Source organism: Rhinolophus sinicus, chromosome 16, assembly GCF_057876585.1.
Source record: "Rhinolophus sinicus isolate RSI-liver-muscle chromosome 16, RSI-T2T, whole genome shotgun sequence".
NCBI lineage: Eukaryota > Metazoa > Chordata > Mammalia > Chiroptera > Rhinolophidae > Rhinolophus > Rhinolophus sinicus.
In genome coordinates, this window is record NC_142516.1 from 125,032,362 (window position 1) to 125,093,309 (window position 60,948).

Below are 60,948 nucleotides of genomic sequence, written 5' to 3' on the forward strand. Positions count from 1 at the left end.
TAAATGATCCTGAGTATTACAAGTGAAAAATATAAGCATACTGAAGGTGCAAAATATGAATTAATTAATGTAGAGAACTTTTCAAACATAGTATTTTGATTATATATCCTCAGTCTAGGGGGAAAAAGTGGCAAATAAATGTTGAACTTCTTAGAGGTTTTCTTATTTTTTTGTTTTCTTTAGTCATATAGGAATATAGGAATAAAAATTATTTCAGCTATTTATGTGTATTGTAGGAATGAGCAAAATAATATATATGATGATATTTTGGGAAGCCAGAATCCTCACTGTGTCAGAGGAAGATATAGAAATGTAGAATGGGGAATAGCAAGGAAGAATATGGGCTTAGATTGAAATTGGAGGTATCAGTACAAACTCATGATTTCAAATAATATATAAGAGGAAGGTACAGTTTATCTAATTAAAGTTTTATATATAAAATTAAAAATTAATTAAAGTTATATATTTATATATTTAAACATTTATATATAAAATTTATATATATATTGCATAATATATATAAAGCCCTGCATGGGTTAAGATCTTTCCCTTCTTTCTTCTGGTCCTCATGCACTTTGAACAATTCTCTTAAATGAAAGACAATATTTTACATTCCTAGTCTCATCTTCATCTTTACTAGATAAATATCTTCTCTCACTGATACCTTTATGTTGTTTCATCTTACAGTTTTCTTTTGAAGTAGATAAGAAATGAGGGGTTTTTTTCCAGTTGACAAATGAAAACAGAAAAAAACAGGAAGTGCTAGGAAGAAAACATCCTTGCCAGGAATTAGATGGGGAAAGACAAGCCCCAGGTGGTTTTCTACTAGGACTCAGTGACTTCCTGAGGACCACAGGTACTTAGCAGTGGCCTGGAGAAGAAGGTGAGCCCAAGGACAAAGGAGGCTCAGAGTTTTTATGAGCAGCCCTGCTGCTGTAATGTGCTTACCACTTCCTGGAATGTACCCAGGAGTACCAGGGCTCCCATGGAAGAGACAGAGCCCAGAGCTCATCCTTTCGATTCTTAATCTGACCCAGAGACCATCCTCCCTCTTCTCCATAATAAGGCCACACAATGATTATTATAATGATTTTTTCCCATTCTTTTTGGACTCATTTCCATTTAGTTAAAAAATGCACTTCCCTAATGATTCATATGTCAGTCTCTCCTGCATTTAATCATGCTTGCTCCCCCACCTTCACCAAATTATTTGAAATTAATTGTTACCCAACAAAGCCCAAACCTCTCATACTCCCATATTATTGCATGGCACTCGTTTCCTTAATTTATAGCAATAATTAAACTGAGCTTTAATTAAGTAAGCCCTACCCTCCTCTTATAACAGTCCCATTCAGGCAATTTCCTTATGGTAATTTCCTTCATTTCCATATTATTACTCATACCTACAGGGGTTAGAGGCATAGATGTGCAGGCATAGGATGAAGCTAGATGTTGTCTTTGGATGTTGATTAACTACCGTGACAACATTTGTAATTTCTACAACTCTATAAAATCTAGATCCTTGTTTTTTCCCCTGCAAATCTCTTCTGGGGAAAAAGGAAAGCAAGCCCTTCTGCTGTTTTCAACTGAAATGTAATCAACATATAAATCTCCAGACCCAGGGAAGAATGGTTATTTATAGCTCTTGCTATTGTTCACATCAGAAACATGACAGATCAGACAATACAAGTTCTGAGTGCCTTACACTGTACTGTGGAATTCCTCCCATCTTCTATCAAGTTACAGAAAATATGAGGCACTCAGTATGATTTGGCTCCATGTCAGCCTTACAAACAGTTTCCAAACCTTAGTGTCCTAAACCAACACAATCAGGGGGCTCTCTAGGTCTGAGCTTCATACCTCTGAAGGTTAGTATGGCTGAGCCCAGTCCCCAGTTAAGCCCCTGCCTCATAACTGAGAGTCCAATAGGGCGTTGCTATCCAGTCTACTGGGGACCCCACCCAGGGTATCTGTAGGGTACAGGGGGACCAACTGTCACCATGGCTGTAGGCCTCTGGGTGTTGAAATCTTGTGTACTTACCTTTTTATTTCAGGTATGGGGGAGGGAGGGAAGAAAGAAAAAGAAAGAAAGAAAGAAAGAAAGAAAGAAAGAAAGAAAGAAAGAAAGAAAGAAAGAAAGAAAGAAAGAAAGAAAGAAAGAAAGAAAGAAAGAAAAGGAAAGAGAGAGGAAAGAAGAAGGCTAGAATAACAAAAAACGACCAGAGCGTGCCTGACCCAAAATGGTGCTGAATCTGACCTCTAAGAGACCCTGAATCATTATTTCCTGATTATAATACTTTGTCCTGCTAACTGACATATCCACTGATGCCATGACAGCTGACTCAAACCATATAAGGGGAAAAGAGGGGGGGTGCCCCAATTCTGGGAAAAGACCGGCCCATTCTTCAAATGCTAATGCATATGCCTCCCCCTCATTATGTTACTCCCGTAATAATCTGCCTCAGATTTCTCTTGAATGAGAAGTTGATCTCTGAGTTTTAACTCCCGCTTCTCCATTCTCTGGCCATTGCATGAAAGCTTGTGCTGCTGGACACTCAGATTGGATTTTGTTTTTTGGCTCAGCAACACCAGATGGAAAAAGAGCACTTAGGAGGACAGAGAGTCCTTCTTGGGGACCGGGTCCCCACAGTAGAGGTCTGGACCATCTAAACTGGTAACAAAATCATCCTGGTTTACCCAGGACTAAGAAGTTTCCTGAAACCTGGGAATTTCAGTGCAAGAATCAGGTCACCGAGGTCAAGTCCCTAAGGGAAGAGGCCCTTTCCTAATATACTGTATCTAAGGTAGCCTAGTAGCTTTGGCTAGGGTTGAATAGTTACCAACACTGAATTATATTGAATGAATGGGGACTTCCAATTCTGTAGTTGGGCGCCAAGTACAGAAAATTCCTTTCTCCCATTTGGAGAGCAGATACTACTCAAGCTAACAGTAGCACACCTGTTCTCAGTGGTCAGCCCATTCTGACTGAAGGACAGGAAGTAACTGGCACCACAGAGAAGGATTGGAGAGACTTACAGGAGAGTCAAGAGGGTTATGTTTGAGGAAAACAGGTTGTGAGGACAACAGAGAGCACCAAACCCAGGAGAACTCAGCAGGGATGAGCAAAAAGCAGATTTAGAATCCAAGGTGAAGATACTGGGCATATGAATCTCAAACTTAATTTTGAAGAATTATCAGGGATGCTTATTACATAATAATAATAGCCAGCGTGTATTAAACCTTGTTATGTATCTGGCAATATTCTAGGCACTTTAAATGGATTTACTCATTTAATCCTCTCTATGAAGTGGGTATTAAAATTATATATCATTCTTTGAGAGATGAGGCAGAGGAAGATTAAGTAATATCCCACAAGATCACACAGATGTTAAGAGAAGGAACAGAAGGAACAGGTAATCACCAGAGTTTGTGTTCTTAATCATTGCATTATCCTTCTGTCATAGGCTATACTTTTTGTATTAAAATACAGATTTCCCGGTCCATCCTTATGAAATAAATTTAGGGTGAGATCCAGGGATATGCATTCTAAACAACAGCCTAAATGATTCTGATTAGGAAGAGGCACTATCTCAGGAATCAGGGGATACCGTCAACCCTAAAGGCATACAGGTGCCCCAGGCACACACCCGAGATTCTGGACAGTGAGTGGGTTTACAGCAACAGTTCTATTTCTGGGCCCTATCAACTGATCTGCCCACTCTGGCAATGGACTCTTCCACCCTCATCAAGACTGACTTGTGAATAGAGTAGAACTGAGAATGAATGGTCTGATCTAGGGCTGGCAGAGTCAGGGGCTAACATCTTCCTTCAAAAGACAGTGGTTTTGTTAGTGAGAAGAAATCGTAAGAACAGAACATTAAGGTGCTAAGTGGGAGCTGCTAAACTGTCTGAAGTGACCCAAGACCATGACTTTTAACCCTTAGAGACGAGGTGGTTGTCTGAGCTGAAAAGTGGTAGTAGCATATGTAAACTGTCTAAAATACAATAAAGAAATGTTGGCATGCCTAGCATGATTTTTCAGTCAAACATAGAATTAACCCCAAAGCCAGCTGGTTCAGCCAGGTCTCACGTAGAGGAAAGAAAAAACAAACCAGACTGTTCTTTCAGTCTCCCTAGGGAGAATTCAGGTTCTCAGAAAAACGGACTCTCTGCCTCTTGCTTTAAACAGAATTCTTATTCGCTGGCTCCTCCGAAGTCACCATTTGCATTTCATGAGTGGCCAACCAGGATCACTGTGCTTTGAACAATTGATCATGGTCCTCTGGGTGTGTGTGGTGCTGAGACCTGTGTGTGTGTGTGTGTGTGTGTGTGTGAGAGAGAGAGAGAGAGAGAGAGAGAGAGAGAGAGAGAGAGAGAGAGAGAGAGAGAGAGAGAAAGAGAGAACAATAGCTTGTGCGAGGGCCTCCTATACTACGGTTATTGATGTAAATACATCTCAAAGCCTGTTTTTCTCCCGGAAGCAATCATAGTATACATTTCAGCTTCTCTTGAATGTGCCTGTGTTCTGGAAGCTGAGAGTCTCCAGTTGAAGGGAGTGAGCCTGTTATCTTTCCCCAATTTACTGGCGAGCTATAGCCTTGGAGAATTGATGGAAATCATATAGGCTTTCATTTCTTTCTCCTCCCTTTCTTCGTGGAGATTTTTAGATAATGTGGCCACACCAGACAGATTGCTGTTCCTGATCAAAACTACCAGGATTCTTTGGGCAGTGTTCACCTGCCAGCCAGTCTTTTGTAGAGGGTGAGATAATAAAGCAAAATTAACATCATATCCACACTCTTCCTTCTCTTAAGGTTCAGCAGCTGGCTCTTCCCACTGGGCTTTTTTCCCCCTTTTTCTTTGCGATTTGTGAAAGAAAAAAAAAAGGGAAGAACAATTAGGAACATCATTTTAAGGTATGTGTCCTGGTGGAGCCCTTTTAAGTGGTATTCAGAAGCATTGGATTCCCATAATTCCTTGTGCCCTGGGCTAGTCTGGCCCAGATTTCTTGTTTCAATGACATCCATTCTTTAGCTTGGCTGTTGTGTTCTGGTCTCTTCTCCAGTGACAATACCCAGGGGATAAAACATTTCCCTTCTTTTTTCTTTTTGTCTTTATTTTAAGGGCAATTCCCCTAATCCTTTTATTCAACCATAGAAAGGAATTCTTGTTCTCATTAATGGCATTGCTTGACCAAGACCAACCACAAGCGAATGTATGGACAGAGCTTAAAACTGGTAGCTTGAAACTTTTTACCCATTGTAAAAACACTGTCTAACAACACTGACTCTGCAGAAACCTCAACTTTTAAACACATTAGGATAACATTTAAAAGGATTCCTTACAAAAATAATCCTTCCAAGATTGATTCCTATACGTAAATGCTTACAGATCATTCATTATCATTAAAGATTGGTAGAAAATTTATTGGAGAAGAAAAACTCATTTGGAGAGAAATTTAAAGTCAACCTGTCAGAACAATAAAAAATTAAACTCTCAGAAATATAAATAAATCTTTGAATTACAGTGAAATCCTATGCTAAAATATCATTTTATATACAAAAATGTAAACCATATTTTTGTTTTGTAAAAGCTAGATTCTGATGAAATTTGATTAATGGAGTGATTAAATCAGAGGCTTATCTATAAGTACAAGCAACAAACTAATATGACCATCTTATGATTACTTTCAAATGAAGACGTAATTGCAAATTAGCTCACTGTCAGGCAGAAAGGGGAAAGAATACTCCTATCTGTTTGAAAAAGGCACACACACATACACACATACACACACACACACACGAATTCCATAATTTTTTTCTTTTTTAAACTCCTTGATAATCCAATAGATGAAAAATGGTATCTTGTTGTTCTAATGTGCATTTCTCTATCCACGAAGTAAAACATCGTTTCATGTTAGTGGTCATTCAGATTTTCTCTTCTGTAAGTAGCCCCAGATTATTATTGTTATGGTTGTCTCCTTTCTTATTTGTTTGTTAGGAGTAATTTCTATAGTACAGATTTATGCTGTTCAATACAGTAGCTACTGGCAACATGTGACTGTTGAACATCTGAATTGTGGTTAGTTGAATTGACATGTGCTCTGAGTGTAAAATAGACTTTTAAAAACTGAGTACAAAATAAAGAATATAAAATATCATATTAACAATTTTCTATGATTACATGCTGAAATGATAATATTTAGGATCTATTGGGTTAAATAAAACTATATTATTAAAATTAATTAAACTTGTTTCTTTTTACAAGTGGCTGCTAGGACGTTTTTTAAAGCTACCTTTTAATATTGTTACTAGAAAATGTAAAAATACATACATGGTGAGCAAAATGGTGGAATAAGAAGCCCTAGACCCTCCTGCACCCACAGAGACACTGATTCAACAGCAATACATGAATCAATTCCTTTTCCAAAAATCTAGAAAACAGTTAAGAGGTTCCTGCACCCCAACAAATTGTATAAAATAGGGGGAATGGGTAAATTTCTAGAATATGCAGCCTATCAAGACGAAATCATGAAGAAGTAGAAAGACTGAAGAGACCCATAATGAGCAAAGAGATAGAATCAATAATCAAAAACCTCCCAAGAAAAGAACTCAAGGGCCTAGATGGCTTCACCAGAGCATTCTACCAAACATTTAAAGAAAAATTTATGTCACTCCTTCTCAACCTCTCCAAAAAAATTGAAGAAGGAACATTTCCAAACTCACTTTATGAGGCCTGCATTACTTTGCTACCAAAGTCAGACAAACACACTAAAAGAAAAGAAAATTACAGGCCAATATCCCTGATGAATATAGATGCAAAAATCCTCAACGAAGTACTAACAAATCTAATTCAACAGCACATTCAAAGGATATATACCATGGCCAAATGAGCTTTATCCGTGGGATGCAAGGATGGTTCAATATATGCAAGTCAATTGAGATATACCACATTGACAGAACAAAAGATAAAAAAAAATCACATGATCAACTCAATAAATGCAGTAAAAGCATTTGGAAAAATTCAACATCCTTTCATAAAAAAAAAAAATAAAAAAAACAAAAAAAAAACAACAACACTCAACAAAGTAGAAATAGAAGGAAATTACTTCAACATGAGAAAGGCCATATATGTAAAGTCCACAACTAACATCATATTCAATGGTTAAAAAAACTGATGGAAGGAGAACTGACTCTGGATAGTGAACACACAACATGATATACAGATGATGTGTTACAGAATTTGTACACTTGAAACCTATGTAACGTTAGTAACAATTGTCACCCCAACTAACTTTAATTAAAAAAAAGACTGAGAGATTTTCCTCTAAGATCATAAACAAGGCAAGGATGCCCACTCTCCCTGCTTCTATGCAACATAATACTGCAAGTCAGACAAGAGCAATTAGGCAAGAAAAAGAAGTAAAAGTTATCCAAATTGGAAAGGAAGCAGTAAAAGTATCTCTGCAGATGACATGACCTTATACATAGAAAACCCCAAAGATCCCACAAAAAAAGCTGTTAGAACCAGTAAATGAATTCAGCAAAGTTGCAGGATACAAAATCACTTGTGTTTTTACACATTAACAATGAATAATTCAAAAAGTAAATTAAGAAAACAATCCATTTACAATAGCATCAAAAAAAAAAAAAAAAAAAAAAAAAAAAAAAAAAGAATACTTAGGATAAACTTAACCAAGGAGGTGAAAGACTTATACACTGAAAACTATAAAACACAGCTGAAAGAAATTAAATAAGACACAAAGAAATGGAAATAAATCTGTAGAAATTTTTAAAAATCCTAAAATCATATGGAATCACAAAGGACCCTAAATAGCCAAAACAATCTCAAAAAAAAAAAAGGACAAAGCTGGAGACCTCACACTTCCTGAGGTCAAGATACATTACAAAACTACTGTAATCAAAACAACATGGTACCAACATGATAGACGTATAGACCAATGGAACAGAATAGAGAGACCAGAGACAAATCCGCATGTATGTGATTAAATGATCTTCAACCAGGGCACCAAGACTACACAATGGGGAAAAAATCATCTTGTCAACAAATGATGCTGGGAAAATTGGCTATCCACATACAAATGAAATTGAACACTTATCTTACACCATACACAAAAATCAACTCAAAATAGATTAAAGACTTATAAGACATGAAATTATAAAACTGCTAAAAGAAAATATAGGGGTAAAATTTTATAATATCGATCTTGGCAATGATTTCCTTGATATGACACCAAAAGCACAGGCAAAGAAAGCAAATAGCAGAGAGAGGAGAGAGAGAAGGAGGGAGGGAGAGCGAGAACGAGAGCGAGAGCGATAGAGAGAGAGAGAGAGAGAGAGAGAGAGAGAGAGAGAATGTTGTCTGCTGTCTCCTCTTATAAGGACACTAATCAGAAATGTTGATGAAGGTCCATTGTTTTTCCAGTATACTTTAAAACCCAGGCATAAAAATGTAAATTATTCCCATTGTGAAGCACCATTATAACCCTCTTTAGTCACTTGAATAATATGACATGTGTACAACTTGACTTACAACTGTATTTCCATATGTTCAATTCAATTCAATTGAATCCAGCAAACATTTTTCTATTCTGCTTTCGTTTGTATCATTTCTTATGAAAGTGATACATTGGAGATGTCCAGTCTGATGTTTTTACATTCTTATCATATGACACTTTTTTGGCTTCTTGAAGACCATCCAGGGCAATGGCAGCACGTACTTTATCCAAATATGCTGGATGTACCCAAATCTCCACAGCTGGGACAGGAAGGACTATTTCACATACAATAGCTTTAAAATAGTCATGTTAGGTTTACTACACCATAATGTGGCCAGCAATATTCTCATACCCAAATTTCCAAGACCCTCAGAGGTATCTCTTCAGTTGAGCATAAAACATGATATATTGTTTAGGTTTGTATTTGACTGTAAATAAGTGAAATTTTTACTACAATGACTTAGGCAAATCAAGGTTGATTTTTTTTTTTTCTTTTTATTTCTTTTTCTTTTTTTTTTTTTCACATTCCAAGAAGTCCTGAGTTAGGCAGGCAGGTGTAGACAGGTACTGAGAGATGCCATCAAGCAACCAGGCTATTTGTATCTTTAAATACTTATATTTTGTTCTACTTACTGGTCACAGGATGGCTGCTGTATCGCCAGGCTTCATGTTCACAATCAAGGGGGAAAGGCAAAGAAAGCATCATTGGTCCCTTCCTTTTCTTTGCTTTTTTCAGATAAAGAGATGCTTTCTTAGAAATCCCTACAAGAGTTTCCCTTAGGGAGGAAGATCTCATTAGCCAGAGCTAGTTAACATGGCAACTCTTCTCTGCAGGAAAGGTAGAAATTGAGAAAATCGGGGAACAGGTTTGTCATGACTGGTTATAATTAGTCACAATCTATCACCTAGCATGAACTCATGGTTGCTCCAAACAAAATCTGGGTTTGGTTATGGCGATGGATTACCCATACATGGATCAAACATTATGTGGTGATGCTAATGGATACTCCAGTCCAGAGGAAATGAGGCCAGGTAGCCTTAAAAAGTGAGGAAAAAGGAAACCCTACTTGCCCTCTCAGCCCCACTCCCAAATGTGGGATGAGCAGGTTACTTTACCTATTCTTGAACTGAGTGAATTGGGACAAAGATTCAAAACTTTGATTTGGTCAATAAGAACATTTTTGTGTATGCCCATATTTTACAGATTCTATAGTTTGCAAAAAGCTTTCTAACCCTATCATCTCGTAAGGCACAGAGACCTGCAAATGGACTTGTGCCGGAAGGGATGCATTCTGAACAGCAGTGGAGCTGCCTGGGATGGCAGTTCCAGCAAGCACCACGCTACCAAGAGGCTTATGATGATTCTAATTACTAAAATGTCTGGAAGTCATTTTCACTATCCTTACTGACAATTAGCTTTAACAGCACAATACAATAATTAGACAACAGTAAGTTTGGAACGTATAGTGCTTCTGTTAGTGTTATAAAAGAAAGTCAGTAGCCAAAAGGCAAGTGTGCCAAGTCTAGGGCCCTGTCATAGAACCCAAAGTGGTATGGAGCTAAGATTATGGTGAGAAGCTAGGGAAAACACAGTCACTGAACTCATTAGCAGAATGAATGTTCCATGTGGCATTCAAGCTATTGCTTTACAAATTAAGGCAATTAATAGAAAATGTGCTACCATAATGAATTGTATTTTAGTAACTTTTTTCCCAGCATGCATTGCAAAGAACACAAGTATTTAATACTTACGTTTCGTTGTTATTGTTTCTGCTCCTTGGAAGGCATTTTGCCTTGAGAGTGTCTATATTTAACATCATTGCTTGTGGACTCTGTTTAACTTAATGGAACTGTAATTTGCCTCTCAGTCACTGTCAGAATTAGAAAACCCTAAATCTGGGGAGGATTTCAATCAGTGTTTCTCAGTAGAGAAACGATTGCAATCTTGGTCAGAATATGTGTTCTTGTGGTGGAGGACTGACCCCCACATTGTATGGCATTTGTCATCCCTGGTCTCTGGGTACTAAATGCCAATAGCATCCCTCAGTCATTTTGATGACCCCATATACTCCCACACATTCTCAAATATCCCCTAAGAGTTAGGCCATAGAATGAGGTCCAGTAAACATCTTAAACTTACAGACATCCAAAATAAGATCCTCAGTAGCCCACATCATTATCGTAATTAGTGGTAGAGGTGCTACGGGAACTCAAGACTAGAACTCTGAGTCTGGGAAACGTCACAACAGGTTTTCTCTGTCATCTAATGGAAAGGTAATAATGTCCATTAGAAAAATGGACAGTTAATGATGTGCATAGTAGCTATTTAATCAATATTTGCTGAATAACTGAAAATCCAATTCAAAGCCAATGTTATTCGTTAGCAGATGATCATCTATGGCAAATGACATCCTTAGTAAATAAATAAATATGGAAAAGTACTTTGCATCTGGGCTCTAGGCAAATATTAACTGGAAAGGCCTTGAATTGCCTACAGGGTCAGACAAAGGGCAAGGAAGGGTGTTTTGTATACGTAGGATTTTGGGGGTGAGGGCTAAGTCAGAATGCTTCCCTGAACAAGGCAGCTGGGGCCCCGGAAAAGCAATTCATACCATTCCATGCGTATTGCCTCTGAGGAAAGGATCCAAAAATATAGTCAGTAATACTTTCCCTACTTTCCTTTGCCAAATAAGACTCTATCTGATAGAATTTCACACATGTTCTATTTATCAAACATTCTATTTGTCACGTAGTCACCCACAAAAATAGGCACAAAAGAGGACCCCCACAATGTGATAAGCACTACGCTCAATGTTGGAATCCATCTGAAAAATCTGGATGGCTGCGGAAATGTGTAAAACAGATAGGTGGCTTTGCAAGCCAGGTTCCAATGTCAACTCAGCTACTTCCCAGCTCTTTAACTTGATGGTATTCCATCTCTGAACCTCAGTTTCTCATTTCTAAAAGTGGAGGAGACACCTATATTCTAGGATTATTAGAGGAATTAAATATAAATGACATGAAAATTCCAAGCACAGTGCCTGGCACTGAAATTTCCTTTTGCTTCTGAAAGTCCTGCATTCTAACGATAACTCTGCCACGACCGCCAGCTATGACTTTAAGTGAGTTGCATAACCACACAGTTTTCTCATCTGTAAAGTGAATATGACACATGCCTTATCAATAGGTAAGAGATGCTCACAGGGCTATTAAGAGATTTGAGTAATTTCACACAAAAGCAAAAAGAGATTGACATTGACCTTAACCAATATTTTACACTTACTTGAAATTTTAATTTAAGTGCATATACACACTAATATACTGAACTTGTTTTAGATTCATAGAATTGGAATAACACAAACTCAATTCTGCAAATGGAATATGCTCTGCATTATTTTTAAAGAACTAATCCTTACATGCTTTTTGCCAAAATAATTATGTTCTCATAAATGCCATTTATATTGCTGCAACCTTTATTCACACATAGAAAGATTCTTTTGTTGTTCTTTTAAAATGAGCCCAGAACATACATGCATACATTATATGTCAATCTAGTTTTAAGATCCGATGATGTCACAGTTATCAGTATATTTGTCCTGTAGTGAATGCAAATATTACTGGGAACTACGTAAAATTAGCTTCGCACAATAGAAAGACCAAATAATTTAGAGTCTGATCCATATTCAAATCCCAACCTGTCCATTGACTAGCAGTGGAACCTTAGAAAGGTTGTTCAAAATCTCTGTATTTCCTCACTTCTGAAACACATGTCTTACAAGGTTAGTGTGAAGATTAAATTACATACTGTCTATGGAACTCATAACAGGGTAAAGTGCTCAGTGGAGATTTGTTTCCATTTCCAATAGCAGGTTTGAGTCTTAGGATAAGAAAGACCATTTCTTCTTCTTGGTCTGACTAATTAGTCTGACTTAGTCTGACTAGTTCCTACTCATCTTCCAAGACTGATTCTGGGATATCTTCTCTGGGCAGCTTCTGACCACTACCACCCCACTCGCTGACTCCCAGGTGGGCTAGGCGTCTCTTCTTCTACTCCCCTGACACTCTGTATTTACCTATCTTAAATCACCAACCATTGAAATTAATTGCTGTGTTGTACCTGTTCGCCTCTGCCACTAGACTGGAAGAGCTTGAAAAGCTCCAGGAATTGGCTCTCATCCTTCTTTCTAGCCCTTCATATGTCATAGGTGTTAAACATACACTTGATATTTGAAAGTTGAATGAAATAAGCACACACAAAGTTCTATAAACCCATACCCCAAAAGTGTTAAAATAATTTTCTTTCCTCACCTTCTCAGCAGCCATGAGAGCTGCGATCTTATCACTGAAGCACAGAACTTTGAAGTAATTTGATAAGGGTGCCAAAAAGCAAATCAAAGGAATCTCTAAGGGGTTGTTTGCCTCTTGAATTTGAAAGCCAGTGTCCAAATTCTGAGATCTTGTGACAAGAAATGATAGTCCCTTTAGGACAAGCAAGAGATCATTTTCAGTTGCTTCCCCCTTTCCAGAGCACTGTGTGAGGCCATTCTTTCCCCAGAATAAATATAGGAGATAAAAAGCCATGGTATAGTATATTTGAATCATTATTCATTTAAGATCCTCATGAAAGTGGTATCATTCTATCTATGATTCTATCTATGGATAATTCTTTCTAAACCTGTCATCCTGTTAGTTACTTATCTTTATATCTCTAGCCCCTGCTTGGTTTTCTCTCTGGTCAGGACTGCTGGCTAGGCCTCTGAGGATGGTCTGTTGTCTTTGTGGCAAAGGCAGTGAGGGAAAAGAGAAGAGACGGTATCTATTACTAACTTATTCTGCCAGCCTTTATGTATTCTGCATACATTATTTCATTTAATCCTTTCAAAAGCCCTGTGAGGTAGTTAAGCAGTTCATTATCTCAGCCTTACAGATGTAAGCCCAAGGACTAAAGATATTTGGTAAGTTGCCCAAGGTCACAAAGACTGTAAGAAGCTCTCAGTGCCATATGAACCTCCCATACAAGGAAATTTCTCTTCAAGAGAAGTCAGTTGCATGCAGCTCATGGGATGATTCTTTCATTCATTCATGGGCTTTGAGGTCACACAGAGGGATTGAATCCCAGGCACAGAACACTCTGAGTGAATATACAATCTGCCTGCAAGTTAGTTACATAATCTTTTTAAGGCTTGATTTTCTTATCATGAAGATTATAAAAATGAAGAGATTATAAATGAAGATTATAAAAATATCCACCTCACAGGACTGTTTGGAAGATAAAATGAGATAATGCTTGCGCTCAGCACAGTGCAACTATGCCAATACAACATGCTTACACATGTTTCTACCGATGAAGCAGTCCCAATTCAGTGGGAAAGCCAGTGTCATAACCAACCCTCTAAGAAACAGTGAGCACTGTTGAATAATGATATAAAGTAAGTTCTATAGGAATACTAATGTGGAGGTGATGGATTTTTCCTGAACGAGTGGGGAAGACTCCCTAGAGAAGGTGATGTTTGAGCCCAGCCTTATAGGATCTGTCATATTTCCCTGGTTTGGGGGAGAGGAGGTGTACGGGGTTATATCTCAGGCGAGGCAGCTCTGTAAACAAGACTTGGGATAAGACAATATGTAGCCAGCTAGGGGGATCAATTGTGGGGTGCATGGACGGGGATGACAGGAGATCCAGCTAGAGCTGTAGGTTAGAGTCAGAGTATGAAGAATCTGGCATGCCAGGCTCCAGGATTTGGGCTTCATTCTATAGTGTATATTCTATAGTGCAGAGTCATAAGAATTTCCTAATCAGGGGGAGCCACAGGTTCCAATTTACATATTGGAAAGAGAATTGGGGAGGCCATCTGGACCATGGATTAGAAGGGGGTGAGCCAGAGGCAGGAATGCGATCATGACTCTCCAGAACATAAGAAATGAACAACAGTGTGGGAAGGGAATGGAGGGCAGGGCCCGGGTCTGACAAGATGGATCGTAAGTGTCAGTGATGCAGGCCTGCTACTCATTTCCCTAGGGCAATGTTATTTAGGCCTCCATCCTCTTTTTTGGAATCAAAAGTCTTATACATTTAAGGCAGTACTTAAGAATTTGAGAAGTGAGGGGACTCTAAATATAAGAAACAAACAACAACAAAAAAAAGGTAGTTTTTGTGGGGTTTGCAGCAACATGATCTTACTTGGGCTGGATGGCCTTACTCTAAACATACTTTCCATAGGACTTTGAAATATAAACAGTTATTGGAGTTGCCATTCTGTAAATGAACTGTGAATATCATATTCCCATTTTCCCATGGCTCTGCATGCTGACATCCTTCTGGAGAAAGTATATAAGTCAAAATCAAGTCATTAGAAAAGACAATACTGACTGAGAGGGATTTTCTTCAGGAGGTATTTTATGAACTTTGCCCCCCAAAACACAAATGGCAGGATTAGCACGAATGTCCCAGAGCCAGGTGCAACCAAACTCACCATGATTCTTAATGTCCACGGATACATCTGAATTTAAGAAGACATTTGTTTTCAGAGTTTTATTGTAAACCGAGAGATAGAATGCTACGAGCACAGAAACTAAAAAGGCTGTGAACTAAAAATTTTAGTCCAAGACTTGGTTAGGAGCTGAGAGGGAGAGATGTGAATACATGATAAATAAACATTCATAGGGCAATTTAGGATATTTTGAAACAGAAAAATGATGGACTGTTTGATGAATGGTGTTGGAACCTTCAGCTAGTCATGTAGAAAAAGCAAAAATCCAGATTCTTACATACTCATTAATCCAAAATAGACTCCAAACAGAAAATAAAAATACTAAAATAAAACATTTTTAAAATGTTATTTTTAAAAAATGTTTTTAGAATTTTGGAATAAGGAAGACATTCTGAAGTATAAATATACCTAAGAGCCATAAAGAAAAAAGTCATAAAAAAAATTGACGATATAAAAAGTAAAAAGTTCTGTAAATATATATTAATACATATAACATAAATATGTATTAATAAAGTAAAAAATAAACAACAATCTGAGCAAAAAAGCATTTGCAACACATATAACCGCTCCTCACCCGGCCTCCACACCTCTATTGACAAAAGTTGAAAACTGTCCTTCAATCCTACATACTCATGGCAAAGCTCCTCTTCTCCCAACTTCAGTCCCCAGCTCCCCTCGTCTCCACCCTCATAGCTTTCCCCGCCATTAACCTCTTTGAGATCAACACTAATCTCCATTCTGACTTTTATCCTTGTGAATCAATCACCTCGAGAAGCCCAGAGTTCCCTCATTATCTGGACCCTTTCTCCCTTTTGGCCAGTACATTCCATTTCCAACCCAACACCTCACCCATCCCTCGTTCCTAAAACCATTCCACTGTGCTGTCACTCAAAGCAGATCTCCTATGTTTGAGTTCTTCTCGGAACATTCCCTTCAGCTTCTTCCTCTAACTACAACCTGGCTCTTCCTGAGCATGGTGCTTCCACGCAGACTAGGCCAGGGGCATCTGTTTTCTCTCCTACTTCCCTTAATCTCATATCAGCACATGGAAATCAGGTAAATGTCCTCCAACTTCTCATTGCCATGACCAGGCCATCAGCTCTCTCTCCCCAACTTCATGTCCTAAGACTGTCACTCTTTGTTCCAGTCATTCATTGGTCCAGCCCACTTATCTCCATTTCTTGAAGATTTTTGAAGTCCTGGTTCACTGCCATTTGCTTCAACACTACTTCCTGTCATAATTCTTCATGATTTCAACATATGCGGAGATGATCCTTATAACAACCTGGCATCTGGGTTCTTTGAGCTCTTTTCTTCCAATGATATTGTCATTCGCCTTTTCTCAGCCACTGACTCTCTCATGGACAAATATTTCATTACCAATGACTGCAGCCCCTTTGCATTTCAATATCAGGCATTCTGCTCCTATATTTCCATCTGGCTCTCTCTATTATCCCATCTTAAACAAGTCTTTGACTCTTACCACAGAGATAAGGAAGAGCATTAAGCCTATTCGCCTTCACTCACCTTGAATTATTAATTCCTTTCTTACTTACCTTGAATTCCATGTTTCATCCTTATAGTCACTAGCTTTCCTCTATCTTCAACTCACCTATCCCCTCGTTTCTTCAGATTCACCTGGTGTTATGGAGTAAATTGTGCCTCCCCCCCACATTCATGTGCTAAAGCCCTAAACCCCAATGTTGCTGTATTTGGAGACAGGGCATTTGAAAAGGTACTTACATTTGAACGACGTCATAATTGTGGAGCCCTAATCCAGTAGGATTGATGTCCTTATAAGGAGAGGCAGAGACACCAGAGATGCATAAGCACAGAAGAAAGGCTATGTGGGGACACAGTGAGAAGGCAGCCACCTGCAAGGCAAGAGGAGAGGTATCAGATGAAACCAACCTTGCTGGCACCTTGATCTTTTGGATGTCTGGTCCCCAAAACTGTGAGAAAATAAAATTTCTGTTATTTAAGCCACCGTCTGTGGTATTTTGTTATAGCAGCCCTAGAAAACGAATTCATTTGGGGAAATCCCAACCTTAGTTAAATCCCTCTTTCTGCTAACTCCCCATGTGTAGCTGTGCAGTTGAATTCGGCTGCAACAACAACAATAACAAACAAACAACAACAATAAAAACCCACTCAAACATGCTGACTGTCTCACATTAAACTCAAGACTAGTAATGTGAAATGGGTCCTCGGTATATCAGGCAATCATTCTACATGCTTTTAGTCCATTTACTCTCCCACTCTCATACTCAACTATTTTATTCCTTCTCCTCTTCTCTCAAACCTCCAACATCTTCTCCCTGACCCTTACTTTCAGTGAATCAATCATGTTGCTTCCTATCTTGCTGGGAGAATAGAACTAATCAGAAGATACCTTTCATAAACTCTCTCTACATCTCCTGACCTAGCCTGCAGTCTATCTATTTTGCTTATTTATCTTGTTTATTTTTTGTCTCTTCCCAAAAAATGTAAGTTGCATGAGAGCAAGGATTTTATCTATTTTGTTCATTGTAGCATCTCCAATGCCTGCAACATTATAAGTACTCAGTAAATATTTTTGAATAATTAACAAATGAATATGACAGTAGACCAATTTCCTTATTATACACAAAACTCTCATAAATCAGTAAGGGAAAAAACAATTAAAATGGACAAAAAGTATGAACAGAGAGCTCAGAGACAAAAGAAATATAAATAGCTAATCAATATTAAAAGTGTGATCAACATTATTCACAATTGAAGAAAGACAACTCAAAACAATAAAGAGATGGTAAATTCCATTGCTCAGATTGGCAAAAAAATTTTAATCTTGATAAAACTCAGTGTTGGTGAAGATGAAAGGAAACAGACACTTTCATATACTACTGGTAGAAGTGTAAATTGGCATTCTCTTTTGACAATATCAACCAACATCTAAAACAAACTTACCTTACACAAGTGTGCCAAGATATATGTAAAACAGAATGTTCATTCACAACTTTGTTTTAACAGCAAATATCTAATAATTTAAATTAATTAATATGAGACTGTTTCAATAAACTTGATGCACTCATATAAGAGAATACTTGACAGCTATTAAAATGAAAGAGATAGAACTTCATTTGCTGATATGAAAAGATCTTCCTTACAACCAACAGTCAAACAATGAACAAAACAGTCGAGGGAGAGAGAGAGAGAGAGAGGGAGAGAGAGAGAGAGAGAGGGAGAGAGAGAGAGAACATTAAATATCTCTGGAAGGCTGTGTAAGAAGCAGTTAATATATTTTTTTCTGAAGAGTAGTTCCAGGGGGTTGAGGAAAGGGAATTCTTTTGTTGTTTTATTCTTTTTCATGGTATTTACTTTCCATGACATGTATGACTTTTATTTTTTTCAAAAGAGAGAGAAACACCTTAAAAGACAATAATCAAGTTCTTTTCCCTTTTATAATTTCAATATGGTATGTATGTGAATATATTACACATACATACACACCCCACATTTTATGCAATGCATGGGGTTAAAGCAATTTCATGTCAGTTAATGGATCCAGTTTTGTTTGTTTGTTTAAAAGCTCTGCTTTCAGAAGGCAGAAACAACCTGTCAGGATAGTTGATTAACTATCACCCCACCATACACAAATTCAATCATGAAAAAAAATCATTCAGACCATTTGTTTCACATTTTGAAGACAAAGCAACCAATCAATAAACCACTTCTAAGAGGTGTGTGTGTGTGTGTGTGTGTGTGTGATATTCTTGAGACAAGTGCTATGTTTCAGGATTTAGATAGGTAAATCTGTTTAATCTTCCATGTACCCACTAATTGTCCAGCGCTGGATTAGATCCTATAAGCAAACAAACTAAGCCTCTCCCTCAAGAAGCTCATACTCTTTGAAAAGGTAGGAAGAATAATATAAATACAAAGGAAATTGTCAGGAAAGTCTGAATGGAGGAATGACGACTTGAAAGGCCACAAGCAGAAATCAAGCCACATAACTAACGATCAATGTCTTTCTTCTAAGTGTTGGCCTTTGAAATCACGGTTTTAATAGTTCATGTACTCCATTAAATTATGACAAATCAGAAATGCTGCTATTAAAATGGACCCCTGGGGCAAAACTCCTTACCAAACCAATCTGAATTCAAATTGACAACAGAATATACAAAGGGAGGAAAATAGCTGATACCAATTCCAACACTTCTCTATAAAGACAGTTAACTTTTATTTACTCATATGAAAGAAGATACTGCATAGTGGAAAATAGTGACTGTTTGGAAATGTTGCTAAAGATGCAAGCCATGCAGGAGATTCCCTTCCTTCAATTTACCCTTCCTGAAATATTATGCCCATTACCAACCCCATGTCTAAATCAGAAAATTACTGAAATGCAAATTAAACAGAGCAATTTATCTGTGACTGAAAATATCTCAGAGTTAATAGAGCTCCACTGATGAAATCTAAACAAGACCAGGGAATAGCGGTACCTAATTTACAGCAGTATTATTTAGCAACATAAATTTAACCACAAGCCATGTATATCACGAAAGTTATAAATAAAGAGCAGAGTAAAATGGAGGGAAAATGGAGAGTTATACAAAATGTGCTTTGTTCAAAGAGAAAGGGATCACAGGACCATCACATTAGTGCTTGATACATAGTCAAAATTTCAAACGTGTGAAAGTAGTTAAACTAGCAAATTAAAAATCATGTTTCACTTTCTTTTCCAACTCCAGATTTACAAATAAGTACATCAAGTTTTTGTGTGTGATTTAAGGTTGCTTGAAAGATTTCCACAGAAAAACATTTCTTCATCAACCTGCCATTGTCCTTGAAATTATTATAATTAAAAATTTAAGAGTCTGAAAATCTTTTGGTTTCCAAGATTTTCCTATTAAATCTCAGAGACAAATGACCCTTCATCTGCTAATACACTAGGGGGGATAATGTATCCTAAAACTATTGAAATTTGTAGATAAAGAGATCTTAGTCACGCAACTACTCCTTCTACTCCAAATTTATATATGAGTAAATTGAGACCCAAAGATGTTACCCAAGGTCACGAAGCTAACTGTTTGGTGAACCAGAACTAAATCCAATGTTTTTAATTCCTAATCTAGTGCCCTTTCTTTACATTGTGTCTCAGTTGCTTTCCAAGGCCCTACAAGAATGAGACATGGAAAAGATATCTGGGGCAAGAAACAGGAATTATATATAAGTGTGTCCCCAGAAAGAAAAAAGGAAAGGTACCATAAAGTAACTTCACGAACTTCACAATTCTGCCTATACAGTCTCTGTTAAGAACAATTGAGTTGTTGATTTTTTCCCCCATCAGATTCAGAGCTGACCAAAAAAGGCTGGATTTGCAGCTTGGCATGGGAAGAATTCTTTAAGACACTGTGTAATTTTAATCATGTTATTGGTTGTAGGCGATATTAGTTGACAGTTCCCACAGGGTAAAAATCTAAAAATTAACATTATTTATTGTTTTAATCACCATAATTACTATTAGTCAAATTGGTCATCTCACCACTGGAAAGACTAGGTTATTTATACAAGATCTATATATACTTACTCGCTTGATGTGATGAAGTGTTTGGTTACCTAGTGCACACACCATATAAATGATTGGGGAACAAGCAAAACAGAGGCAGCAAAGAAAAAGGAAAGAATTTGAGAGATGATATTTACAAAAATAAATCAAAGTTGTCTTCATGTAAGAAAATAAGATGTTGTTAGATGACTTTATACCTATTTTATAGTTTGACATTTTTATTTTAAATTCATATGGCTGAGAGGTTCCATAATCTTTTCAGAGCTCAGTGTCACTAAAGTTTTTAAACCAGAACTTCTGACTTCTGGTCAAAATGACATGGTGTGTTTGAGCTTTGTTGCATTCCCTGTCCCTCTCCCTCACCCTCAACCCCTGGTCAAAACCAATAGCAATGATAGATACCAAATAGGCATAGTCAATGTTAAAAGAAAAAAATGGTAAGTATCTCTGTGGACCAGAAGCAGAGCAAGACCTCAGAATGGTGAACAGGACAGAAGCTGGAGTCCAGCTGGGACCTGAGACAGGAAGCCAGCAGTGGTGCCTGAGGAGTCATCTCTTCAGAACAACAGAGATGAACAGTGCTTCTTCCTAGATGGACCTGGAGCCACATGGATGGAGAGCCCCGGGACCTAGGGTGGGTTCCTCTGTTCTCAAAAGGATGCTGAACACAAATGCTGCCCAACCTCTGCCTATAGCTGTGACTTTATGGAAACTCAAGACCCTGGGAGAGGGGAGAACAAACCTGTCCTCAATTTGGGATTGAATTAAACTTTCCCCTGGCTCAGTGCATGGATCTGTAATATCCCCCAGGGTCACCACATGCCAGTATCCCCCAAATTCCATTCTAATAAGATCTGTACTATTAGAGAAGAGGGAACACTTTTTTAGTCCAACCAACCAATGTTCATCAGGGACAAACCTGTAGTCCAACCAAGTCAGGTTTATTGGCTCATTGCTATGAGGAAGACAGCTCCCCAGAGGAACTGTACGTATCTTGCCAAAGGGAAAAAACAGTTAGCATAGGATTCAGGGAAGAGTGGAGTGTAGGTGAAATTTAAATAAAGAGGGTTTTTTTTTTAAACCATCTTAACAATTTTGAAGTGTACAGTTCAGTGGCATTAAATACATTCACATTGTTGTGCTACCATCGCCACCATCCATCCACAGAACTCTGCATTTTGCACTAACTGAAACTCTGTACTCATCAAACATGAACTCCTCACTTCCCCTTCCCCCAGCCGCTGGCAACCTCTCCTACTTTCTGTGTATGAATTTCTCGGTATCTCATATAAACAGAATCAGACACTAGCTCTCCTTTTGTGACTGCCTTGTTTCATTTAGCTTGATGTCCTCAAGTTTCATCCACGTTGTAGCATGTGTCAGAATTGTCTTCCCTGTAAGGCTGAGTAGTATTCTATTGTATGTATGTACCATATTTTGGTTTTCCATTCATCAATCGGTGGACACTTGGGTTGTTTCCACATTTAGGCTATTGGAAACAATGTTGCTCTGAGCATTGATGTACAAATATCTGTTTGAGTCCATGCTTTGGGGCATGTATCCAGAAGTGGAACTGCTGGGCCATATGGTAATTCTATGTTTAGCTTTTTTGAAAAACCACCAAACTGTTTTCCACAGTAGCTGTACCATTTTACATTCCCACTAGCAATGTATGAGGGTTACAATTTCTCCACATCCTCACCAACACTTGCTATTTTTCATGTTTTCCGTAGTAGCCATCCTAGTATGTCTGAAGTGGTATCTCATTGTGGAATGAAGCCATATTTTGATAGACTCAGCACTAAGCAGGACTGTGTATAAAAGGGTCAAAATCAGGTCAAGATTTTGAAGTGGACTCAGGAAGATGCAAAGTTAAATCAACGTGAAATGTGTTCAGAAGTCCCTTATCTGAACCTCTGCCTGAGTGGGTCATTGAGGCTGCTTCTCTCTTGTAAAGTGACTTAGATCTTCCAGGCAAAAAGGGAATGCATATTCCTATTGTTATAATTTGAAATCACAAAAATTCAAGCAAGCTATGATTTTAGAAAGCAAGGTTTCTCAGTGAATAAATACAAGAAAGACCTCTTCAAAAACGGAGGTGGTTGTGACACTTTACAATGGCAGAGTGCTCTTGGGAGAAATATTGGTTGCTGTTAACTTTGCCACTGGTTTTATCTGTTATCTATTATCCCGGCGAGGTGAGTAGCAGGGCAGATATTTTACTTTCTTACTCTGAGCTAATGTTTACTTTATCAGCATCAAGGATACATTAGAGAGAAAGGAAGAAAGTCATAAAATTAAAACTTCCTACTCAAGATGAGCCTACAAACCAAAATTCCAAATCATATAACTATAATGCTAAGAAAGACAGCTGTGGCCACATCAGTATGAGACTGATGGCAACTGTGATATTGGGGTCTGTCTACTTTACCATTAACTAACAGAGTGGCTTAGCTGAATCATTAGCTTTTCTTGGGTTTTTAATTTCATCCTGTACAAAATGGAGTTCATATGACCCCCTCAATAATCTTCTTATTAGACCATTTGAGGAAACAGTTTGTGAGCAAGGCTTAAAATTCCAACAGGCCTACTAAAGGCATGACATTACTTCTGCTACCATTTATTCTTCTCTGAACAACAATCAGAGACTAGAGGCATTGCTTCTCCTGCAAGCAAGAGCATCCACTCTTCCTTTCACATTAACTGAGCCTCAGCATTTTCCTCATAACCCTCTGCTATAAAAGCAGGGCAGAGTCTGGGTGAGACCCGCCTCTGGTATCCTCCTTCCTAAAGCCTCTTCTGCTCTTCCGAAGGGTTATTTCACCTATTTAGACTTTATTTTCATGGATAAAGATATGGTTGGTAATCTCTGAATATTTTGGCCTTTCTCCTTTAAGGAGAAGAAATGGGTAGTGAGCCTGTGAGCCTGAAATGCCAACTGTGCAATTTACATCCATCACTGCATAATTAGCAATTAGCTGAGCACTACAAAAGGAGATCCTGCTATGAATACCTCTCCACACAATCCAGACAGGGAGATCATGTTTATTTCTTACTTGCAAAGTGCAAATTGGGAGCCATCCAAGTATTTAGCAAGAATAAAGTACAACATTTAAATGAAGTGTTTAGAAATGATGATGGGGAGGCTGTGTGCAATATAGTCCGGGATACTTTGGGGACCTCATTTTCACGGAGATCTAGCTTCCTGAGCCTGGGTTGACTCCCCAAAGAAGGACTTAAGATATTTTTCTAAAATAAAGATGAAGCATTATTCTGGCTAATGACTTCAGATCCTAGGCTACAGTTAGCAGCTGATGAGGAGACTTTCAAGCTGATAGATAATATCTAAAAAAGGAACTGACTGGCCCTTTTCACGGCTTCTTCAGTGCTGAAAGCCAAATAGAGCAGTCCCTTGCTGGCCTGAAAGGTAAAGTAGACCAGGATGACCAATGCATCCTTCAGCTTTGCCATTAGGGTAATAATCACACTGCCCCCTAATTTTCCTGCCACTGCAGGAACTATAAATGGCATTCTGTGAGGCCACAAATTGCTATGGAACACTGTGCATGAGGGAAATTCTCTCATTGTCTAAATGGATCAGTTCCCACCCTAAAATTACTGGCCTCTCTCTGACAAAATGATGTGGGAGCCTTGTTATTGCCTACTGGGTTGTGTAAAATCTGACTAATTTTATAGAAAAAAAAAAAAAGCTTTTTCTATCTTATGCTTCTTTCAACTGGGGGTTGCCAATTTTTGGTCAAACTGGTGGGCTGGAGTGGTTGTTTTCTTCATTTTTCTTTTATGAATGGTCATCTCCAGAACGGTCATGGTCCAAGAAAAGAGGAGTAGGTTTCCCACAGGGTAATCAGCTGAGAGTACATTTTTGTGTTCTTTCTCCCCATGATTCTAGACCTAAAGCCTCCCAAGTGCCCCCAAACACATACACCAAAGATTCACTATTAGGAGTTTGCCTAGATTCTCACTCTCTCTCTAGTCACTCTTTCTTGAAATACCCAGGAGAGGTAAACACATCCTTTTCTGCTCCCACACTGCCTTGCTCGTGCTTCTAAAGTAGCTCAGCTCATTTTCCTCTAATTACTTAAGTCTCCCCCACTAAACTGTAACACCCTGGAGAACAGAAACTACATTCCATTCAACTTGGCATCCCCAAAACAGACTACAATGCCTGGTTCTTAATAAATGTTTATCGTTGAATGTATCCTTTGAATAATAATGTACCTCCTCTTTTATAAGAGACAATGTAAGCATAGTTTTAAGATACTGGTTAAAAAATGGGTAGGTTTGCTTCATAAGTCTATATTGTGTGTGTCCTCTGGGCTGAGAAGCCAGGGTGCCAAGAGGACTGAGACACTGCCTGTGTCCCAAGGAGCTCACAGTTCACTGGGAGACACACATTACATACTTGAAGACACACATTACAGGGCTAAAATAGAGAAGTAAGTTGAGTGCTATAGAAGCACAGCAGGAGTGACGAACCGTGCTGGGGACCATCCAAGAAGCCTCCACAGTGGTGATGACTTATAAAAGTGGTCTTCGATTATAGTAAAATTTGGCAAGTACAGGAGGATGAAAGGCATTCTAAAGGAATGGAACAACTTCTGAAAATAAAGTTTCCGAGTCTGAAAGGGCCAAGAAGAAAATACATTTGGGGCTGTGCTTCTACCCTCCTTACTTGTGTATGCATCCACCCAAACCCCTCCCCTTCTCACCCTCTACCTCCAGCATATTTGGTGGGCTTTCCAAAGAAATCTCTTCTGGTGGGGGTCAAAATAATTTGGAGAGTGGTGAGAAGGGTCAAAATGTACAAATAAAATAAATGTCATGGGGCTGTAATGTACAGCATGATAACTACAGTTAATAACAACACTATTGCACATTTGAAAGTTGCTAAGAGAGAACATTTTTAAAATTCTCAACACAAGAGAAATAATCTAGTAACAATGTATGGTAGTAAATGGTACCTAGGCTCATTTCGCAGCATATACAAATATTGAATCATTATGTTGTATAACTGACTTTACTATAATGTTATATGTCAATTATATCTGTTTAAAAAAGAAAAAGAAAAAGGAGTCTCTTCACAACTATTTCATTCTCATTTGTCTTTCCTGTCCTGTATTTGGGAACTGTGGGTCCCAGTAGGCAGAGAGAGGAATTCTCTAAAGTGTTGGTTCTCTTAAGGCACTGTTCTCAAAAGGAAATGGAAAGCCTCTCTCTCCCCTTGGCTATAAGCGGGATTCCTGAGTGACTCGTTTCTGGTTGCTTATTTCTATTATAGAATGAGAGATTCTTCTTACTAGAGTAGCTTTTAGAGATCCCTACCTCTGACCCCGTTGGAGCATCCTAACCCAGCCCCTCCACACCTCTCCCCTCCCTTGTGTATGGCTGACACTCTGAGCTCCAAAGAACCCTGGAAAAAAGTTCCAGAGCATCGCTAGGGAATGTGCTAGGAAGAATCTCACATAAGAATGAGAATGTAGCCTAAGTTCCTACCAGTGGAAACCAAGGCATTATCTTTTGTCCCATTTTTCTTCTTCACTGCCATTTTATCATCTTACTCCTCTGTCTGAAATGACCTCCCACAAGGCCCTAAGGACTGGACCATGTACAGAACAATGGTGTGGTAGCATCGCATATTTAAAAATCCTGGTGATCTTATTCTTTTCAATTAAGGCCAACTTTGCATATGTTTCTTTTTTTTTTTTTTTTTTTTGGCTTTTATAAATTTATTTTTAATGACTTTGACCTGGAATACTTTAACTTTTAACCTTGATTTTTTTTTTTTTAATTAGTTTCAGGTGCACAAGACAAAGCAAAACTTAGACGTTTATCATTTATATCCCTCACACTGTGTGAACCCCCCTCCCCCCATCTGCTATCCCTCCGTACGTTCCCAAAACCTCTCACCTTCCCCTTGCATATGTTTCTGAATTGCACCCTTTAACTGCAATCATCCTGGTTTAAGTGGCCTGAAGGGACTATATGAAGTTGACTTGTGTCACAGACAAAGATACACTGATCAGCTGTACATCAACTTGAAGGGATCCTGATCTATGAAAGTCCTGACAGTTTTTCAGCCCTCTAATCCACCCTTTACTCTCTGAGGCCACTGCAGGGGAAACCTCAGCACCTGAAACTGACCTCCTTGCTGTCTACACCAGTGGTTTTCCAACCTGAATGTACAGTAGAATCATCTAGAAAATTTGTCTTTGTTTTTATTTCAATTCCAGAGCAGAGTGTTGGTGTTTTTTAAAAGGTCCCAGGGTGCTGGTATTTTTCAAGAGGTCTCAGACAATTCTATTGTGCAGCCAACTTTGAGAATCACTGCTCTAGACAGCATTATTTAAAAAACAAAACAAAAAAAAAACAACTTTAAAAACTGTAGAACTCTTTGTTTGAGTGAACATTTATGCAAAAAACCCAAAGTGTAAAAGAAACTGGAGCCGAGTTTCTTTGTTTGATGAAATGTGAGTTGGAAGAAACACACATCCATAGGGAACTCCATAGAACTGTCTAAAAACCATGCTCCACTTCCAAGGATACCTCCCCACGCCATCAAAATGCACCTTTTCTAAAGGCCACTCCATGAAACCAGAGATCCACAGGCTTTTTCTATGAAGGGCCAGTGAGTAAATATTTTAGGCTATGCTCTCTGTTGGCACTATGCAACACTGTTGTTGAGCATGAAAACAGCCATAGACCATGTGTAAATTAACGAACAGGGCTGTGTTCCCATAAAACTTCACTTACAAAAGTAGGCTGTGAACTGGATTTGACATGCCAACTATAGTTTGCTGACTCCTGTCTTAAAGCATTGCCCCCTCCTAAATGATCGATTGCTAATCTTACAAACTAAATATATTTATGTTTTACTTCCATCCCAGTTACATCTGTGATTGTTAAGTTACGTGTATGTTAGCTGGAGCCCTCTTATAACAGCCATAATACCAAGCATTGGTTTTCCTCTATGGCTTTTGGTAGAACTGAACCAAGGGCATGATTATTTGATGGCAGGTGAAAGGTTGATGCAATGGACTTAACTGAGATGACAGTAACTCAATCTATGGTCTCTTCTCTGAATTGGAGTTTAAAGAGCATGGAACTGAAGTCTCTCCAAGCACTTGGATGTCCCAGGCAAGCGGGCACTGATTTGGGAGAGTGGTAGCTCTAATAATCTTGCCCCCTTGGTCAGATAATCATGATATCTTTTTGGGGTAAAAAATGCTTTGCCAACATCTGTCACATTCGCCTGTAAGAGTCTGTGCTCAGGCCTCTTCTACCGGATGGACCACATCCATTTCAGCTCAGAACAAAGCTGGACACCAATGTTCCATCCGGGAAGGCTGAAGGTGCTCCTACGGTGGAGGTCACATAAGCTGACGGGAGGGCAATGTGAAGTTAAGGGATCTGATTTTGCCTGTCAACAATTCCTTAGGTGCATTTACCTTTGCACTGCCTGGCTCGGGATTGTGTTTCTCTTGGGCCATGTTCAAAGTCAAGTTGTTCTTTTTGGCTGACAGAACAGCATTCTGTCCCTAGTCATGCTGCTTCTGAGATGCAGGAGTTCACTTATGTAAAAGTAGTTTTTAAAAATCACGTTCTTTTTATTGCTTTCAGATTCAAATCAACTTGACACTTTTCATTCTCATTTAAAAAAAAAAAAAAAAGCCTTGATATTTTTATCTATAGCCCCCTGTAAGTCAGAAATGAAAATAAATGTTGGAACTAGTGCAAGTTGTGACTGCTGAAGTATTTCGGGAGACGTGTGCTGATATTTGCAATTTACTTTGAAATGCAATAGAAAGTTGAGATAGATTGATAGACAGATAGGAGGATGAATGGATATGTGATAAAATAAGTAGAGTAAAATGTTAACGGTATAATCTAGATGGTACGTATAAGAACGTTCATTATAAAATTCTCTCAACATTGCTGTGTATTTTAATTTTCATAATAACATGTTGAAAATAATAAATGTTAGAATATTCAGAAAAATATAAGTTCTTCACATGAATTATGTCAGTGCTTGACTCAAAACTCAAAACCTTGGACTAACATATGAGAACCATTCTGCTTGCAGTACTATTACATTTATGAGTAACGCTATTACAAAGGAGCTGGATTGATTCAAATACTTTATTCCACCATCATGCTTATGAAATCCTATTAAACACCAAGTACTAAATGAAGTGTTCTGGGACCAGCATAATTTATTCTTATTTTTCTCTTTCTTCCCTTTGGAGTACAGGTGGCCAGAACTGGATTCATCATAATAATCCTTGGTGACACTCTCATTATTGGTCCATGCGTGGCCCACTTCTATCTATTTATTATGAGTCATTTGTAGTAAGCTCCTGCAAAATCACTACCTATTCTAAAAGCCAAGACATTGAAAACCCACATTTAACCACGTACTCTCCCCAGCACATCCCAAGTCATTCTGAATTCTATGGTCATCGTTCCCATGCTTTCATGTGTGTGTGCTTGTGTTTTTTATATATCTACATAGTTGTTTTAAAATATTTTATACTATTTTTAACTTCACAAAAAGGTTATATTCATTTTGACCGGTCTTGGATGTTTCCACTTAATATTATATTGCAGAGATTCGCCCATACTGTTGCAAAATTTCTGTGCTTCATTTGTTTGATTATTGTATAATATTCTATACTGTGAAGCTACCATTTATTTGTTCTCTTCAGTTATAGGTCTTTGTTCCCAGGTTTTAGTGCTATGAATATTCTTATACATATCCCTTGCTGTATATGAGCAAGAATTTATCTTGACTGTATGCCTAGAAATGGAATTGCTAGGTATTAGGGTACATTAAGGTTCAACTTTAGGAGGAGATGACACCAAATTGTTTTCCAAAGTGGATGTGCCGGTTTATACTCCCCTCAGTAATATGGTCTCTGTCCTTAGACAGTGTTCAATCCATTGGAATGTAAGAAAAATGAATGAAATGATTTAATAGTATAGATACATAAACAGAGTGACTAATAAAATGGAACCTTCAGGATATGCCTCTTAGCAATGAGGAGAAAGTGGTAAATGGATTTGTCTCCCCCTCTCAATTGACATTCATTGAAGTTATATCTAGATAGATGTTTATGTTTCTCTTCTACGCCTGCTTTCTTAATTTTGAAATTATATTATGTGAGTTTCTTGGGTTCTTCTCCATCTTAGAGGGAATGGAAATATTTTAACCTTTTACTCCTTGGCAAAACCAAAGCCCCTCCCTACAACAATTATTTTATTCTGCACCAAAAAGCCCCTTACACACCTCTTCCAAGAGTGGTTTGTCATTTCCTCTCTGTCAGTTTTCTTCTATCCAGTGAATAGCCATGTGGTTAGAGGTCAGAGGTGCGAAATTAATTTACTTTGTTATTCAGCATCCAGAGATCTTACTTGGGCCTCCATGTCTGTTAAAAATACTCCCTTCAGAAAACAAATTGGTGTGATTCATTTTATAGCTAATCCAAGTTCAGTCAGGCTGTTAGCATCCTATTCAAGTTCAGCCTATCTCATATCTGGACAGCCACCCCTGAAAATGAATGGTCTTGAGCCTCGCAAATGATAGGCCCGTGACCCACCCCTTAAGAGCTTTCACCCAGACAGGGGAGAAATCTGCAGCCTCTCCTGCAGGTGTGAGGGTCACCTCAGGTTTCCTGCCAGCCAGGTATTCAGTATGCTGCTCCTGCCTGCCAATGAGCTTCTACACCAAGGCAGCCTTATCAGATAGTGAGTTTCATTACGTGCTATCCAGGGGGGACTCTACTAGAAGCAATAAATTCATTTCGCTGTGCTAGTCTCTGGACTATTAAAGCATTTTAGTCTTGTTTCTCCTTTAACCTCCCATGAGCCAAATATTCACTCTGACAAAATGCTATTCATTACAAAGTGAAGATGGCTTTGACTCTGTTTCTCTCCCACATAATAAAATGAAGCCACTTTGTCCTGGATTCATCTACAGCCTGATGGTATTATGGATAAAAACATGCCAAAGCAGGCAGGCTTTTCTCCAAAATGGATTGAAATTACCTCTAGCTAGCTATTCTTTGCTTAGATAAAGAATAGCTGGAAAAAAAATGGTTTTCTGCTCATGTTTAATATCTTGACCAATAGAATGCTTAAGGGAGGATGATCAGGGGAAAAAAGAATCAAGTAGAGAAATGAAACATAACTGGAATATAAAAAATTACTAAATCCCTCTCACTCCTCTATCCATAGATTATTTCCCTGCCCTTTTTCCCCATGCTGAGAGTTAGCTAATAGTGGGGCGAGCTTGGTGGAGTTCTAGAACACCTCTGGGGCTGGGCTCAAGGTAGATCTCAGATCTTGCTGATTGGTTGATTTGAGCGGAAATTATAGCCATACTTGATTTATCATCTAAATCAGCTACAGGTTCAAACCCTGCCTATGACACATACCAGCATCAGGTAAATTTATTAACCTCTTTCCTCATTTATAAAATCATAGGCTTTTTTGTGAGGACTAAATGAAATAAAAAATACAAATCACCTAGCCCAGCCCTTTACATACAGTAAGAAAAAAATAAATTTATCTTTCCTTTTCTTTGTCCTCCTTCCTGTGTAGAGAGCTAAAGTGGGAGACAAGAGAGAAGAACAAGAACACAGAGCTAGATTGAGGCGTCTCAGAGAGAAAGCTTTGTCACACCTCTTTGACTTTAGGAAATGTGATCTCTCTTCTGCCCCCATTGAAGGAATTAAACCAAATAACCACAGAAAATCTGACCACTGTGTTTGAGGTAGGAATGAGGTTGCAGATATTCCAGATAACAAGTGGAAGAGGAATTTCTTTGTGGTCGGAAGATGGGGGACAGCTCTGCTTCCCACGAGACCGGGCTTGTGCTGGTTGGAAGTGTAACTAATCATATTGCCCTCTTTATGTGTCCTGGGCTTCATGGCTGTGTTTTTGGTACCAACTTCAGCCCTATTTCATCTTACTCCTTCCGTCATTTCCTTTCTCTTTCGCCTACCACCCCTCTTGATTTCCTTGTTTATTTTCTACATTGTTGCATCTATGTACCTTGGCAGGCCACCTGGTGCCCTATCTAATTACCTTTTTGAGTAATTAAAACTCAGCTCTCCTGCTTTTCTCCTCACGAGTCTGCACCAGGCTTTTCCTTTACATGTCTGATGGGAACACTGGAGGCTTGTCACCTCTTCCACCTACAATCCTGCCTCAGGAATAAAGGGAGTTTCTGTTGTTTCCACAGCTGTGGTCAGCCCCTTCCCAGAATAAGGAGAGATTTGGGCTGAACTTCCCTGAACACTGGAAAAAGCCCCTTATCTGCCAAGAAAATAAGAGCCAAGTCATTCGTCCTCTCACTTGTCTGTCCAATTAGAGACATTGTTTTATAAATAATTATTTTTCTAAAAATGTTCCCAGCTACTCTCTTTTCACTAGAATACTTTTAAAATACCTGGTATTGTCAAGTCTGAAGAGTTCCTTGGAGAGTGTGTGGACTCCATCAAAAAACTATCTTTTAATTCCTTTGTAAGCTCTGGAATTACTTCTGAAGGATACCACTGGAATATTATGATTGGAAGCAAATAGGGAGTGAATAAGGACAAATAAGAGTTTTTCCATTTAAAGTTGTATATTTGTGCCTCAATGTGTTCAAATAGCCCATCAATTATTAACTGACTGGGAAAATTTCCAAATACTACATCAAAACATACAACACCAGAAGGCATTCACCAAAACAAGTTCTATTTATTGAATGTCGTTTACTACCTCTTGGCAGCTTTGTCTTGTTTGGAAGTCTCCCTGATGTATTCACTGTCCATAGGGGAGATCTCTGTTTGGATTTCTCAAATAAAAGATTGGCAGAAACCCAAAGGCAAGTGTTCTAACTTCAGATTCTTAGAGAGATCAAAGAAAGCTGTTGATTGCAGATCCACTTATGTTGAGTTCCTTCAATTTGTTGAATCAGTTCAGGACTATGATTTAATAGTAAGGATTAGACTTGTAATGCCATGGTACAATATGATGAAATTCAGAGCTTGGAATGTTGTGAGTGTGAACTGAAGAATAGATAGTAGTAGAGAAAAAAACTCATGATATATAAGATGTGAGTGCGTGTAGTCCATTCTTGGCAGCATTGAATTTTATCTTTTTATCCTAAAATCTTTTGTTTTGTTATTCTAAAAGGAAGGAGGAGTTGGGGAAGGATGAGAAATATAGGAGACTTTATTCTGTATGTCTGAGAATTCTTTTTTATCACATGCAAATATTAAGACCTGACTCTCAAAAACATACATAATTGAATGGCCTTTGGGGTGTAAAATTGTGAACTTATTAGGTCTGTTCATTGACTTCTTTTTGAGATGAGCATTTTGTTGAGGCCTCACTTTGAAAAGAATACGAATGAGACAATGGGATGAAGAAAAGAGGTTGGGCAAAACAGATTTGCTAAGATCTCACGAGTGACTGAACATGGCCCTGACTTTGTAACACAGTCTCAGAAATGGCCACAAATCTTGGTGTATTAAAGGTGACAGAGCAAAGCAGCCTTTCCAGTGAATCACATGGGCACCTGCACAGGACACAGCGATTTAATGTACGCCTGAGTCTCTAGTGGGGGCTGCGTAGGTGGTTGTTGTCACCAAAGTCACTGAGAAGCCCACATGTTTCCTCCTATCTCAGACTAGGGTGGAGGAGTCTGGGGTATGCTATGGAAGGCACAGAAGGCAAACATGGGTGAGTTCTTTGTGGTGTATCCACCACCACCACCCTCACAACCTGGGAGGGGGGCCATGTAGAACTCTTGGGCACTGGATGCGATATTGCACAGGAAACAGTGCTAGCCAAGCACTTGGATGGCTTTTCCTATATTAATCCTTATTTCCCAGAGAGACGATGAAAGTCCAGGGAGGTGAAGAACGTGCTGGAATCCCCCTAAAGCAAGGCAGTGGCCGGGAATTTACTAAAACCTATGAATTACAGATTCCAGGCTCATGGTTAAGCATTCAAAAGGCTTTCCCTCTCCTTAGAAGAGTAACTTAGAGTGAATAATCCCATAATTTAGGATCAATAACACCCCAACAACTTTTATTCTAAGAGGTACATATGGAAGAGATTTCCAGGTTGTTGTTTTTTTAAAGAGAGGAAACACGTGAAAGAATCTTTGATTATTTAAAAGAAAAACACTTCACAAATCCAGAGTATAACTGATGCTTATTACAATATTTCATCACTCGCATTTCCAAGAAATAGCATACTACATAACCTCAAGGGTACGTGAGATGAAAAGAATGCAGACTCTGTCTAGAACCATGAGGAATTGGGGTTCTATCTGCCTTTGGTGACAGTTCTAAAGGAACTTACCATATCTTTGCTATGTCATCTGAAGATTTAGATTCCAAAAATAACAATTGTAATGTCCTTGATGAACAGCAATCGTATTCCATAACAGCTCTCAGATGCACTTGGTGTCTACAATCCCTAATAACAAATGACAAAATGGAGATAAATACTTGTGATATAACCATCACCCTCTCCTACCTTATTCCTCATTATGTGAAAGCAGTGTCATTTTTCCCTGAACAGCATACCTAAGAAAGACTTGCATTTTTCTTTTACACTTCCCCTGAGGAGCAAATTTCACAAGAAACAGAGTTACATCCACCAAAAGCAATTTGTGTGCCTAAAGTATTCAAGAATGCTCAGCCTGAAGAACCATCGTTAACATTTGATTGCACAGTTTGTTCCTAACAAGCACTCCTTGGCCCTACCAAAGGTAATAATTGTAGCTCTTCTTCACTCACTTTAAATTAATTTGTCCTTAGGGGTAATAGGAATGCCAGGTTAGCAGCCTTAGAAGCTAACCTCATAATTGCACTCAACTGTAGCCTTGCAAACCTCCCTTAGTAATCATTTTTTTTTTTTTTAAATTATGATTCTCTCCAAATCCTGCAGTTTAGAAAATAGGCTGGGAAGGACACAGCCGACGTATTCATAGACTTAGAGGTTGATTTCTAAATTACGCAAGTGAGGAGACAGAGCATTCTATTCTTTGCTGGGGATTAACAGATATTTACAAAGCACTACTAGGTGACATTATTCTGAGTGATATGAATTAAAGAATTAATACATAAAACCACACTCTTCCCTTGAGGTTGATAATCTTGGTTGATTTTAACCCTTGTCTCTTTTTTCCACGTGTCTAGTTCAGAAATTTATTTATTTATTTATTTATTTATTTATTTATTTATTATTAAATTTATTGGGATAACATTGGTTAGTACAATTACATAGATTTTAAGTGTACATTTCTATAATACATCATCTGTATATTGTATTGTGTGTTCACCACCCCGAGTCAGTTCTCCTCCGAGTCAGTTCTCCTTCCATCACCATGTATTTGATCCCCTTTTCCCTCTTCTACCACCTCCCCTCCCCGCTTACCCTCTGGTAACCACTAAAGTGTTGTCTGTGTTTATGAGTTTGTTTCTTTATTTGTTTGTCTTGTTCCTTTGTTGCTTTCAGTTTTATATACTACATATGAGTGAAGTCATACGGCTTTTGACTTTCTGTCTGAGTTATTTCACTTAGCATGATAATCTCAAGATCCATCCACATCGTTGCAAATGGTAGTATTTCATTTTTTCTTATGGCTGAATAACATTCCATTGTATATATGTATCACATCTTCTTTATCCAATCTTCTATCGAAGGACACTTCAGTTGTTTCTACATCTTGACTACCATGAATAATGCTGCAATGAACTTCGGGGTATATATATCTTTACAGATAAATGTTTTCAGATTTTTGGGGTAAATACCCAGAAGAGGGATTGCTGGGTCATATGGTAACTCTGTTCTTAATTTTTTGAAGAACCTCCGTACTGTTTTCTATAGTGGCTATACCATACTAGTGGAAATTTACATTCCCGCCAACAGTGTATGAGAGCTCGTTTTTCTCCACAGCCTCTCCAACACTTGCTATTATTTGTCTTGATGATAGCCATTCTAACTGGTGTGAGGTGGTCTGTCATTGTGGTTTTGATTTGCATTTCCCTAATAGCTAGTGAAGATGAGTATTTTTTTCATATGTCTGTTGGCCATTTGTATGTCCTTTTGGGAGAAGTGTCTGTTCAGGTCCTTTGCCCAGTTTTTAATTGGATGGTTTGGGTTTTTTGTTGTTGAGTTGTACGAGTTCTTCATATATTTTGGACACGAGCTCCTTATCAGAGGCATTGTTTGCAAATATCTTCTCCTATTCAGCTGGTTGCTCTGTTTTGTTGATGTTTTCTTTTGCTGTGCAGAAGCTTTTTAGTTTGATATAGTCCCATTCATTTATTTCAGCTTTTCCTTCCATTGCCTTTGAGGTGAAATTCATAAAATCCTCTTTGCACCCAAGTTCCATAAGTGTAATACCTATGCTGTCTTCTATGCAATTCATTGTTCCAGGTCTTATGTTTAAGACTTTGATCCATTTTGAGTTAATTTTGGTATATGGTGACAGATAGCAGTCTAGTTTCTTTGTTTTGCCTGTGGCTTTTCAGTTTTCCCAGCACTATTTATTGAAGAGACTTTCTTTTCTCCATTGTATGTTTTGGGCTCCTTTGTTGAAAATTATCTGCCCATATATATGTGGGTTCATTTCTGGGTTTTCAATTCTATCCCATTGGTCTGCATGTCTGTTTTTCTGCCAATACCATGCTGTTTTGATTACTGTTGTTTTTTAGTACATATTGAAGTCAGGGAGTGTGATACCGCCAGACTTGTTCTTTTCAGTTAGGACTGCTTTGGCTATTCGGGGTCTTTTGTAATTTCATACAAATCTGATGAGTTTTTTGTTCTATTTCTTCAAAAAATGCCATTGGGATTTTTGTGGAGATTGCATTAAATCTGTGTATTGCTTTGGATAATATTGCCATTTTAACTATGTTGATTCTTCCAGTCCATGAATATGGAATATCTTTTCATCATTGTGTCTTCTTCAATTTCTTTTAAGAATGTCTTATAGTTTTCAGTGTATAGGTCCTTCACATCCTTAGTTAAATTTATTTCTACATACATTATCCTTTTTTTTGTAATTGCAAAAGGAATTTTTTTAAATTTCTTTTTCTGAAATTTTGTTATTAGTTTATAGGAATGCAATGGATTTTTTTACACTGATTTTGTATCCATCAATCTTACTGTATTTATTTACTGTTTCTAATAGATTTTTGGTGGAGTCGTTGGGGTTTTCTATAAATAGCATCATGTCATCTGCAAAAAGTGACAATTTAACTTCTTCATTCCTGATTTGAATACCTTTTTTTTTTCTCTTGATTGATTTCTCAGGAAAAGCATGTAGTTTTTCACCATTAAGGATGATATTTGCTGAAGGTTTGCCATATATGGCCTTTATTATGTTAAGGTACTTTCCTTCTATACCCATTTTATTAACTGTTTTAATCATAAATGGATGTTGTGTCTTATCAAATGCTTTTCCTCCATCTATTGATATGATCATATGATTTTGGTCCTTTATTTTGTTTATATGATGTATCACATTGATTAATTTGCATATGTTGAACCATTCTTGTGCCCCTGGAATGAACCCCACTTGAGTGTGCTGTAAATATTTTTAATGTTATATTTGCTAGAAATTTGTTTAGGAATTTTGCATCTATATTCATCAAAGATATTGATCTGTAGCTTTCTTTTTTTGTGTTATCCTAACCAGGTTTTGGTATCCGGGTAATGCTGACCTCATAAAATGAGTTAGGAAGTGTTGCCTGTTCTTCAATTTTTTTGGAAGAGTTTGAGTAGGACAGGTATTAAATCCTCTTTGAAGGTTTGGTAGAATTTACTAGTGAAGCCATCTGGTCCCAGACTTTTGCTTTTGGGAAGGTTTTTGACGATTGTTTCAATTTCCTTACTGTTGATCAGTTTATGTAGATATTTAATGATGATAATAACAAGGTGCCAGCTGAAGTGAATAAAATACAAACTATATTGGAGATTTGAGAGATCAAGTTGATGCCATAGATTTAAGCAGCAGCTCTAAATATGATGAAAGAACCAACATTTTTGAACACCTAGTGTATGCCAGGTTTTGTGCTAGTACTTTACACTTACTGTCTTGTTTAATATTCACATCATTCTGCTGAAGTAGATTTTTATCTCCCTTAATTATAGAGTAGAATTTGAGGGTTATAGATGCTAAGTCAGTTGCCTAAAACCACCCAGCTAGTAAGTGGTAGAGCCAGATTTCCAAGCCAGTAGCCCAGAGCATGTCCTTTTCATGACTTCATGCAACTCTGAAGCAAGCAAGCAATCACTGCACCCTACCTGTTCTACAAAAACCACGCTCTAGTGAGAGCAGGAGGATGGGTCCAGCCAGTAAAGCAGGTTAGGCGTCCAGGCAGTAAGATCTGAGTCTATGGGTGCTGAGATCCACAAACTTCACTAAACTCTGACACTTTGCCCCGACAGTTTAAATCTAAGAAACTGTAAAGTCCTCCCCTCTAGAGCCTTGGGAACACCAAACCCAAAAGAAATATTCACGGTTACAATCAAAGCCCATTATAGAGTGGAGGAACAATTACAGGAATTACAGGATGTGTTCAGCAGAAAGAATAGCCATTTGGGTCAGACTGTACTCATAGGAGAAAGATAATTGCTGAGTGAAGCTGAGAAGAAGCTGAATGAGTCCAAAATCAGAACAGAGACATCCAAGCTGGTCCAAGTCAATGGTCAGCTGCTCAGGGAGCAGACGCTTTTTGAAATGGCAGCTTCAAACACTGGCCTTAGCTGATCTTGTTTTTAATTGTATCCCCCTAGTAGGCTGAGAAGTTGTGTGGGTCCTGCCTGGGTTCTGGCCAGTGTTTGGTGATTCTAGAGAAAAATGTATAGGGAAGTCTGAAACTTAGTTTAAACCCCAGTGTCCCCGGGGTCAAGCACAGTGCCAACATCAGAGAAGGGACTCAAGAAATACTTGTGGAAGGCAGGAAGGGAAGAAAGGAGTGAATAGACAAGATTCAAGTACCATTAACAAGTCATTTCAAACAAGTTATTCAAAACAAGTCTGGGGGCCAGGGTTGTGTGTCAGGAAAGTGCAGAAGAAGCCATAGCCGAACTCCCAGCTGTGGACCAGCAACCATCAGAAAAGGGGTTACCACTGGGGACTCAGCCTCTAGGAGATGTTGTTGAAGGACTCTTCAGTCACAAAGAAGGGCTGGGGGACAAGATCGAAAAGCCAGTCATGGGAAACTGGAGAGAACAAAGGATACATACTGCCTCTGAGGAACTGAAAAATTAATTAGGACGTCAATCACTAAGACTCAGGAAGGAGACCAGGGTACCAGGATATGGAGACATTGAAGAGAGCAGGACTAATAACCCAATGCCCTGACTAGGATATGCTTCTAACTGGGGCCAGTGTTAGTCCCAGGATAAAGCTGAACCTGCACAAGGGGTTCTGTACTCTTCACGGAGAATGTTTGAGGTCCAGCAGACATGGAAATCTAACAGATTATTGCACATCTTTCTGGTGGCTGGTTACCAGTTTACTCATTCTTCCCTCTGAATAGCCGAGTGCTTCTTGGTTTGGTAAAAGATCTGCTCTCCTGTTCATTTTTTTTTTTAAGTTGTGAAGATGTGATAGATAAACATTCAAAGGGCAACTTAGGACAAAGAGCATTAGAGCATAAGAACTGTTCATTATTAGGAGAAATAAGGCAGAAGGGTAATTTATCCAAAATCACAGTTCTTTTAGGCAAGTGTGATAGACGGGAGCAGGGTGACTCTGAAAGGAGAGGCATGAAGTTCCAGCACAATAATACCCGATCACTCCAGTCCCTGGCTGTATACTCCTGCTCCCAGGGTGGTGTTATTTGCCCCTTCGTAGTATTCTCTGCTATTCCCACCTTAGTATACTTTGCATATTTTTTTACAATTGTCAGATTATTTTATTTTTATCTCTATAAATCATAAACTCCAAGAGAATAGGTACCATTTCTATTTTTTTTCATCTTTTCATCCCCCAAACCCATGTCTGTACCTGTAATGCTCAATAAACAACAGTTGAATAGATAGGTGGGTAGGTGGGTGGTGGATGGATGGATGGATGGATGGATGGATGGATGGATGGATGGATAAATGTCTCTGGAGAATTTATCTCCGATTTTAACTACAGGGAATAAAAAAACTACAGGCAAGAGACACAGAGACAGTGCCGCTTCTAAGTTTCTTCTGAGAAGGCTCTTTAGGACTGCAATGTAGCAACATATAATCTCTCTCAACATAGAGCTTGGGGCTGGGAGTCCAAAAATCACACAAAAAGAAAAGGATGGATGATAAGATGTATGCTATAACTTAACAGTAATTTCTAGGTCACTTGCAAATGACTACCATTAATAATTACAAGCTTTTACTGGGTCCTTTCTATTTTCAGAGTGCTTTACAATCATTAACTTATTTCTCACAACATCATGATGAGGTAATCATTATTATCACATTACAGATGCACTAAGGATGTCAAGTTGGATTTAATTGACCCAGGAATGTAGCTATTTTTAGTAGTTCACTTGCCCCTCTGCTTTCTGGTCTTAAAAATCTATTGATGCTGCCTGGAGGGTGATATTACTAAAGTACAATTTACAAAGAAACATTGCAGGCAACCACAGAGGATCCCAGGAGCAGAGTAGGCACTAAATTCCTGAAAGTTCAGAGGTGCCAGAGAGAAGCTTTGATGTATTCTAAAAGTACATGCATTAGCTTCTGATCATTTTCTAAAAAAACAGCTTTCCTCCTTGGTTACTGCCACCTTGAAAATATGGATTTAGTTTAACATGCATAGGTTTGAAAGCAGTTTATGTAATTTGGCCTCACCATACCGAGCCTGGTTTCCTATTAGTGATATACCTGAGCCCCTGGACCAATTTCTTTGTTCATATGGGAGTTACATGTGGTTAGGTGTTCACTCCAAGGACTAGAACAGATATGACCACAGGCTGGGAAGAGTACTGCCCATGAAGGCTGGTGAAGCTGTGCAGCAGCACTTCAGTTATTGGAACACTATGTCTCCATAGTCAAGGAGACTGTTTTAGCTGCCTGACTATGGGATTGTTTTTCCTTCCCCTCTCCATTGTCTGGCTTTCCATTTGTCCCTCTGTGGAGCCTTCCCTACGAGCACTGAGATTGTTGTGGGTTGAATTGTGTCACTCACAAAAAGATATGTTGGAGTCCTAACCCCCAGTACCTCAGACGGTGATCTGATTTGGAAATAGGGTCTTTGCAGAGATAACCAGGTTAAAATGGGGTCATTAGGATAGGCCCTAATCCAGTGTAACAGTATCCTTACAAAAACAGGAAAATTTGAATACAGAGACAAATATGTGAAGAGAGAAAATGGCCGTGTGAAGACCAAAGGTTGGAGTGATGTATCTACAGGTCCAGGAACACCAGAGATTGCCGGCAAACCAGCAGGAACTAGGAAGAGGCAAGGCAGGGTCCAACCCCGACAGGTTCCCGATAAAAAAAATGACATGTCCAGGGCCACTGGCCACTATTCAATTCTTTCTAGTGCGAAGTTACTTCCTACTATATAATAACTTGGGTGTGTGAATGATGCTGTCTATCATCCAGATGTTTGGGAGACAGTTTGAGTTGTTACAGTAACAGTTATAATTATGGTCACAGCTCCACATCATAGCAGCTGCCCTCTAAAAAAATCAATATTTTCATATGAACAAACTATATCCTTAGTTTGTTAGGGGATCTTGAAAACACATGCTTTTGGTCACACAAAAGACAGTGGGCAAAAGGGTAAATGGTATGATACAACCTATTACCACTCTAGAGGAAGTGTTTTAAATGCATATATTACTAGTATCCATCACAAACATTTTTTTTAAAACACAGTAAATTAAACCCAAATAATGTAGAAGAAAAGAGATTCATGAAACAGAAAATATAAAACATAATCAATAACAAAAGCTGGTTCTTTGAAAAGACATTTAAAGGTGATATATATATTTAGCACAACTGATAAAAAAGAGAGAGAGATTAAAACACAAATCGTAATATTGGAAATAGAAAAAGGGACACAAGTGCAGATTAACCAGATGTAAAAAAACTGATATTATGAACAACATTATGTTAAAAAATTGACAAGTTAGACAAAATGTACACAGTCAAAGAAAAACACAATTTAGTAAACTGACAGAAAAACAAGTTTAAAATTTCAAACATATATATGTAGTAAAGAAATTGACTATGTATGATGTCAGAGGGGTAGTACATTGAGGGGAGGGGTATCACTTTGTGAGAGGTGTAAATGTCTCACTATTACATTGCTTTGTATACCTGAAATTAATTAAAAAAAAAAATTGAATCTGCGATTTAAAACATTCTCACAAAGAAAACACCAGGGTTATCTGGTTTTGCTAGTAAATTCATCCAAATATATTTAAGAGTGGAATAATACCAGTCATAATCAACTCTCTTAAAGAATATAAAAACAGAAACACTTCTCAACTCATTTTATGATTCCAGCATAATCTAAAAATGACGTTGCAAGAAAGAAAAATTACAGGACGATGTCTCTAACAAGCATAGATGCTCAAATCTAAACAATATATTAGCCAAGATGTCTTCGCAGAAAACTATAAAGCATTTTTACAAAAATTAAAGCAATCCTAAATAAATGAATAAACCATATGCACTAACTGGAAAATATGATATTATAAAAATGTAAATTATCACACAAATAGGTACATAGAATCAATGAAATACCAATTAAATCCCAGAACTTTTATTTTTGTGAAAATTGACAAATTGATTCTAAAAATTATACGAAATTGCAAATAGTATGGAATAGCCAAGACAATCTTGAAGAACAATATTGGAGGACTAACACTACTAAACACCTATTGATTTACTATAAAGCTATAGGAATTAAGATAGGTGGTATTGGCACAAAGATAGACAAATAGAATGATGGGACTGAATAGAGAATCCAGAAACAGACTCACAACAAATACACCTACTTGATTTATGACAAAGGTGACACCGCAGTGCAATGGGGGAAATGATGGATTTTTCAATAAATTGGGTCAATTGAATATCCTTATGGAAAAACCATAGTATGATTCCTGCCTCACATCATGTAAAAAATCAAGTCTAGAAGATTTCAGATTGTAAAAGGCAAGCCAATAATGCTTCTAGATGGGAGAATATCTTCATAAAGTTGGAGCAAGCAAATTTCTCAACAGGACACAAAAAGCACTGAGCGTAAAGGAAAAAAAAGAACATATTGGATTTGATTAAAATTAAGAACTTGTCTCCATCAAAATATAACATTGAGAGTGAAATGACAAGATACATAATGAGATAAAGATACACGTGTGTATGTGTATAAAATTTCCTATATCTATGATATATAACTCCTAATATATAAATAACTCCTAAAATCAATAGAAAAAAGATGAGCAAAGGACTTAAATAAACATTTCACAAAAGAAAAAAAAAATGGCCAAGAAACATGAAAAATTTCTCAACATCAATAGTCACCAAGGAACACAAAGTAAAACCACAATGAGATATCACTACACATCCACCAAAACGGTTAATATGAAAAAAGACCACAAGACCCAAGTGCTGGTGAGGATGTAGAAGAAAACTCATTCATTGCTGCTGGGAATATAAATTGGCGAAAGCGCTTTAGTAAACTGTGTGGCAATATCTACTAAAGCTAAGAATATATACATATCCTATGACCTAGCAATTTTATTCCTTGATACATACCCAACGCTAATGCATACGTGCAGGTACCAAACACTTATACAAGAATATTTACAGCAGCATATTTCTAATAGCCAAAAAATTTAAAATAACCTGATATCTATCAAAATAAAACAGATAAATTGGAACACAATGCAGCAGTGAGAATAAACCAACTATTGTTACACAGAGTGACACGATATACCTTACAAAAATGTTGAGCAAAAGAAGTTAGATACAAAATATTACATTCGGTATTCCATTTATATAGAGTTGCAAAAACAAGACAAACTAATCATAGGTGATACAAGGCAGTGGGCAGGAAATGAGTGGGAGAGGGTGGAAAGACTTATGGAGATGCTGGTAATGCAGATCTTTGGGTGACTGTTACACCTGTATGTTCATTTTGAAAATTAATCAAGCTATACACTTAAGGTTTGTGCACTTAACGGGTTTCTATATTGCAATACAAAGTTTCCTTGACAATGCATAGCTTACTGATAGCGAGTCATACAAAACCATAGAACTTTAAAATCGTATGGAATTGTAGCTTTAGGGGTCCCAGGGGAATGACTGAATCATCCTTGATACAGAGGTGGCTAGAAATGTGGCTGGGAGGATGAATTCAGGCCACACTATGACGTTGTCTCAATACAGTGCCAAGGACTTGAGAATGTATTCAGCAGACCATAGAGTTAACTGCAATTGAGTGAGACAAAATGACCAGACTCATGCTTACAGAAAAATTAGTATAGCAATATATGAAATAAATTGAAAATGGGGAGAGAAGACACAGGGAGTCGAGATAATGCACTGCCAAATAAAGAGAAAAGAATGAAAGCCTTAGGTGGCAAAGAATTAAAGCATGTTATTTTCCCCGTGCTCACCCACGTCTGCCCTTTGTTTGGACCTGTTGAGTAAAAAAATGCAGATTCTGAAAACACTGGCTATGCCTGGAAAGTTGCCATCTCTCCATCTCAGGCGTCTCTCCATCTCAGGCTGTTGATGGCCTGCAGGAGAGGGGCAAGCCCCTGGAGGAACCGCTGTCAAATCATTTTTATTTTGACACGTTCTTGGGTGCTGGTTCTTGTCATGCTTCATATCTCAGGGCACATTCAAGCATGAAATTTCCTGTGAAGTTAAAAGAAAAAGTTATGTTATCTGTTGCAAAATCACAGGACAGAAACTGCAAGCAGCACAGATCTGAGGACTACAAAGTTGGATCAACATTGTTTGACACTAACCGCTTTACTTGGGTAATGTCGTCTGATATTAAGATAGCCTGGAAATGCTAAACAGTAACAAGTGAGAAAAGCATAGGGAATGCTGCAGCTTGTTTATGGTTTTTTCTATAAAAATAAAGCTCCTCCAGCCCAGAGGACACAAGAAATTTCCCCTGGTTTCTGAACAAGATGTATTCTCGTATGTATATGCACAAGTGTCCAGCAGACTGACAAGAACTACCCTCTCTTTTTTGGGGGTCTCTTTTTATATAAAGTATATGAGATAGGGGTATGCAGAAAAGAGTTAACACAGCAAGCCTGACTGCTATTCTTGGAAAAGTCTGTTGCAAGATTGGCCTTTGGCTGGCATCTGGGAATTTTGATTTCAGGAGTATCCCCACCATTAACTTATCAGAGTGGCTCACTGTGCCTAAACTGTACAAACAATATGGTTAATACTTATATTAGCATTCTCCAGAAAATAGAACCAACAGGGTGTGTGTATGTGTGTGTGTGTGTGTGTGTGTGTGTGTGTGTGTGTGTGTGTACATATTTTTATATTTATTTTAAGGAATTGGCTCACATGATTATGGAATCTGGCAAATCCAAAATCTGCAGGGGGCGGGGGGCAGCAGGCTGGGGATTCAAAAAGAGCCAATATTGCACTTTAAGTCCAAAGGTCACCTGCTTGCAGAATTCCTTTTTGCTTAGCAGAAGTGAGTCTTTTGTTTTTATTCAGGCCTTCAATTGACTGGACAAGGCCCACCAAATTATGGAGAGTAATCTGTTTCCCTCAAAGCCCAGCAGTTTAAATGTAAATCTCATCCAAAACGTACTCTCAGAAAAATCTAGAATACTGTTTGACCGAATATCTGAGCCCTGTGACCCAGTCACGTTGACACATAAAATTAACGAATGTAATGCTAAACACCGGCTTTCCTTCTGGGAACCTGGACATATGGTACATGCCAGGCAGAGGTTCCCTCTGTGATCAGCTCCCAGTGAAAACCTTGGGCACTGAATCTCTAATGAGCTTCCCTGGTAAACAACATTTCACAAGTATTGTCCTAACTTGTTTTTGGGGAAATTAAGCATATTCTGTTCAACTCCATTGGGAGAGGACCTTTGGAAGCTTGCATCTTGTTTTCCCCAGACTTTATTCCATATGCTTTTTCCCTTTGCTGATTTTGCTTTGTATCCTTTTGCTGTAATAAATCTTAATTATGAGTATGACCTAGATAGTCCTGTGAGCCTTCCTAGGGAATCGTCAAACCCGGGGGTGAGCTTTGGGAAACTCTAACACAGGGTATTACAAGAGCCCCATTTTATTCCATTCTTCCCTTGAAATATATCAAAAGGCATAACACAGGTAAATCACAAATCATACCCAAAGGACATTATAATGAATAGCATAAAATAGCTCAAGAAAAACTAGTGATTACATAGGAGTATGAAGTGCTATATAAATCCTAAGTAACAAGACAAATTCTACTTTTCTGTTAATTCCAAAGACATTTCCACAGGTTTTCATAGAAAACAAACTTAATTATGTATATTCAGCAAGAACTGTCATAACCCTTTTAAATAGATCAAGAATATTTTCAGTGAGGATAAATACAAAGATCCATTAACTGAAGGGGAAAATGTTTGGGAACTATTGAATGAAATTTCAAGCCTAATACATTTTGAAATCAGTTTATTAGAATTATAATGAAATATTTCATGTATAATGATCTCTGGATTTTGCTTAATAGTCATACTAATTAACTTCTCAAATTCAATAAAAGTGTGGGAAATTTACATATTTCAGCACTTGGCAAATAAATCATGGTAATTACATATTCATATGGCCAATGATAATTCATCTAACTCAGTCTGTTATGCAAGAGTTCTTTAAGATAAATATTCTTAAAAATAAAAGCCATATGTATAAAATGATTCCTACTGGTCAGCAATTCTGAGGCTCCATGATAATATATATAAACAAGAGTTTCCTAAATCTTCAGGTGAGTAATAACATCATTTCAGGTCCAGCTCAGTAGGCTGCACATTCCCAGGGTATTATAACACATCCAGATAAAAATCTCTGGGCATTTGAAGGAGTTGGGTGACATCATGCTGGGATTTTTCCGTTTCAGGACTGCCTTGACTTCCACTGTTGCTGCATTGGGAACAAGGTAATATGTCAAAATCCCAGAAAAGCCACAGAAGATGAATTATCAAAAGCCTGATGCCTAAGAAGTCATTAAAACCATACACCAAGAAAATTTTATCCAACTTTTGTATCACAACAAGGCTGGCATTCAATCACTTGACATCTATAAACAGCAGCAGTGGTTCTCAAAGTGTGATTCTCAGATCATCATCACCTGGGAAGTTGTTATGAATACAAATTATTTGACAACGACAACAAAACAAACAACTCAATTGAAAAATGAGCAAAGGACTTAAATAGACACTTCTGCGTGTGTGTGTGTGTGTGTGTGTGTGTGTGTGTATCTCCAATAAGCACATAAGAAGGTAGTCAACATCACTAGCTGTAGCGTAAGACCATGACATTATTATGTTTCTGATTGCTGAGGCATTGATTTCAAAAGATATCCATCTCTGGTAAACATATTGCCAGCTGTATGAAACAACTACTAGTAAACCAACCAGATAAGGACCCAGGCTGCCCCCCATCCATAAATGTCCTTTTTCAGAAACCCCTGGGTAACCTAGATAACTGCCCACTTGCGTAATCCCACTTCTCCAGTCCCCGTGTCCTTATATATTTTGGATACCAACCCCTTATTGGATACATCATTTGCAAATATACTCTCCCATTCAGTAGGTTGTCTTTTTATTTTGTTTAAGGTTTCCTTTGCTGTGTGGATGTTTTTTAGTTTGATGCAGTCCCATTTGTTTATTTTTTCTTTTGTTTCCCTTGCTTGAGGGAACATATCCAAAAAGACATCACACAGACTGATGTCAGGTTGTTTACTTCCTATGTTTTCTTCTAGGAGTTTTGTGGTTTTAGGCCTTATATTCAAGTCTTCAACCCATTTTGAGTTTATTTTTAAAGATTCCTCGAAAAAACTAAAAATGGATATACCATGTGATCCAGCAATTCCATTTCTGAGTATTTATCCAAGAAAAATGAAAACACTATTTGGAAAAGATATGTGCACTGCCATATTCATTGCATCATTATTTACAATAGCCAAGATATGGAGGCAACTGAGGTACTTATCAATAGATGAATGGGTAAAAAAGATATGATAGTACATATACAATGGAATATTACACCGCAATAAAAAAGAATAAAATCTTGCCATTTGCAACAACATGGATGGCTCTAGAGGGTATTATCCTTGGTGAAAGAAGTCAGGCAGAGAAAGATAAATACTGTTTCACTTATATGTGGAATCCGAAAACAAAACAAAAGAAAAACAGACTCATAGAAACAGAGACCAAAGGAATGTTAACCAGAAGGGAGTGAGAGGGTGGGTGAAAAGGGGAAGGGGAATATAGTCAATAATATTGTGAGAAGTGTATACGGTGACCGATGATTACTAGAATTGTTGGGTGATCACATTGTAAGGTATAAAAATGTGAAATCACTACATATTGGACACCTGAAACTAATATAACCAATATAAGTTTGTATACCAATTAAAATAAAAAAATGAATTCGTAAAAAAAAAAAAGCATTGGCTGGAAGATGCTTTCTGGACTGGTGTCCTAATGTCTGGACTCAGGAGGTGGACCACTGCTATGACATAATGGGTAACTGTTTTTTCAGCTATAAAATTAGGAGTTTGTGCCCATTCTGTCTAAAATTACTTGTAGTTCTAACATTACATGTCTTTCCAGAGAATAGTATAATTTCTTTTTTATTTAGAAAAGCTGTGCTATGACTGGAACAAAGCCACCAAGGCTATAAAATAAAGACCCTTAGAGCATTTGCCTCTGTGCTAATAAGTACTTTTGTGAATATTAGTATGGAAGTATGTCAAGAGGGAAGATGACTGACATAGTTACTGTAAACATCCTTATATATCTTCCCAATTTATTTTCCAAATTAAATAATTATACCCAGGTAGACCCATCGGCAGGCAGTGATGCTTAATCAGGGACCACCGTTGTAGGGCTGCCAGGACTTAGCTGCAGCAGGCTTAGTAACCTCAGAAGGCCACACAGCTGAGACAGCCAAGATAAACAGACCAGGCCTTCTCAATGTCAAAGGACAGTGAAAGTCTGATCTTAATAACACTTACGAGTTCTCACTCTTCCAGCAGCAGCAGCAGACAAGCAGAACTGATTTCATTAACAGGCATAAGCAACCCCTGGGAGTTGGAGAGAATATTTGGAAAGGAGGAACATAGGAAAAGTCTGGACTTCTTAGTAACTTGGCAAGTGTAAGAGTATAAATTTTGGTGTAAATATGTGACCGTATTCCATGGTCACTGCTGGGTAAGGCCGAGATTCTTGAGTTACAAAGGGAAATAATAGTGAGATGTGGTTGTCAGCAAGTTGTTTGTTGTTTTTTTCAACTATCCTCTTACACACACTTGTTTCCTGTGGCCCTTGTAATAAATCATAGTAGGGAAAGAGTCTTTGCCGCTGATTCAGTAATATAAGTATCTGAATATCACTGACATACTTCCTTAGAAACCAGGCATTCTAAGGAAAGTAAAATTGGAAATAAAATAGGAGAACACAGACTTTCAAATCAGAAACACTGAGGGTAGTGGGTTCTAGGTGAGTTCCACAGTCTACACTTGTTAGGGACACTTGGAGAAGCCCTGTAGTATGCACTTGATAAATGGATGCTATTGATATCATTCTTATTATATAATTGTAGTGTACCTCTGAAAGAAGTTATTTTAGTAAACTCTTACTTTCTGATTTTTTACATCTACTTAGATTTCACATGCTCAATAAGCACCCTCAGCATTCTTAATAGCTACCAAGAGCAACTGGCTTTCTTATCTGAATGCATGTCTCTGTCACTTTGGAGTTCTTCCCTCCTCTAATGATGGCCACCCTTGGTAGCTGACCTCTTTGGGTCTCCTCCACCTCTCCAAGCCTGAATAATGATGATTGTAAGTTCTCCAGTGTTAATCAGGTTTAAAATAGAAAGTCAGCCAATTCAATAAAAGCTTGGTATAATTAAAGTTGAGCACCTCTTTTTGTGCTTGAGGAAAACCATAATGATGCCCTTGCTCTTTAGAAAGCGTTGGCTGAAGTTTAAAGATTTTCAATAAGTTCAAATTTCCAAAGAGATTTGTTTCTCAGATGGCCAAAGGAAAAACAATAAAAATAATTTGAGAGGACTATATTGGTGAGAATTGTAAAGATAATTACCCACCTTTGTCACATTTTATCCATTTTCTTTTTCTGCTTTTTTTCTAAAAAACTAGAAAGGGAATCCAATAATAAAAAAATACTGTGATAACGGAACAGATCCCTTTGTGAAGCACACTTGAGATATAAATTCAAATGACAATGTTGTAATTGCCAGGTGATGTTCAAATATTCTGTCCAAGTTGGATGCTAAGATGACATTCTATGAAGATACAGATCACTAATGTTCATAAGAACTTCGCCTTGAGTGACCTTGGGTTGGCAAGGAGCCCTCCCAAGAGAGTTCGTGGATTGATTCTGGGTACTCTACTTACAGAGTGCAACTAACTATGCTGTGTTCTGTCTGCCTTTAGAAGCACTGGGAGCAGCTCCTCTAACGCTTATAATGCCAATAATAGTACTCACCATGTATAATCAGATCTAGGAAGTTAGTGATGGGACTTCATGAATACACACTGTACCTAGCTGTATTTGTTGGATGTCTATGATTTCAGAGTTGTACAAAATAACAGAACTACAGTTATTGAAGGTGTGATTCCCTGAAGCTTTCAACATGATTAAGTTGTATATGTTTTGCAACCCTCTACATATGAGGACCCACATGCAGGAGAGGAGTGATATTCAAAATATTTCACAACCTGTATGGCCCAGCCACTAACCAGTGAGACAGATTTCAGTCAACAACAATTGATGCAGCCCTACTCCTGCTTTTCAGTTGAACATTAGCCCTGCTTATATTGGATTCTTTAGAATCTGAGGGCATTATAGAAACTCTATTATAGAAACTAATCACCAGCTCCAGAACGCAAATCATCTTGAGATCTTGGATCCTAAGGGTAAAAGGATCTACAGAGGTTGATGCAGAATAATCAAATAAAGGATGAAAGAAAGGGGTTTATCTTTAAGGCCCCTCCGAATTTTTGAAAGAACAGAATCTCTTATCAGACAGAGAAGCGCCATTGTAGCAACAGCAATTCAGATCATATATACTTGTGTGTGTGTGTGTGTGTGTGTGAACATAGGTTTTTATTTTTCTTGGATAAATACCTGAGAATGGAATTGCTGGATCATATGGTAAATTATATTTAACTTTATAAGAAACTGTCAAACTGTTTTCCAAAGTGTCTGTACTGTGTTGGATTTATACCAGTAATTTTTTTTCGAATCTCTGTCTTTCTTTTTTTTAAACATTTTTTTATTAGTTTCAGGTACACAAAAAAATGTAATAGTTATACATTTATGATTTATATCCCTCACACAGTGATAATCCCCTTACCCCCATGCACTACCCCTCTGATATCACACACAGCCATTACATTTCCACTGTCTCTATTTCTAATGCTGTACTCTGCTTCCTGTAAGTATATACACACTTCCTGTAAGTATATACAAAGTATATATATATATACACATAGTTGTAGTTGACATTCATTATTGTTCAGCTTCAGCTTCAGGTGTACGGTGCAGTGATCAGGCATCTACATCATCCCTGAGGTGGTCTCCCTAATGAGACAAGTGTCCATCAGATACCCTACAAAATCTTTACAACCTTATTGATTACATTCCTCAAATTGACTCTTGTATCCCCGTGGCCATCTTGTGGTTACTCACTGTGCTTTCTAATCCCCTCACCTTCCCCTTTATCCCCACCCCCCTCCCATCTAGCAACCTTCAGTTTTTCCTCTATGTCTCTGAGACTGTTTCTGATTTGTTCATTCATTTATTCTTTTCTTTAGATTTCACATATAAGTGAGATCATATGGTATTTGTCTTTCTCTGTCTGACTTATTTCACTTAACATAATGTTCTCTAGGTCCATCCATATTGTTGCAAATGGTAAGATTTCATTCTTCTTTATGGCTGCGTAATACTCCATTGTATAAATGTACCACAGTTTCTTAATCCAGTCGTCTACTGATGGGCATTTCGGTTGTTTCCACAAATCATATGTACTTTAACTTTGCTCATTTTTTGGCAAAACATTTTCAAGGAAGAGATTGAGTTCTATCACTAGAGAAAGAACTCATTCTTCATAATGGAGAAGTTAGACCAGTTTGGTAGGTTCCAGCGTATGAGAAGATAGAACCATGCTAGTCTCACCTGGGACTGAATTCCACTAGCAAGCATTTCCTTCCGGAGCCCGACCTGGGGGCTCTGAGAGATGGAGGGCACAGCAGGAAACTGGAGACGGGGCCAACTCCTTCCTGTGCCTTCTTACAGCAATAGCTGCCCACTCCTCGTGAGACCGATCGTCATTCCTACTGAAAGTCAGCGTTGCATGTATAGTTTGTATAGTCTGAATGGCAGGAAGTATAAATGCAGAGGGAAGCATGGGATAAGAGAAAGCTAAACCTCTTGAAAGAATGAGGGCAACACCATTCAATACCAAGGCTCAGTGAGACAAGTTGGAAAAGCCTAGAGTAAGCAGTGTAGTGGAGGTGGTGGTAATAGAGAGATCCATTCTGGACAAGACTTAGGTCCTATCTTTTCAAAAATGGGAGGGCAAATACCATTAAATAGTACCACATCCCTTATTTTAGGGATACAAATGTGTAACAAGGATAATATCCTAGGACCTTTTTTTTAAAATCTATTAAAAAGATATTATTAAGAAAATAAACAGTGGTGTCTACTTAGAGTATAATTGAAATAATGTCTCCTTTTCATAGTACACATGAACAGAATAGTAAAATAATAAAAACTTGAACTTGTTTGAAAGTTAAAATTACCACTTCACCCAACTTGGGCCTTCTTCCTTTCGATTGATTGGATGAGACTCACATTATGGAAGAAGATCTCCTTTAGTTAAAATTAACTGATTGTGGATGTTAAAAACAGCAACACTAGTTTACTGTTTGATCAAATGACTGAGTACAACAGCCTACCCAAGTTGACACAAAGAACTAAGCATTACAATCCACCTCCTGTCAACTTGGGATCCATACTCATCTTCTTACACTATACTTAATCGCCAAATACAGGCAGTGAGAAAGTCATGCTTTAGCCTATACTGTGTTCAACTTAAAATGAGCTAACCCTTCCCTCAGAAGAAGATGCAAAGTCCTTGGATGCTTCAGTTCACTCTTCTCCATGATAGCTTAAACAATAATTTAAATACTGATAAAAAGTTAGCTATTATAAATAAATCCTATGTTATATGACAAGGAGATAAGAGAGGGAAGAAAACATATATAGATTCATAACAAAATAGGGGAGAAATACTCACAACATTTACAGTCCTAATTTCTACAACTAGCCAATTGATTGTAGCTGGTGTTTATAACTACCTTCTTCCATCACCCACTCCAAACTTTTGTTACCCACAGCAAGCACCTCAGCTGGTCATCTGGGTGCATTATATGGTTCTTTGCCTAGCAGGGTGACCCAAACTTTCATTCATGAAAAGTCTGGGTCATTAGTAGCTTTGCATAAATTGGGCTGTTGTATTTTTCCATTGACTTCAATCATAGGGCATGGCAGTACTAAGAGATTCCTTAACAGATCTCATGTACTCCAGACATACTCTTTCTCATCTCCATTTTGTAGTGACAACCCAATTTCCCTTTGGTAATCAGAATGAATCACTCCCGCCAGTATTATAACTCCCTTCTTTGCTTGTTAATTCAGAAGCAAGAGGAGCCCAAAATGGCCGGTTGGCAGCCCTAACGTCCTATTCAATGAAATCATTCATGTGTCTCCTGTTGATGTAGTCCTTACTTTGGAACTATGACTTCCAGACTAGCAGAGTTTAAGATCACAGGGACAGAAGTAAAAAAATGTTCTTAGTGTGTCACTAGGGGTAATAATGAGTGGTGCCATTTCGATTTCCAGCCCTTGATTCATGGACTCATGAATCCTGACTATAGGAGAAACACCACCATATATTGGATGCTGAATTAGAGCATAATAAGCCTCCCAGAGAACAATGCCCCAGCCCTGCAAAGTACTGCCTCTAGTTTTTGCTATACTCAAGTGTCTTCAAAAGGTTATCTCACAGTTCTGTCAACCCATGTGTTTTAGGATGATGGGGAACATGGTAAGACCAGTAAATTCCATGAACATGGGCCCATTACCACACTTCATTTGCTGTGAAATGAGTTTCATGACCAGAAGCAATTCTTACTACAATGCTTATGCGATGATAGTAGATAAGGCATTCTGTTCTAAAAGTCTACAGATGGTAGTTTTGGCAGAAGTGTTACATGTAGGAAAGGCAAATTCATATTAAGAGTGTCTATTCCAGTAAGAACAAACCACTGCCCATTCCATGATGGAAGTGGACCACTATAATCAGCCTGCCACCAGGTAGCTGGCTCATCACCCCAGAGAATGGTGCCATTTTGGAGACTTCACTTTGGTGTCACGTGTTGACAGACTGGGCACTCAACAGAGACTATAAAAAGGTCAGCATTGGTAAATAGATGTCCATGTTGCTGAGCCCAGGCATACCTCCATCCATGCCATCATGGCCACTTTATTCATTAGTCCATTGGATGATGAAAGGAATGGTTGGTAGAAAAGGCTGGCTGGTCCACAGAATAGGTCATCTTATCCACTTGATTATTAAAATTCTCCTCTACTGAGGACAGAGTTTGGTGAGTATTCACATAGGACACACGTATCTTCACATTTTTTTTCACACGTTTTAGAGAGCTCTGTGTATATACCTCTTCTCAAGACTTCTTTGTCATTAATTTTCTACCATATTCCTTCCAAGTGCCTAACTATCCACCCAAACCATTGGCCACAGTCCATGAAGTGGTATATAATTGCACATCTGGCTATGTTTCCTTCCAAGCAAAATGAACAACCTGGTGTATAGCTTAAAGTTCTGCTTAATGGGAGGATTTCCCTTCACCACTGTCCTTCAGGGATGTCCTAGAAAGGGACTGTAATACTACAGCTGTGTGCTTTCAGGTGGTGCCTGCATATTTTGCAGAACCATCTGTAAGTTCAACACAAATTCTCTCTTCCTCAGCCAATTAATTTTAGGGAACTCCCCATGAGGCCATAAATGTGGGCTGGAAGAGAATAACAGAGTTGGAGTGGGAGCCATGGACACTTGGGCCGTTTCCTTGTGTAACTTATTTGTGCCTTCAGAGACCACTCAAGGCTGATCTCATATGTACCACTTCCATTTGATGTTGAAATGTGCTGTGCACACCCAACTTTATGGCTTCATGGGTCAGACAACACCCAGTTCATGATGGGCAATTCAGGTAATTTGGTGAGCCACATGTAAGCATTCAGTCTCTACTAACACCTAGTAGTAAGCAAGTTTCTCAAAGGAGAGTAATTATCCACAAAGGATGGCAGGATTTTGCTCTGAAATCCTATGGGTCTGTGCTGTGATTCACATATAGGGACCTGTCAATGTATCCCAACAGCATGCCTATCTGCCACTGCCACTTCAAGCACCATTGATCTGCTGGATCAAATCGCCCAAGTGGCAGAGCAGCTTGCACAGCATCCTGGACCTGTTGCAGAGCTTTCTCTTGTTCTGAACTCAATTCAAAACCAGCAGCTTTTTGGGTCACTCCGTAAACAGGCTGGAGTTTCACACTGAGGCTACATCTCCTCCAAAATCCAAAAAGACCACTAGGCATTAGGCCCCTTTTTTGATTATGGAAGGGGCCAGATATAGCAACTTATCCTTCACCTCAGAAGGGATATTTTAACATGCCCCACACCACTGGACCCCTAGAAATTTTACTGAGGCAGAGGGCCCCTGAATTTTTGTCAGATTTATTTCCCACCGTCTCACATGCAAATTATCTTATTAGGTCCAAATATCTTAGGTCCAATTAGCATACTCTCATCAATGTGATGGGCCAGTGTGACGTCTTGTGGAAGACAAAGGCAATCAAGATCTCTGAGACTAAATGATCACATGAGGCCAGGAAGCTGATAGACGCCTGAAGTAGGACAGTGTTAACCCCATTACAGTTCTCTGACTGAATATGATGCTTTGTCTTGTCCTTCTCTTTCTATGCTGTAAACTAACTCAAGGCTGCCCATTAGGGCAGGCCTCTCTCTGCTCTTTATACAAGGGGTGATTGAGCATTCTTATTGTAGTAGGCTGAATAATGCCCTCCCGCCCCAAATATTTCTACATCCTCGATCCAGAACCCAGGAATGTTACTTTATATGGCAAAAGGGACTTTGTAGATGTGATTAAGTTAAGGATTTTGAGATGGGGAGATTTGTCTTGGATTATCTGGGTGAGTCAGATGTAATCACCCAGATGTAATGGTTCTTTTAAGAGTGAAACAAGAGGAGTCAGAGCCAGATAAAACGTGCTGTAATGATCAAGCAGAGATTGGAGTGATGTACTTTGAAGATGGAGGGAGAGGTCACAAGTCAAGGATGATAGGCAGCTGCTAGAAGCTGAAAAAATCAAGTAAACAGATACTCTCCTCAGAGCCCCCAGAAGAAACCAGCACTATTGACACCTTGACTTTATCCCAGTGCAACTGATTGTAAACTTCTCACCTCAGAATGCTAAGAGAATAAATTTGTGTTGTTTTAAACTACTAAATTTGTGGTAATTTTGAATAGACTCAATAGGAAACAAATATACTCTGCTTAGGGCTTTGCGGTCAGCCTGTGCTGGGAACTGTGATTGTGGAAAGTGAGGAGGACATATGTGTGACTCCCCAGAATCCATTCTTCCTCTTTTAAGAGTGAAGCAAGCCACATCACTTGGGGAATTGATCCCTGGAGTGGGTCATGATTAATTGAAGCCCAACTCCCTTAGAGATGGTTGATTCGAAATACAAGCCCAAGTCAATCAGTGCATGGAGTTCTCCTTGCAATAGCAATTAATTTAGAAACGACCATGTGACCCAATTTGGGCCAAGGAGATGCAGGGAGAAACAGAAAGTCTCCGTTTGTTTGTTTTCTATTTCACTGAGAAAGTAGAAGCAATCGAGTCTTTCTCAACCTTGTACCACCATATAGTCATTTATTGCATCTATGCCCATATACTCTGTCTTTTTCCTTGATATGAAGGATGAACGGTTAGTGATTGTCCTTTAGATCGCAACCCTGTCACCTACCTAAGGATACATTGCCCCAGTAATGTTCCTTTCTTTCCTGCATCATGAATTTTCCCTCTTTCTATTACATTCTTATCAGCATAAAAATATACTTTGATTTTTCCCATCGAACATACTCTGTCATAGTGATACTGCTGCTGTTTGAAGCTAGGATCTCATTGTTTGAGACGTGGGGTCATGGCCTCCTTGAATGCTTACCCAGGGCTGGGCTACACACTGCTTTGTGTTCCCAGCGTACCCTGTATGCACTGCCCTTGGAGCACTCACAACATTGTGTTGACATTATCTGTTTATGAATCTATGTTTCCCACTAGACCACAAACACTCAACATTTAGGACCAGGTTTAATTCATTTTGGGAATCTCTACATGGTATGGCACCTGGTACATAGAAAATACTCCTCTGCCTAGAGGGACCATGTCCTTAACTGAGTAAAGCCGAATAGATATAAATTAGCAAAAGGAATGGTGGCAATTCCAAGTGGCAGCAACTGTGGGACTTTAGTCTATTGCCATGTGGAAACCTAGGCTGGGGGGTGGGGGCTTCATGCCATCTCATTTTCCAAAGACGTCCTCTATTAATTTTCTAGTGCTGCTGTATCATAAATTTCATAGCTTAAAAATAACACAAATTTAATATTTTACAGTTTTGCAGTCATAAATCTGGCATGGGTCTCATTGCCCTCAAAACAAGATGTTGGCAGGGCTGCATTCCTTTCCAGGGCTCTGATGGAAAATCTGTTTCCTTACTTTTTTCACCTTCTAGAGGCTGTTCATTCCTTGGCTTGTGGCTCCCTTCCCTCATCTTCAACGCCAGCAATGGCTGGGTCCTCCTCACATGGTATCAGTGCAATCTCCTTTTCTGTTTCCATTTTTAACTTTTAGGAACACCTGTGATTACATGAGACCCACCCACGTAACCCAGTTAAATCTCCCTATTTTAAGTTCAGTTGATTAGCAACCTTAATTCTATCCACAAGCTTAAATCTACTTTTCCATGGAAAGTAACACCGTCACAGAGTCCTGGGATTAAAACATGGATATCTTTGGGGTGCCATTATTTGGCCTACAAGCTCCAAATAAGGATATAAAAAATTTTTTTGAATTGCTCTATTATATTTCCTCCAATATAGGGCCTTTCATTTGTTGGGTTTACTTTTTTTCTTATGTTTTTGGCCCTCCTCACATATGTGGTGATTTATGGTGGTAAGCTCATCTTCCGTGGGAGATTTCTTCTGCAAACATCCTGCGTCCCAGGAACCTGAGGAACTATATCAGAGCTTGGTTTCTCTTGCGGTGGTCTTGGCAGCTGTGCTGGTCTCCCACACAAAAGCCACAGTGGTTTCTCAACACTGTGGTATTGCAGAATCTTTTGAGGGATAAACCTGCATACTTCCAGGCTGAGGTGTCCTCCTTTGCAGAATCTCCACCTCCCCCACATCCTGATACAACCAGAAGGGACAATTTGCATTTCACCAAATATAAGAGGCCCTTTCAGTTTCCAAGCTTGATAGACATTCCTTTATGGCACTGTAACGCAAAAGAAGTAGGTACAAGAGGTTGGACGTCAACATTACTGGGTGAAAACAAACCTGCTTGTTATTGGGCAGACAGGCAAAACTAGTCATGTCTCCCAGGTAACCTATTCACATCCCATACCAGAGGCCTTCCCCAGCTCTCAATAATAGTAACAGCTAACAGTTACATAGCATTTATCATGTGCCAGAAACTGTTCTAAGCACTTGGCACGTATTAACTCATTTATGTCTCACAACTCTTAATATCCCCACCTTGCCGATGAGTTTACAGAAAGGTTCAGTGACTTCTGGATTACTCACTGTGTTTTCTGAGTAACACCATCAAAACAAAGACAAGATATGAAGGAGTAGGCAAAACCAAGAGAAATTGCACACAAACACCACTTAGCTCAGATTTCACTCGTTTATTTCCTTCAAGCCAAACAACTGCAAGAAAGCAAGAGAAGACAGTGGGTAGAAGGCACACACTATGTGTTCAGGTATTGACTAGTACCTCTCACTGCTTGGCTGCTACTTATTCCCATCCCAGCCAGTAAGTCTGGTGGTCTCTGCTCGCAGAAGTCCTTGCTCCAATTTTCACCAGGGGTTAAGAGTTTCCCTATGGTCAGTATGTGGTAGTACATGACCCCTCAGGCAGTCTTGGGGTTCAACATTCATCATGGCTTCACAAACTTAATAGATCTGAGATACTACCAGTGAAATTGGATCTGGGAGAGATCAATGAGAAGTATATGGATGGAAAAAACACACCAAATCTAACTGAAATTTTGAGATTGTGCAAGTTTATGATTGTGTGACTTAGAAAGTGTGTCCATATGATCCCCACGGGGGGAAAAATAAAACATTACAACACAGTCCAGGTGAGTACCCTTTGCGTTGGTGGCTTTTTCTTTTGTGTCAACAATATGACTTAAGCGAGTACTATGCGCTCACATTTTTATACCACTTGGACATGATTTTTCTGAAAACATTTTTGAAAATGGTAAGAAACTACAAAAGTATGATCCTCAACAAGTCTTGAAGATATTGGCTTGTATAGAATCTTGAATTTTCAGATGAGGAGACAATTAAACCTGATCTTTCTCTGCTTAAGATTTGTTACATGTAAAATGGTGGATATTTATTCCCAGTCACTATCTTTTTCATAAATGAAGTTGTGAGGCGATAGCTATCAATAGTGACTATGAGTTCCTATTAAAACTTTATGTATGCCAAATAAGAGAACGAAAATAACATTCAGGGAGTGCTTAGAAAATACCTAGGTCTTTTAATCCTCATGACAATAAAAACAGAATTTTAGAATAACAGAGCTGAAGCATATCTACCAAGATTGGCCAGCTAGTAATCTTCAGAGATGATTCCAACCCAGGTTTGTTTGACTCTACACTTTGCTTTCCTCACTGGGGTATAGTTCATTCCTCAGGGAATTGTATTTGGCTGTAAAAGATTAGGTAATGATATATGCCCTTTTGTGTTTAGAGCTCAATATTAGTTGTTATAAATCTAAACCTTATAAATACTTAATGTTAAGTACCTTTACTACTTTCACTGGAGGGGATAAAAGCAATTTCCAATTGATCGAATGCATTTTTAGACAGTTTACCAGTAGAGCTGTTTCAGGCAATTCAACCTTTTTATTTCTCTCCAGCAGAAATTTTCTTATTTACTTTATACTGATAAACAGCCATACTAGACACATTTTAAATTAGGGTGAACATTACTACTTTTTATTGTGTTCTATGAGTAATTGATCTATCAGTGATTGGCCAACAGGTGATCAGGTGAGATATTCCTTATGTCTTCCATTCAGGGAGAAAATGCCATAGTCAAGGGGGCAGAAAGAGTTATTGATGTCTAATGCATTACATTGATTCACCCCCACTTCTCAATGCTATCCTGTGCTGTGCATTAATTTAAGATTCAAAACCAGGAGAATGTGTGTTGTGGACACATTTTAGTTTCACTGATGGTTTTCCTATCCAGTCAGACATTTGTCAATTTGTGAACAATGGCACACATTTATGAAACAGATGGATAATGTTAGTTATAATCTATAACTCTAGATTAGATGAGAATAAATGTCACTCATAATATTAATTATGTTCCTGACATTGTTGTATGTCAATGGTAGTCCTAAGTATATTTACCTTTTCAGTTAGATGGGCATATTAACACCACACTAATTATATTTAATAGCATGTAAAAAAAAATTATCACCTGAATTAATATTCTGCAATGCTAAACTTCTACTTGACCCATCTAAATCTTAGTGGATTTTTTTCTTGAAACAGAATCTCCATCTGGGTCCACTTTATTGGAATAATGTTGTTTGTCTAAAGTTCCACAAGCCTAGTTTACGACTGGATAGGAGGCAGGAAATGAAGACCTTAGTGAGATTATCCCATGCATTGTATATCTCTTTTGATGGCAGACAAAAGGAAGTAGGTATAGGCAAAGGAA

General features: G+C 38.3%; 1 pseudogene; it reads right to left on the reverse strand.

Annotated features, from left to right (window-relative positions):
- Positions 1-53,631: 53,631 nt before the first annotated feature.
- LOC141571249 (uncharacterized) lies at positions 53,632-57,058 on the reverse strand (annotated as a pseudogene).
- Between the last annotated feature and the right edge of the window lie 3,890 nt (positions 57,059-60,948).